The sequence below is a fragment of the Trematomus bernacchii genome, unplaced genomic scaffold (assembly GCF_902827165.1).
Source record: "Trematomus bernacchii unplaced genomic scaffold, fTreBer1.1, whole genome shotgun sequence".
Classification (NCBI taxonomy): Eukaryota; Metazoa; Chordata; class Actinopteri; order Perciformes; family Nototheniidae; genus Trematomus; species Trematomus bernacchii.
The window spans coordinates 358,866-430,954 of NW_022987803.1; the positions used below are offsets into that span (position 1 = coordinate 358,866).

At 42.8% G+C, this 72,089-nt stretch overlaps 1 protein-coding gene across 1 annotated transcript; it reads right to left on the reverse strand.

Moving 5' to 3' along the window:
* Nucleotides 1-8,637: 8,637 nt before the first annotated feature.
* On the reverse strand, nucleotides 8,638-44,029 carry slc16a10 (solute carrier family 16 member 10). Its single transcript, XM_034150525.1, is given in 7 exon segments — nucleotides 8,638-12,071; nucleotides 15,202-15,430; nucleotides 15,689-15,832; nucleotides 20,843-21,272; nucleotides 22,886-22,935; nucleotides 22,937-23,031; nucleotides 43,612-44,029. Coding segments are annotated over 7 exon segments (1,497 nt in total). The 5' UTR covers nucleotides 43,916-44,029; the 3' UTR covers nucleotides 8,638-11,826.
* Between the last annotated feature and the right edge of the window lie 28,060 nt (nucleotides 44,030-72,089).

A 72,089-nucleotide genomic window follows, 5' to 3' on the forward strand; every position in this document is an offset into this window, starting at 1 on the left:
GTGTTCGGTGTTTAGAGCCGGCTCCGCTGCGGCTGAAACAGGAAGAACCAGAGCTAAATCAGGCTGAGTGTGAAACAAGAGCTATTGAGTCAGTGTTGCGGTGCTGTTGCTTTGGTCTGGATCTGTGAGCTAACCACGCCCCGTTCATTTGCATATAAGAAATGGAAATGTGTCATTATGAAATACAAGTCCCCTGAAATAAATAAATGTGTCATTATGAAATACAAGTCCCCTGAAATAAATAAATGTGTCATTATGAAATAAAAGTCTATTGAAATAAATAAATGTGTCATTATGAAATAAAAGTCTCTTGAAATAAATAAATGTGTCATTATGAAATACAAGTCCCCTGAAATAAATAAATATGTCATTATGAAATACAAGTCCCCTGAAATAAATAAATGTGTCATTATGAAATAAAAGTCTCTTGAAATAAATAAATGTGTCATTATGAAATAAAAGTCTCTTGAAATAAATAAATGTCTCATTATGAAATAAAAGTCTCCTGAAATAAATAAATGTGTCATTATGAAATACAAGTCTCTTGAAATAAATAAATGTGTCATTATGAAATAAAAGTCCCATGAAATAAATAAATGTGTATTTAAATGTACATGTATACATATTTATTGCCTCATTTATTTATTTCAGAATGTATTTCATAGGCATATTTATATATATATGTATTTATTTAATTATTTATGTATTTATTTATTTATTTAATTTTGGCTTAAATGGCATTCCATAGAAACTCAGCTAAACGCTGCCGTGATTAAACACCATATTATGTTCCAAACCACATCAAGCATTATTTCCTAAACAGTATGGAGCTCAAACGCTTTCTCTCTCGCGGGTTTACCACAAGGACACTACCTTTTATATCCTGCTTCTTTACACATACTCTCTCCAGTACAGCGTTAGCTCTGGGTGTTAGCAATGCTTGCTAATGTAAACACAGACCATATTACTTCCAAAAAACGTTGCACATTGTTTCTGATACAGCACATAGCTTGACATGTTCTTTATTCTGTGCATACTGCTAGAACAGTGCCATTATATGTAATATATATATAACAACTTTACTCTAAGGGTCTCTCGTAGACATCCTGCTGAATACACAGACACACAGCTGAGGGAGGGGATTCAGCTAGCGTCTGTATATGGGGACGATAGGTTGGGACGTGGGCGGGACGTTGCCAGGAGTTCAACGTAAAGCCAGCCCACATTTTAGTAATGTCGTCATGAATGCAGCAAATCTGGATCAGCTCCGTTGTACCCCCGTTTTTAGAGATGTGGGTAAGGAGGAAAAGAGAGGGTTGTATTTTCGTGTACTTTGTGAGTCTCCTTACACACCGGGGACACATATTTATGTATAAAAGATATCAAAAAGTGCACTTTGCATAATGTGTGACCTTTAAGTGCCAAAGACTTGAGAAGAATCAAACGTGAAGCCACCAGGAAGACATTATCCTCCAGTGCTGTCATATTCGAGAACTGTGACCTACCTGAGGGCCCAGAAGTCTCAGGTGTTCAGAGACATGGCCAAGGTGAGGGAGGCTGAAACCCCCACTGAACAAAGACACATGAGTTCAGACGTCAAGACTGGGCCAAGAAGGTTTTCTGGACTGATGAGATAAGGGTGACTCTTGATCAGTAACGGGCACAGAGCTCCACTTCGACTCAGACGCCAGCAGTGGCGACTGGTCATTAGGGGCAGGTGGGGCACAGCCCCACCTAGTGTCAGCAGAAAGTATTACAAATAATGATTACAAAAATGCAAAAAAATAAATAAAAAAATATATAAAATATATTTTAAGATCATGTTTAATCATCTGATTCGTCTGTACATTGCTGTTTTAGTCTGTGTTCTTCTAATTAGTGTGTCTACAGTCACAGTGTGTGCCTATTGAGCTGTTTAGAGCCATGTGGGACAAAACCTGATTATGCCCCTTCCTCTCGCTGTGAAGTGAACGGTGACTGTAAAAACTTCACTGCGCATGCTCAGAGTATTTTGTAATGAAATGTGTGTGGCAAAAAAATAATGACCAGAGGGGCATGGAGCTACCATCCCCACCATACGTCATCTCAAATCATTCAGAGCTGATTGGCTGTAAGTACGTGTGCCGCGAAAAGTGTGGTGTGTGAAGAGGAGACGAGAGAGCTGCAGTGGCGCGTCCTAAAACCAGGAAGTAAGCTGCAAAAAAGCAATGAGATTTCTCCAGAGGATTTTAGAAAATAGCTCGAAATAAGATCTGTGGGAAACGTACCTGTTAGATAAATGCACGTTTTGATCAGCCGGATAACATCCACATGTCTACCCTACTTTTATAATTTTTTTATCATAAATCTATGGATTAGATTTATGATAGACTTTTGAAACTACAAGAACATAAGGAGGACTTTTACAAAAAAGTAATAGAAATGTTTGTCCAGAAGGATAGGCAAATGGACTTCATCTTCAAGTCAAGGTAAGACCGCCATTTTATTGAAAATGGGATCTTACTAAGAGAGAACAATTCAATATTTAAATGATAAAATGACATTTTTTGGGTATCCTTTTGTTGAACTGTCTGTTTAAAATTAATCGAAGCATCAGACAAAAAAAGCTTTTGAAAATAATATTATATTTTGGTTTAGGTCAAAATATAATATTTGTAAACCTGAAGAGTCAGTGCCAGTGCCTCACCAGCCATGAACCTCACTGCACGTCACTGCAGAAGCTTATATATAGACATCTAAGTTTTTTGTGCCCCACCACTTTTGTACATATAAAAACGCCACTGGACGCCAGCAAGGTGGAGGCTGGGCTCTGGTATGGGCTGGTATTATTAAAGATGAGCTAATTCAATCAGGAGAGACTTCAAGTCTGTTAGGTGCGATAACATATTTAATGCCGTGAATACAAAGGGCCAGATATATTAAACTTTGACCATTAGACCCCATCATGCTGTGATGGATTTAGGGGGAGGAGAAGCCGACTAGGAAGGGGGAAACGGTCTAGACACTGGTGGTGGTGAAGAGCTGAAGGGAATATTGAAGATCCAGTGTGATGACTGGTTCTTCTGGGCTTGGCCTGGGCCCTGAATCTGATGAACTGAATCTGATGAACTGAATCTGATGAACTGAATCTGATGAACTGGATCTGATGAACTGAATCTGATGAACTGGAGGTGAAAAGGGTGGAGGAAGACCATGTTTTTCTGCAGGACAATGCTCAATCGCATGCATCAAAGTACTCCACTGTGTGGCCAGTAAAGGCCTTAAAGAGGAAAGAATAATGACATGGCCCCCTTCCTCATCTGACCTAAACCCTTCCTCTCCTGACCTAAACCCTTCCTCTCCTGACCTAAGCCCTTCCTCTCCTGACCTAAACCCTTCCTCTCCTGACCTAAGCCCTTCCTCTCCTGACCTAAACCCTTCCTCTCCTGACCTAAACCCTTCCTCATCTGACCTTAACCCTTCCTCTCCTGACCTTAACCCTTCCTCTCCTGACCTAAACCCTTCCTCATCTGACCTTAACCCTTCCTCTCCTGACCTTAACCCTTCCTCTCCTGACCTAAACCCTTCCTCACCTGACCTAAACCCTTCCTCTCCTGACCTAAACCCTTCCTCACCTGACCTTAACCCTTCCTCTCCTGACCTAAACCCTTCCTCTCCTGACCTAAACCCTTCCTCTCCTGACCTTAACCCTTCCTCTCCTGACCTAAACCCTTCCTCTCCTGACCTAAGCCCTTCCTCACCTGACCTTAACCCTTCCTCTCCTGACCTAAACCCTTCCTCTCCTGACCTAAACCCTTCCTCATCTGACCTTAACCCTTCCTCTCCTGACCTTAACCCTTCCTCTCCTGACCTAAACCCTTCCTCATCTGACCTTAACCCTTCCTCTCCTGACCTAAACCCTTCCTCACCTGACCTAAACCCTTCCTCTCCTGACCTAAACCCTTCCTCACCTGACCTTAACCCTTCCTCTCCTGACCTAAACCCTTCCTCTCCTGACCTAAACCCTTCCTCTCCTGACCTTAACCCTTCCTCTCCTGACCTAAACCCTTCCTCTCCTGACCTAAGCCCTTCCTCACCTGACCTTAACCCTTCCTCTCCTGACCTAAACCCTTCCTCTCCTGACCTTAACCCTTCCTCTCCTGACCTAAACCCTTCCTCATCTGACCTTAACCCTTCCTCTCCTGACCTAAGCCCTTCCTCACCTGACCTAAACCCTTCCTCACCTGACCTTAACCCTTCCTCTCCTGACCTAAACCCTTCCTCTCCTGACCTTAACCCTTCCTCTCCTGACCTAAACCCTTCCTCTCCTGACCTTAACCCTTCCTCTCCTGACCTAAACCCTTCCTCTCCTGACCTAAGCCCTTCCTCTCCTGACCTAAACCCTTCCTCTCCTGACCTTAACCCTTCCTCTCCTGACCTTAACCCTTCCTCACCTGACCTTAACCCTTCCTCTCCTGACCTAAACCCTTCCTCTCCTGACCTAAACCCTTCCTCTCCTGACCTTAACCCTTCCTCTCCTGACCTTAACCCTTCCTCTCCTGACCTAAACCCTTCCTCTCCTGACCTTAACCCTTCCTCTCCTGACCTAAACCCTTCCTCACCTGACCTAAACCCTTCCTCACCTGACCTTAACCCTTCCTCTCCTGACCTAAACCCTTCCTCTCCTGACCTAAACCCTTCCTCACCTGACCTAAACCCTTCCTCACCTGACCTAAACCCTTCCTCACCTGACCTTAACCCTTCCTCTCCTGACCTAAGCCCTTCCTCTCCTGACCTAAACCCTTCCTCTCCTGACCTAAACCCTTCCTCTCCTGACCTTAACCCTTCCTCTCCTGACCTAAACCCTTCCTCACCTGACCTAAACCCTTCCTCTCCTGACCTTAACCCTTCCTCTCCTGACCTAAACCCTTCCTCTCCTGACCTAAACCCTTCCTCTCCTGACCTAAACCCTTCCTCTCCTGACCTTAACCCTTCCTCTCCTGACCTTAACCCTTCCTCTCCTGACCTAAACCCTTCCTCTCCTGACCTAAACCCTTCCTCTCCTGACCTAAACCCTGACCTAAACCCTTCCTCATCTGACCTAAACCCTTCCTCTTGACCTTAACCCTTCCTCACCTGACTCTTGACCTTAACCCTTCCTCACCTGACACCTGACCTTAACCCTTCCTCACCTGACCTTAACCCTTCCTCACCTGACCTTAACCCTTCCTCAGGGTATTGAGTGTAGGCCCTTCTTAAAGGGAGATTTACGGTGAAGGAAACTCCTCTCTGAACAGAGTCTGGGAGGCTGTGGTTGATGGTCAACAGATCCAGAAACTGACAGACTCCATCAATGGAAGGCTTGTGATTGTTATTGAAGAGAAGGGTGGCTGTATTGGTATGTGGACTTTTTTTTTAAATGTCAGAAATGTTTATTTGTAAATGTTCATTTATTTGTATACTATTCTCCCTTTAAAATAAACCAGTGATATGGGAACGTTTTCGTTTTTCCTTTAGTTGCATAATAATTCTGCACACTACTAGTTGCCCAATAATTCTGCACATAGATTTTCTCCTAAGAAAGCCTAAACCTCACTTTTACTTTCTTATATATTCATGTTAGAGGTTTATTCACATTTTGGATTGCACTGTAGTTGTTCAATAATACAATTAATCCTCAAAAATACAACTTGCTTAATAATTGTGCACACAGTGTATGGTTCAATGAGTGTAATGTGAGATTATATGAACAAAAACAACAGGAAGTTATCTTGAAACAGATCTCGTATTCCAGAAGTTAGTAATCATTTCTAATGTAAAAACACTCTTTTTTTGTTCATCCCATGACAACGGGCAACATCTTCTTGTTGTGGTCCAGCTACAAAGACTTCCACAGATACAAACCTATCAGGCACAGTTACATGTAAGGTCACATATGCAAAATGCACTCATTTCTTTTACACATAAATATGTGTCCCCCTTGTATAAAGAGACAGATACAAACCCTCTCTTTCCCTCCTTTCCCACCTCTAAAAACCGAGTCAAGATTTATAGGAGACATGATGTCTAGTTTATTCTGTGGGTTGGCATCGACCATACATGGGGTTGAGGGAACGTCAGCACTCTCAACTAAAGCTGGAGAATGTTCAGTATGGACCAACCCTCCGTGACAACAACACACCAGACTGGGAAGCTGTACGTTTGACATTACTGCGTTTGTTTTACTGTTTAGCTGGTGATGATGATGATGATGAAGCTAGCAAAAAAAGCTCACTCAATATTAGAAACAATGCCTGATGTGCTTAGGAACATAATGTTGCTCTACTTGACCTCCCTGTAGGTAGCATGTAGATAAAAAACTATATTTAACCGCTCCGAGTGTGCTGCGAGGGGGAGGGGGGCGAGACGCCACTGAGAGCCGTGTCTCAGAGCACAGGAGAAATATACAGTAAAGTGTTTAAATGTCTTCCCTGGTGCTCCTGACTACGGAGAGTGATACAAACATTGGAACAGTGAATACTGACTGTCCTAATAATACATAAGTGTTTCAGTTAGACTGTCTGGCAGTGTGTGTGCAAGTTAGCTACAGCCGTCAGGATTCTAGAGTCAGAAACAGAAACATGTTTATTACCACGTAGGTTGACACGTACCAATAATTTGATTTGGTATTGTGGTGCATACATAAAAGTAAAACAAATATTAAAAAACAGATAGAAAACTATTTTAAGAAAACTGATAAAATGACAAAATATAGAAAAATACAGTAAAATATAGCAGTATTTACATTGAAATGGAATAAAATATGTGCAGTAATAAAAAACAAGATATTGTGTACATTGTGTGCATTAATGTAATGCATATAGAGACTACGTTGTGGCTGAGGTAAAGTGTCAGTGGTGGTCCCGGGCCTTGTTTAAGAGGCCGGTAGCGGAGGGGAAGAAACTGTTCAGGTGGCGAGAGGTTTTGGTCCTGATGGAGCGCAGCCTCCTGCCAGAGGGGGGTGAACAGTTTGTGTCCAGGGTGGGAGGGGTCGGCCCGCCTCAGGGTCCTGGAGGTGTGCAGGTGGTGGAGGGAGGGCAGATTGCAGCCGATCACCCTCTCTGCAGAGCGGATGACACGCTGCAGCGTACCAGTGACACTGTACTGTAATTGTTAGAAAAATCGATATCAGCCCATGACACCATCAGAGATGTCTCTATTATCTTCTCGCTGGCAGCGAATGCAGGTTGATACAGAGCTTGGGAGTAACATAGCCGGTGCTCTTCGTTGGTAGCCCTGTAACTGTAATTTTCGGGTTCCCTATGTTGTGATTTGAACAGGTGCTAAAGCCATACGCTCATTTTTTGTTTTCAGTTAAGTTACAGACTCAACTACGAGTCGGGGAGTTCCTTTACTGGTGAGTAAGTAACCTTTTCTCTCTGAAGAGAGTAATAATTGAGAGAACTATTACACCTAAGAGCCCCACCATGGTAAAGCCCCAGTAGGTTTTCCACTACGGGGTAAGGAGAATTACGCTCATTTTTGAGTTTTCAGTGAAAATGTTCCCTGAAGAGTCATAATGGGGAAACTATCACACTATAGAGCCCAGCGATGCTAAGCTCACATGGTTGCCTGACCTGCATGGCTCCACTGCTAGCTGCAGATGGACATGATGAGTGCCCCGCATGCCTCGGTGTTGTCCACCTGAGGGAGGGGCTGACTGACAATCAATGTATGAATTGCAGTTTCATGCCACACGGGCTGAAGGTGGCCCGACTGGCCGAGGTGGAAGGCCCACAGGTTGAGGGTGAGCTACCCCTGTCTGGAGCAGCTAGGTCTGAAGTAAGGAGACGCTCCCCAGCTACGGGTGCCCCCCCTAGAAAAAAGGCCAAGAAGGCTGATAGCCTGGCTATTAAAGTGGGCATGTTAGCATCGGAGTTCTCTGAGATTAAGGGCTTGCTCCTTAACCTTCAGAGGGGTGATATCCCACAGGCTAGAGCTCCTACCCCACAATGGGATGAGGATGCCCTGTCTACGAGGGCTTCCTGTAGCCAGTTGCAAACCCAGCTTGATTGCACCTGGTTTACTATCATTTCTTAAAAGGGAAGTTACATCTGAGTTATCCTGTGTGTTGTAAACTCTTTCAGACAACTTATTTATATATTTATTTTGGTGACGATCCAACCTTCCGAGGCAGCAGCGTTCACAGAGTGCTCCACATGCTACAACTCTTTGTAATGTTCAAACTGCATCCACCAAACAATCTGATTCACCTGTCTCCACCTCCCCAACAAGAACCAAAATCTGACAGCATGTCATGTTTAGCTGTTCTGCCGGCATTTCCTGGGAAAATGTGCGGTCCTCCACGGACACTTTGACCGCTACGTACGCACAAAAACGAGCGAGATGAGAAACTGCCACACCATTGGCCGAAGGAAGAATGGAGAGAAACATGTGAAAAATAATACCATGAATCTAAATATTCCCTCTCATGAATCATATATGAAGAATGAATTTGCAAAAATTGATAAAAGTCTTACAATGATACAATACATACAACTTGTGTTTTGTTGTGTAACTGTAAAAATGACGAGGTTTACGAACCTTGAGCTGAAATGGCCCTAACCTAACAACAATACCAGACAAAGACATGGAGATCAATTATGAGAAAGTCTCAGAAATTGTAAACGTTCTTTTTTACTGTCTTGAAAATTCTGAAATGCGATTGTTTACATAATATTACATTTGATATACTGTAGTTCACCACACGTTCTGCAGGAAAGATAAGAAAGTCATACTTTTGTAGAAAACATTTGGAGATATGCATGAAACAAACATGTAGCAATAAATGAACAAATATTAGGCAAAAATTATGCAGAAATAGGATGAAAAAAAGATACATTTCATACACATATGCAGAAGAGATATTCAGAATAAAGTCTGTGGTTTAATTACATTTGAGTTTAAATAATAACAGCAAGTTCAGAATGAAATGCTATAAACATTGTGGAGAAAAAAGAAACAGTCATGCTATAAACAGTCATGCCATTTTAATGTCATTAAAAAAGATACATTCGAATGAAGGCAACAGATGTGATTTAATTGTAATAAAAATATATATTTAGGGGGGAGAAAATATGTAAACGCTGTCGAAGTTCCTCATATCAAAAAAGGCAATTTTGGTTCTGAACAGCAACCAGCTCATTAAAGAGCCAAGCTTTGGAGAGAGGTATCTAACTTGTAACTCATTTGGGTTAGTCGAGTCACGCTGCTGTGGTGGAGGAACAGAGCTCTACACATTTACAACATCTGAGGTAGAGGAAACACCATGGACTCACAAAGCTCTCCACAATCATCTGCCAGTCAACACAGACACTACGCCAACAGCATTAACACTCTTTCATTCCACTACATTTTGGTCTTCACTAGAATAAATCAAGGCTTTAGGCAAATGCCCGTCAATTACAGCATGACATTCTCCACAAAAAACAAGAAATAAATACAATGTGAAAACATAAAACAAATCCCTTTCTATTAACGGCTAGAACCGGGCACAGAGATAATGATTAACTGCCTTCACTGACTGATGGTCACAGTCCATGATTAGTCACATGTCCTCACTTCCACTTATGCTTCAAATGATACCATACTGTAAATGTGTGATGGCCTTTTATAAGGTGGTGTGTTTTTGGTCCTTAAAGAGGACGCGAGCAGGTGATGACTTGTTATGACCTTGACAGCGTCAGCTACAGAGCAAACTTCATGTTCTTTATCCAGTCCCCTCCAAAACGAGTGGAGCAGCGAGGCCAATTGCTTTATTTTCGCTGTATAATGAAAACAATTAGGTTTGACATGAAAAGATGAAGATGAGACAAAAGGTCAGTACTTCAGCTTTTAACTCCAGGTATTTACATCTAGATCTGTGAACTGAGAAGATAGCACCTTTTGTTTAAACACACCCATTTACCAAGTGAGCAAAAGTATAGGAACACTTCAAAAAGTGTGAAAAGTGAATAATACTTAGTACTTAGTTGTAAATCCTTTGCTTGCATCAATCCTGCGACCCACTGACATCACCAAACGTCTGCATTCTTCTTTGTGATGCTCTTCCAGGCTTTCACCGAGCCTCTTTCAGTTGTTTGAGGGGGTTTCTCCCCAATAAAGCTATTGGCCTCGCTGTTCCTATAGTCTTGGAGGGGACTGTATACCATGAAACATATGAGACTTTACAACAAAGGCACGACATTGTGAATCCATGTCACACGATGAGAGTGTAAAACAGAAAAAGCATTCAAAACAAACCTCAACACTGGTGTTTAACAAAGAAATACTGCTTAATGTCAATGAATAGACAAGGGGTGTTTCTCAATGTCGAGTACGCTTGCTTGGTAGCACATGTCTGCCGAGCATCGTGCTTCAGAAGCGAGTCAAGAATACTTCCTGGCATTCGGAAAACAAAGAGTGGAACAGGCTAGCAAGTGTGCAGGTGTGCGTCATATGAGAGGCCCCGCCTAACATCTTCCCCACAGATTTTGGAAATTGGTCCGTGCGCAAAGCATTGTGGGGATTTTAAGACCGCGGAGTCTACTCATGTGCAGCCTCGATATTTCTCCAAACGGAGTACGCCGGGCTCGGTAGATTTCCAAGTATGCTGGAGATTGGAACAGTACTTCGGCGGCACTCGATGACGTAGTATGCTTGAAATAGTGGCTCTGAAGCAGCTTTACTCGCCATTGAGAAACACCCTCAGTCTACACAAACTAAATGCCAATATGTTTCTAATGAATCAATATTCACGTTCATATCTGAACGCTTGGGTGCGTGCGCTGGACAAGAGTCTTTATTGTTAAAGCAATGGGTTAAGGTATGGGGAAATGAGCTTAGCTTTGCTCCTCGCCCAGTAATAGTCCGGCACATGAACCTCAGGAACACCAGCACTAACATCTTTACATTCATTTTGAGATCAAACACACTGAGCCTTAGAGATGTTCCTCCAGCTGTTCCCAGGCTGGTTGCTAAGCTAAGCTAACCTTCTGGCTTTATATAGTAACAGATAACACAGTGGTACTGTTAGTACTGTTGTGGAAGTGTTTCTGTTGAGCTTCCTCTGGCACAGGAGGTTATGCTTATTCCATATATCACAATTTGATATAGGAATAAACACCATATAAGCTCGATATAAACTGAAATGATGAAGTCACACACACTGGGGGACATCATATATTAAGACTCTTTAAGGCCCCTATCATTTCAGTTTATGGCGTACATACACAATTACCAAACTAATGTGGAATGAATTACAACAAGCTAACTGTGACATGGTGAACGCTGAACCTTGAGGGTCTGGGGCCCCTGAGGGTCTGAGTGGGGCCACACAGAGCTCCTGGATCCAGTCAGCCCCCACCCCACACACTCTGCCTGTCCCTTTGAATTCCATGACCACATCACCCCCAGTGTTAAATGTTGGCTCTAAGACGTTGTTAACAGGAGACGATAAAGATGGCGGCTTCAGGACAAATCAAGTGTTTTTTCTTCTAAGTGTAAGTGGTAGTGTTGAAAACTGATTGTAAAGACTGGCCTGAGTCTGCCTTTCCCTTAAGACTGCCACATCTGTTTTTGGTAGATACAGTGGCTTTAAACTTTGACATTACATTTGTAATAAGCACGTTATGAAAATATGAAATGAGCAGTTTTCTCAAATGTTCTGTTGTTAGACTAGCTCAGTCAAACGATCTAATGCATAGTTCTTCAGGATCACATTCATGTGGAACTGGACTTCACCTTGGATTCTTTCTGATATGGTTCAACACTTTGGCATGCTTTGGTGCTGATCCAGCTGTGTCTCTGTCAGTCTGTCACTTTAGTCACTTAGAGGACAGACTCGCCAGTTTTTCTTCGTGCCTCTTGCTCCGCCTTCTCAGGCTCCGCCTTCTCAGGCTCCATCATCCTCTGAGTGACATCCTGCTCTTTGTTCAGGGCGTCCTCCTTCTCCCTCCTCTTGCGCCTGGCCTCCACCCAGGGTATCAGACACAGCATGGCCCCTCCAACGATGGGGGGGATACCTGCCAGGTAGAAGGCCACGTCGTAGCTTCCCAGTCTGTCCCTCAGGAACCCTAGAGCAGAGACAGAGATGTTCTTATGACTACTGAAACACCATAGAAAGAGCTTCACTGAGTGGAGCCTGTACACAGGGTATCTGCAGGGATACGTGTGTCTCCATTACATTTATATTCAGCATCCTGGAGTTAAATCATGCTGATTACGAGAACCATTGAACACATGCGAGTGGACCTGAGGGAGCTGACAGCAGGCTCTCTGATGACCTCCTATGCAGAAATGTGTATGCACTAATGTCGCGTTTCCACTACACGGCCTCGCTCGGCCCCGCTCGGTATGGCTGGGCCTCGTTAGGACTGGCTCACTTTATGGCGCATTTCCATTACAGTTTAGGAACTGGGGCAGTATCTATAGTAACGCAGTGTAGGCGGAGCCGTGACGTGATCTTCAGAGGACCCCAGAAAAACAACACAGCCGTTAGCTGTTAGCACTCAGAGCTCACAGCTCCTCATATCTGTTCAGAAACTCGACAAAAGTTAAACAAGTACAAACCACAGACTGCCTGTGTCATGGCGAATACAGTCGCTGCTTTATTTATGTCTGTATAGGCCGTTGTTGTGAGTGTGGACGGTCGGGGCATATACTGCGTTAGCTTAGCCAATCTCCATTTAGAAAACAAGCATTTTAAAAGGTTTTTCGCCTGCCGTCTGTCTGCAGACTTGACAAAGCATTAATTCATGGTTTTTAGTAACCGGTATCAGTATGTTGTTACTTCGGCATCATTTTGAAACGTGTATTACAATTAAATCACGGTCAAATATGTCCATCTTGTTGTAGTTGTTGCCCCCTTGCCAGCGACGCTCTCTCTAGTTTAGCATACTCAGCCCGACTCAGCCTCGTTGCCTCTGGCCCTGGCCCCACGATTTTATGAGGCCAGAAAAACTGTGAATTAGGACCAGCCGGGCCGGTACTAGGCCAAGTGGAAACGCAACCAAAGACGGGCCGCTGACGTCACAGCCCTCTTAAACCGGGCTGCGGGCTGTAGTGGAAACGCGCCATAAGGCAACCTGTAGGAAGTACAGGAAGCTGACCATCATTTCAAACATCGTCTTAATGAGAAGCCCAGTCTGTCAGTGTTATCATCATACATGTGAGTCACATGTATGATGTGACAGAGACTAATGAGAAGACTTCAGACTGAATGAAACACAGTGACACGGTGAGCTTCATTACTACAGAGCATGTTAATGATGTCATCATGCCTGTGGTTCCTCTTCATGTTTAAAGGGTGTCTACAATAATGTGAACTGACCTGGACACATGCTGTATCTCTGTGTTGCTTTGTAAGGAACATGTATTTGTATTTGAGAAGGATCAGCTCTGCATATGAATCTGCTGAAGTGCTTCTTACTTTATCTGATTTATATATATTTATATATATAAATATATATATATACTTAAGCAATAGCTCACGACAGGCCGTGGTATATGCTCATTATATCACAGCTAAGGGGGTTGTCGACCCTCCGCTTCGCGTCGGGCCGAACCTCGCCCCTTAGCTGTGATATAATGAGCATATATCACGGCCTGAAGTGAGCTATTGCTTTTATAAAACGGTTACCAAGTGTGGCAATATGAAAGAAAAATACACACTCTAATTTAAATAGTTTTTATTAGTAAATAATGATGTTCAAAATAAAATAGTCCCTCTGTTGCCTTCTGCACGAAACATAGTGCGAGGTGGTTGCTATGCAACAACACTAACAACAGCTAGCGAACATATTAGACAGAGAGCGTTGATCCATTATTTGGCTATTTATTTACATTCATGTGTATTTTGTTTATTGTGCACCCACTGAAAAACTGTCCAGCATCAGTAGCATGGCTTACGTGGTTACTTGTATAGGCTGAGGTTGTTCTAGGCTGTTGTTTGGCGTGGCGAGAATATTGCTCCACTTTCTCCGGTCCCCGAGATTGGGCTTCCAGTAGCTCTGGAGAGAGCTTTCGCACCTGTGGCCACTAACGGTCATAATTTCTCTGCTTTGTTTCAAGACCCGCATCAGAAAGCTTTTGAATGGTGGTACCTTTCCAGTTGGTCTACCTGCTCTTCACGTAGCTCTACATGTCGTTGTTTAGGTGCTTTTTGTTCTGGAGATAGGCACTGCTCAATCCACTCCTCCATAGGACCCCCCCCCCCCCCCGGAGGTCGAAGTTAACCTTAAATGTTTTTGCGGACCTTTTTGATTACAGATTTGAAAACATCGTTGCTTGCTTTAAAAGTAGCACAATTCATTATGTCAAACCTTGGAAAGTATCTAGATATCCCTGCCCTAATGCCAAAGGAACTGCACACTGAATATGTTTTGCCGTTAGATGTCTGTCTGGACCGCTGCGTAAAAAGGAGGGTTTCTGCCCCGTTACTTCTCCGCTGTTTTCTTGTCCCAGTTTGAAAAGCAAACTGCAGGCAGTTTGCTTTTCAGCCCAACTGTATACTGTTTATCTCAGATGCGGAGGGATACTGACTTGTTGTGAAAAGTAACTTACAATTCTACCCGTGGTATACGCTCAGTATACCACGGCTAAGAACCAATCAGATTGCTTGATTTTACTTGTCCGTTTTATAAATATGTATTATATCATTCCTCAGGAATGGAAACATCTTTGGCTGTACTCCCTACACATTCAGCAACTGCAAGATGCCAAAAGAATCACTAGGTGGTGCAAAAGAGCCATGAACAGAAGTTTGAGAGGACAGACACACAGGAAGGAAAAGCTTCTTTACTCTGAGGTCAGGGGTCCACAGACAGGTCAGAGGTCAACTACATTTCATTCAACTTCATTAAGCTGATACTTGTATCTGAAGTAACTACCATACACTTCAATAGAGTAGATATTCTTTCATGAGCAATTAGTGGGTTCAGTATCTACACTTCCACATGTTGACGTCAGGAGCTGGGGATTGAACCACTGACCCTCTGATGGGTAGACGCCCATACACCTACACAGACTGAGTCTTCTACTAGAACTAGTGACTTGCTCCAGATCTCATGAGAAGTCTCTAAATGTACTAAACCCCCACACTTGAATGACACATAGTGGATAGTCAGTGTGCTGTGAGTATTTACTGTATATCATATGCAGGGGCTTATAGAGCATGAACACAGTTTTAGACTATTCCTGTGTTACCTGCGATGGGGGGCCCCACAGTCATGGGCACGGACATCAGGCCCAGCAGGAAGCCGATGGCCTGGGAGACATCTTTGTCTCCGACCAGCTCAAAGGCGATGGGGGCCATGATGCAGATGAAGCAGCCGTCAAACAGTCCCATCAGCAGGCACACGGCGATCAGCCCCCCAAAGATGTTGCACAGAGGAATCATCATGGACATGAGGCCGATGACAAAGAACGAGGCCACCTGGAAGGACACATTCTTACTCCATTATTCAATGGTTTATTTCTCTTTATGTAGGACATTGACATTTATTAAGTGTCCTTGAAAGGTTGCAGTTTCATTTCAAGTTCAAGTTAGTTTGGATTTGAGTGAGTTTTAGTATCACATGACCTTCACAAGTTTAGTTTGAGTTGATAGTGCAATGTAATATGTAATCTTCTAATAGCCTTATCAGTTGGTGAGTACAGAGGTGACCAGCTCAGCTCGGTGTGTTTGCCTCACCTGTAGGTACACTTTGTTGACTCCGTTAACGTAGTCTGCCGCCCTGCCGAAGATGAGACGGCCCACACCGGATGTGATGCCGATGCACATGAGCAGAACTTCTTTACTGGCCTCCTTTCCAAAACGCTCCTCCACATGCTTCATCTGGGGACAGTTAGGACAAGGATGAGCACAGCTGTGTGACACTTAAAACAATGTTAGAAGTGCACAAAGAAACACCACAGGGCTGAAGACAAACATTCAGCTTCATATGTTTGTATGTGTCTTAAGATGTTAAATATCTCTGGATAGCTGGATAGGAAAGCATTAGAGGTGAAAACACAGGTAAGATGAGCCTTTTGGAGTGGCAGCAGCATGAGCATGTCCACATATGAAGAAGAACGTTCACCAAAACAACTCGACAGCGCGACAGCTCGAACCTCCTCCGCAGGCTGAGGAGGTTCAACATGGACTCCAGGATACTCTGCAACTTCTACAGGTGCACCATAGAGAGGATCCTGACCTTCTACAGGTGCACCATAGAGAGCATCCTGACCTTCTACAGGTGCACCATAGAGAGCATCCTGACCCTCTACAGGTGCACCATAGAGAGGATCCTGACCTTCTACAGGTGCACCATAGAGAGGATCCTGACCTTCTACAGGTGCACCATAGAGAGCATCCTGACCCTCTACAGGTGCACCATAGAGAGGATCCTGACCTTCTACAGGTGCACCATAGAGAGCATCCTGACCTTCTACAGGTGCACCATAGAGAGCATCCTGACCTTCTACAGGTGCACCATAGAGAGGATCCTGACCTTCTACAGGTGCACCATAGAGAGGATCCTGACCTTCTACAGGTGCACCATAGAGAGGATCCTGACCTTCTACAGGTGCACCATAGAGAGCATCCTGACCTTCTACAGGTGCACCATAGAGAGGATCCTGACCTTCTACAGGTGCACCATAGAGAGGATCCTGACCTTCTACAGGTGCACCATAGAGAGCATCCTGACCTTCTACAGGTGCACCATAGAGAGCATCCTGACCTTCTACAGGTGCACTATAGAGAGGATCCTGACCTTCTACAGGTGCACCATAGAGAGGATCCTGACCTTCTACAGGTGCACCATAGAGAGCATCCTGACCTTCTACAGGTGCACCATAGAGAGGATCCTGACTTTACAGAGGGTGGTGAAAACTGCACAGAACATCACCAGGACGGAGCTGTAATCCATGGAGGACCTTTACTCCCAGCGGCTCAGGAAGAAAGCCCTCAGGATTATAAAAGACCCCCATCACCCCAGCCACAAACTTTTCTGTCTGCTGCCGTCTGGCAGGCGTTACCGCAGCATCAGGACTAAAACCACCAGACTCAGGGACAGCTTCATCCCACAGGCCAGAAGAAACACCTAAGCTTGCACCTTTTTTATTGTCGTTTTTGAAAATGTATATATATTCTTTTAACTTGTAAATGCACTGTTGAGGAACCTGCGATCTGAGTTCTTCATTCATTACATAACTACACCGTAGTTGTCTATATGTAATGACAAGAAACCTTAAAATCTTGAACCTCGTTTTTCTGCACTGATTCCCCGGTATAATATTTTAATTTGTATGTGTGGTTTGAGGGCGTTCAACATGATTTAGTTTTTTAGGAGAATCTGCAATCCAACTGAATCTCTCACTAATTAGTTAAAATAATGCTGTTTTGTGAAGGAAGCGGTGTTTCTCAGATTGTACACAGGCCCACATGTGACATTACAGTGCATGCTGAAGACCAGTCTCTTGCATGGGATGCTCACTGGTTTGCATGCATTTATCAGAAGACAGGCTGTTTATGTCTGTGAGGTCTTGAGTGTTTAGAAGAGTGAGGGCTAACTCGGCTGCGCTGTGGTGTGTCCGGCAGCAGTGTGTTGTTGTTATAGCCTCACGCTCATCAGAACTGTTATCCAACACATGCCACCTTATCTCCTCTGTGTGCAGCTGCTGTTAGATTCCACTGCAGACTGTTAGGAAGGCAGCTCTGTGTCTCCAGACTCCCAGTCTGAGAGGCCCAGAGTTTGAGAGCCAGTGAGAAAAGAAGGGCCCGCTTTGTGGAGCTACTTCTAGCTCCAGGCAGCAGCATCAGGACACACCCCCCCCCCATGCCACAACAGCATGCTCTGTTCAGAAAGGTCCTGCTCCAAGAAGCAGTGCTGGAGGCATTTTTGATCACTTTTCTTAACCAGAAGAACATGAATTACTTTAAATGATATTCCAGTATCATGATCTCACTCCGGTTATGGAAATTGTAACGCTATGTTTTAAAAGAAAATCTATTTACCGGTTAAATTCGACTTTAAATGAAACATTCATACTGGGAGAAATGGCTTACTATTGCTCACACACGTTCCTACTGATCAGCTTTATGCAGACGAGCAATAGAAAGGCAATATAACTGCATCTGCCAGCTACAGTTAAGATAACAGATGTCTGAGTAATGGCCAAGCAACACAAACAAACACACACTCACACACCGGTGATCAGTTCCTCACAGTGTCGGAGCAGGTTATCTCTCAGTCGTAGTGGCTGTGTAAACACTTCTGGATGTTTGAGGCAGAGACAGGAAGACGTTCCCTATTGAGCTCATTCACACACTGCATCAATAATGTCTGTTATGTATTCGAGGCTTCCAGCCATTTGACATGATGGTGCCGTGGGACGTGTTCACAGATAAAAAGCAGAGGGCTCCTCTGTCCTCCATCACATGCTCTGATAGATTGATCAGTGCTCATCTCACTTCCATCCTGTATTGTGCTCCTGTTGATCATGGAGCTTTAGATCAACCCATGCAGCAATCAGTGTGTCTACATACACTACTCTCACCTCCCATTGTTGTGCACTGAAACATGACAACACCTGTGGCACTTACTGTGTCATAGGATTTATTAACTGTTAGTTTTTTGAGGATGTGTCTTTTATCAAGCTTTTAGGAATACACTCACATATGATGCAACTCAGCTAGTCGCGTGGCAAAGAAGAGCTTAAACATACAAAATAAAAGAATACATGAACTCTCTCACACAGGAAGACACAGGCATGCTGTCCACAAACTGGTTTTCTCAGAACTAAGCTGGGCATTTCTGCAACACTCAACCACTGCATACATTTCCCATGACCCCAAAGTACACTGAACTACAGTGACAGCACTTGTTGGTAGGACATATTCAATGTTGGTTTGGGTCTTTTTTAAATGATAGAATTTGACAAGAGTTCTCTCTCCACGCAGTCCAACACAGGTGTAAACAGTGATATTATATACACACTCCTACTGTGAACTGTCAGCAGTAAAGAGAAGCTGTAGTTGCTGTGAAACACACATAGAAAACAAACTAAGTCAGCAAATGGCACATGGCAAATATACTTTTTTAGGCTGCTTTAATAGTGTGTGTTTTGGGGTTGATTCATTTCTCTTTCAGAGCCCCACTGTGCTGTTCTCTCTGCTTAGCTGTTTAATGGTCACTGAACCCCCCACCGACTCCAGCCCGCACGCTGCAGTCCTGCCGGGGCTCCTCACTAAACACTGAAACAAAACCTCTCGAAAGAAGAGGCAGCTTTCTAAAACAATACCGTTCTGATTACTGATACAAAGTGACTGAAAGAAGGGCGGAACGACGAGCTCATGTGCCGTTCTTCAACATGTGGGGCAAGGCCCTTCAGTCTGAACAAGGCCGTACCTGAAGGCAACATCTTAGATCAGCAATACTTGGAAAATAATGGGCAGGTGTGTGTATGTGTGTGCAAACAACCTAGATTGGACTTCACACTTTTGCATTCTTCCCATACGCGCTGCTTGGTTTGTAAAGACCTGTGTGGGGGGGGAAGTCTCTAAAAGGCTGCACTCAGCATTTCTAATGCAGAGAAGGCGTGAGCAGTGCACCCACACAAAGGACAGACTTCCTGAAAAGCTGAACAATATGCTGTTTGACACCACATGTTATTTCCTTCTTCTCCTTCCAGTGTCACAAGACAGAGCCTGCAGGGGTGGGGCTGTGTGTCGGGTGCTAGAGCTATAAAACCATGGGTGGTGCAGAGGCTGCAGCTGAGGCCCTGTGGTGTCCCAGTCTGAGTAGCAGACACATGAGAAGTGTCAGGAAAACACGTCTTTGGGACCATAACAGAGTCATCATGTCCAGTTAAACAGTCACCCCCTGAGCCCCCCAGCTCGGCTGCCCAGCCCTCCCAACATGTCTCTCCAATATCATATGTTCCCATCCAACGGGCCAAATGAAGGGAGGTTTAGGGAAAGTGACACCTGTTTACAGAACTGGGTCCTGGCTGCAGGTTGAGCCTTCCTGTCATATTTGGTTATTTGATCAGAAGAACACAGATCAGTACCTGCTGCTGCTGTGACGTAGAAACACTGAGACTCATGAGTCTGCACACTGTGAGGACATTAGGTCACTTCAAAATGAAAACTGTTAAGGGTTATTCAACCCAAATAAAAAAAATCCTCGCCTCTTGTGGTAACAAGCAATGAGAATAGCTAGCTTTTACACGACCGACATACAGTATTTCTGTATTTAGTCAATGAAACTCTGGATTTTGATACCAGACTTGGAGATGGCATTATCAAGGATCACATACATAATTGTGAGGTATTCTTTAGGTTAAAATGTTATGTAAATGAAGTTTCTTATCTGACTATCAGCTCATGAAATAAGAACAGGGGTATCATGCTTTGTTGTTTCTTGCATAAAAGATTTCAAAGTGTCTTTTTCTTACAAAGTTGTTCCTAATGGACAGAGACTATTCCTGAATTCTGAGTTACACTTCCCATGGTAACACTTCGTACCATGGTTGAATGCCTGCAGGCTGGGGCTTAGACTTCTCCTCCTCTCATCTTTCACTTTCATAAATCTCAGGTTGCTCGTGTGTTTTTTTGACATCTGTGTTGTTGGAGCTCCCTGGTTTGGTAACCCTAAGTCCTTCCTTGTGCTAATAAACACATCCAAAAGACGGGATAAGGATACTGAGAAATCACACCATGGTATTCCTCTGTTGGCATTGATGTGCTGTTTTTCATCATCAGTGACCTTTAGCCCAGAGAGTGTGGCAATGATACCCAGCAACAACACAGAAACACACAGTGTGTGTGCAGCACAGAGAGAGGAGAGCAGAACAAACTCACCAGGTGAACATAAGGCACAAAGTAGCCGTAGAGGGCTGCTGGGATACCGAAGGCCCAAATGCGATATCCCAAAGACTTCCAGATATGGATGTTGAACATCTTGCTCAAGGGGGGGAAGCGGCTGCCGGTGCGGGTGTTGCCGGGTTTGACGGGCAGCAGGGGCCTGTAGGTGAAGCCGGCCAGCATCAGCACAAACATCAGGATGCAGAGGACCCTCATGGTGTTCTGCAGGCCCACCCGCTCCAGCAGACCCGACAGCACGAAGGGCAGCGTGATGGTGAAGAGGCTGCTGCCCGCCGTCACGATGCCGTTCACTAGACCCAGCCGCTTCTTGAAGTAGTGGCCCAGGATGACCAGGCTGGGCTGGTAGGCGAAAGAGCAGCCACAGGCGAACACAATGCCATAGGTGAAATACAGGGGGCCCAGGGACCTGTGGGGGGGGAGGACGACACACACACACAAGTTACATCACTGTCTTAGCCATTTTGATTTGAATAAGTGTTCCTCAACAAGTTGTCATAGCTGTAACAAACAATGTTAAATGTTGTAAAGGTCAAAGACTCCAGTGTGTGTGCTCCAGGGAAGCTCCAGCATCAGCATTATGAAGTCATTGTTTTATTATGGTTAGTCCTTGCTATTTCATTATGTGCACATTCAAAGGCTGTATAAATTGTAGGCCGACAAAACTGAGGCTACTGCTTCTTTCTGAAGCTATTTAGTGCCAGTCCCCAGGTGGTTGATATAGGTGTCCCATTCATATTAACATTAGGCCCCCTGCTCTGTACTCTATACAGAAAGAAAATAAAAAATGTTCCAAATGAGCACAGCAATGTTTATTTAATGCTGACAATAACATCTTGTATGCCATCAACCATTCTGCAGATTAGAGCTTTGAAAATGTGTTTTTAGCGTTCTATAACTGACTTGTCTTTTGATGTTGTAAAAGGGGATTTTGATCTGAGGAAGACTTCCTGAAGACATGCATCTGTAACCAGCAGGAAGCCCAGTGATTTCACGAGTGTGACTTTTGTCCACTTAGCTTTTCAACAATGGCAAAGGACATCGAACAGCATAATATAAGTGGTTTGGGTCTGGTGGAAAAGGTCCAAATAAATACAGGGTGGTGGGTTCAAGTGGTTACAAAGTCCTGTTGGGGGTAAATACATCTTAGCAGTGAAATCACATGACTAAGAAATGTTGCACCTTACCCGCTGCAGAACTGTGAGGGGGTGGTGAACGCTTTTGACAACAAATTGATAAGCAGTAATTCAACCGCTTTATTACTTGCACCTACGAGTGATAAAGTAAGGGTTGAACACTAGCAGCCTTGTTGGGATCACACATTTCTGTATGTGAGTGTGAGTGTGTCCTCACGTGTAGACATAAGGGATTCCAGGAAATTATTAACAACTAAGTGTGAGGTGCAGAGCCTCTTACCCACTGAGACTTGATGCTCAGCAGCGCACACGCACACACACACACACACACACACACACACACACACACACACACACACACACACACACACACACACACACACACACACACACACACACACACACACACACACACACACACACACACACACACACACACACACACACACACACCACACACACACACACACACACCACACACACACACACACCACACACACACACACACACACACACACACACACACACACACACACACACACACACACACACACACACACACACACACACACACACACACACACACACACACCCACACACACACACACACACACACACACACACACACACACACACACACACACACACACACACACACACACACACACACACACACACACACACACACACACACAGGCTGGAGAAGCAATAATAAAAGGTGATTATATTTTAAGAATCAGTCAATATACAGTATATAGAAACTAAGAAGGATGACATCAATCTGATAACCGAAGTTACTCACTTCCCCATAAACTTGAAGGAGTGAGGGTCATGTATATTTTATGAAGTGAGGACACACATTTGAAAATCTTAATTTCTTCCTTACGTGACAAATGAGCTGGCCAGCAGGCCAACCAGCCCAACAGCTGCCCCCCCCCACTGCCGTTACTCTGCAGCCGAGGATGTCGGTGAAGACACTGACGATGGGAGAGCAGAAGAAGATCATCCCCATGGAGAGGGAGCCCACCCACGCTGCAGGAGACACACACAGTGAGGGGTTATCATTTCATCAGGCACTGCAAAACTAAATCATTGTTTGGATTGCATCCACATGTCTTAGAAACCTTAAGGAACCACATTGGGTAAAAGCTACTGTGCATGTGATCAAGCCTTGAATCTTTGAGTCTTGACTCTTTGAGTCTTGACTCTTTGAGTCTTGACTCTTTGAGTCTTGACTCTTTGAGTCTTGACTCTTTGAGTCTTGACTCTTCGAGTCTTGACTCTTCGAGTCTTGACTCTTCGAGCGAACAAAAGAGATTGTTTTGATTGCCTCTGAAAAAGAGAGCAGAGCTGCTCTGAGTGCTTCATGCTTACTCAGCAGTCTTCTGTGAGCCGAAGGTTAAATACTGCAGCACACCTCTAATGTATGTTCAGATACTCAGGACACATTTACAGCAATCCAGATAGGGATTCTGAGATAGTAATAGACTGCATGGCTTGATCATTGTGAAATCTATCAAAGCAAAGTAGAGGGAAACCGAGTGTGTAGATAACTGAAGGTCAGTTGTGCCTTCAGTTATCTGTTTCCCTTCTTATCACAAGTTCTTTTCAGTCCCTTACACAAACAGGCCGGCACGTGTGTGCTGACATGCTGGGAACACCACATGTCTCTGAACAAATGAATCATAAATAAAAAGCTTTCAGATACATTGTTTCCGGCTTTATTCTTATCAAGAAAAAACAAGCAAACATGAAGATGTGGAGTGGAAAACACGTAACTATGCTGACAAAACGCACAAGTACACCAGTACTGCACGCCCTTGTGCCTGTTGACCACAGTCAGACTGTGGGATCACTCATAGGTCTCCAATCAAATCACACATCCTATCCTAGATAGTGTCACAACTCAGGTAGGGTTGAAACTCAGTGCATGTGACACAGAAGATGTGTATTCTCAATGCTGCAGCAAGGTCAGAGGAAACCTGTGGGAAATACACAGCAGCTGCAGTTAGAGTGTATTGTAATCAGTTTTTATGTGAGTAACAGGAGGCCACTGGATCAAGTTACAGTGTTCTGTCTTTATTCTCCCTGAATCCTCCTAACCCCCATGCTGGAAGAGTATTATAGCTTTCAGTGCAGAAGCTCCGAGAGAAAACCCCCTGCTCCCGTTACAGGATCAATGCGACTGCAAGCAGCTCTCCCCGTTTACAGCTGGATACCTTTGTTTTAGTGTCGGCACACATTTCATATGTTCACCTTGACAATATTAACATGCTGATGAACATTTTCAGCATTTCAATGTGTTAACTTTTGCTAGCATTAGGAAGTACAAATGGGGCTGATGGGAATTATTCATGGGATCATCAAAGTTGTAAGAGATGATCATAAAGGGATCATGAATGTCCAAACCAGGAGCTGTTGATACATACGACATACACATGTCAGCCTGCTGGTGGAAAGGTGAGTGGATCACCAGCTTGTACATCATCTGGGTACTTGAATGTCTGTACATCACTTCACAGTAATCAATTTCATATTTGGCATTTTATACAGAATGTGTTTGTAGGTTTGTAGATGTAAACTAATGTATTATATCAAAACCAATGCCAGTAAAAGTCTGAAGTATTTACAACTGTTAATTTCAGGTTTATTTGGAGCTTTCCCAAACCTCACTTCTCAGGTTTATTGATCTGAGTTTTATACAATGCACAGATGATAACGTTTCAGTGGTCTCATGTCTTTATGGTGGATATACACCGATGAGCCATAACGTTATGACCACTGACAGGTGAAGAGAAGAACAGGGATTTCCTTGTTAGAATGGCACCTGTCAGTGGGTGGGATATGTTAGGCAGCGAGTGAACACTTTGTCCTCAAAGCTGATGTTTTGGAAGCAGGAAAAATGGGCAAGCGTGAGGATGAGGGGACTTTGACAAGGGCCACATTTTGATGGCTAGACAACTGGGTCAGATCATCTCCAAAACTGCAGCTCTTGTGGGGGGTTCCCGGTCTGCAGTGGTCAGCACCTACCAAAAGTGGTCCAAGGAAGGAAAACTGGTGAACCAGCGACAGGGTCATGGGTGACCAAGGCTCATTGATGGGCGTGGGGAGTGAAGGCTGGCCCGTGTGGTCCGATCCAACAGAAGAGCTACTGTAGCTCAAATGACTGAAACAGTTAATGCTGGTTCTGTTACAAAGGTGTCAGAAAACACAGTTTTCCTGCTGTCGCTCAGTGCCTGCTCTGCTTTAAGCCCACACTCAGTCAAAGCCTCTCAGGATCTATTCCAGACAATGCAGTCAGAAAAATGCCCCACATTCACTGGGGTCCACTGTGCCTGGACTCATCTTTGTGGGGATAACAGCAAATATGTAGCTTTAAGCGTAAAGCTACATATTGTAATAAATGTCAGTGAACAAGAAGGGCAAAGATTCCCTCAAGGATAACAGGAAATTGCTGTTGTGGTTTCATCTGCTGGCTCTCTCGATTTAAAGGCATTTACGCTTCAGACAAAAAGGAATTCCAGATTGAAAAATGTAATATCAGGATTCTCTCTGTCCCAATGACATCCAGCGCTGGCCCCGGGCCTGGACTCTGACAGACGAGAAGCCCTAAGTCGTCTGTCTGCTTTGTTAAAGACTCCTTGTTGGAATCCCCTCCGCTCTGAACCTGCTCACCCCACAATGACTGAACCTACAGCCATGAAAATAAAAGCAAAAAAGTCTGACAAAATGCATTAAAGATGACAGCTCTGAGAGTTGGAGTTACATTTCATTTAGGTGTCCAGGAGTGAGCAAAAGTCCTGTCAGCTGAAATCCTGCTGTTTGACTCTTATCCCAAAAAGCACTATCAACTGTTTCATTTGTCAAATCAAGCTAAATATTCATTTATTTTAACCAACTATGGTCTAGATTAGAACCACTGGCTAAAAACATCAAATGAGTATGTGAAGAACAGAACAGCCCTTATTCAGTGAGTCAATAAAAGAGGGCCGCATTGAAGCAGCTGGTGGAAAAGTTAGCTATTAACCAAAGTGAATGGAAAGAACTCATGGACAGGACAGGCATACTTGGATCGTATTGCAGTGGTGTGACCATTTTCCTGGCCTGGTCAAACAAACAGCTTGTCCCTGCAGCATATTCCACCGACCTGTTGAGCAAAGATGCTCAGGCCAACGTCTAGCTCCAACAGGGAGAATAAAGTCAGGCTCCATTTCATATCAGAGACCACTTTAAACTCTGGCTGTTACCCGAGAGCAAACACAAACCAGGGACGGAAGCGTGTCAATAAATCAACTGCTCTCTGTCAGGACCTCGACACAAACTGATGAACCCAAATGCACGACCCAGAGACAAAGTCTTGAATTTAAACAAATGTAATTTTAATTTCACAGATCAGGTAATCCCTCTTAACAGAGTAGGTACTGGAAATAACAAAAGGCGCTCACAAGGAGGAAAAAACTAGGCATAACAAAAAGAGAACTTAATAAAAACTTAAGCCTACAAAATTAACAAAAGAAACAAAACCTGACATGAGTGAAAGTGATCCTTTCTGAGCTGAGGCTTGGCACGACCATTCTGAGAAACAAACAAGACGAACTGACACAGGACAGGGGAGAGACAGGACTATTTAAACATGAGGTGAGTGGGAACAGGTGGAAACAATCAGGGGCGAGGCAGAGACTGATGATGGCGGGAAAAACACACGGGGGGAGGAAGAAAACAGGGCCTGAAATGAAAGACAAGAGGTAAGTACAAAATAAAACAGGAAATGGAAAATGAGACATGACATGAAACACAGAGACTGACTAGAGATGAAGAACCTAAATAAACAGACATGACCAGACGTGAAAAAACATGAAAATGACAGAGATAATACATAAACATAACCAACACATTTGACGAGACACAACACTCTCACTGCCAACAGCCCGGAAAAAGGAGCAGAAGTCCCTGAGCCACCACTTTTACACCAAACATTCTGCCATCACCTTCCTATAACAATAATGATACTGACTTTTTAAATGATGTCTTGCATTGTACATACTGGTAAAAATATTTGTTTAGCTTATTATCCATTAATGCCAAAGCTTTGCCTTGCAACCTATGTCTCACAGATTGCAGTTTTGAGCAAAGAAACAGACAACAGAGCTTCCTTCAGTAGATTACCATGAGGAAAACCTTGCCCTAACCAGGAAGTGAAACTTCTAACAAATGCATTTTTAGGTTACACCATAGGCACTTTTTTAAATAGTTATTTTTTTATTGTATTATTTATTTAATTATTTATAATCTGACATTCTAAACATGTTGCCATGGCAGAATCCTTTTTTTATATTTTACCTGACAACTTAATTTAGCCAAACATTTATATTTGATCTATTGTATTGTCACATTTGAACTGCCTCACCATCTGTCAGATAGACATAATGATTTGAGTGCTGTCAGCCAATTAGAGTAACATAGGAGACAAAGAGAGCAGCTAGAGGAGCACAGCTTCTGTTAGCCTCTCGAGATGTATCTTCTTCCTTTTCTTAATCAGCTACAGATGACACATTTCATATATAATCCCAAAGCTACGGTTTTGCTCTGACTTCACGGGGCACAATCTGAACTAGGGCTGCACGATATTGGAAAAAACTGACATTGCGATATTTTGTTCCCCCTGCAATATATATTGCGATATGAAAAAATACAGGAATTGAAGAAAAGACCATTTTTTTTTGTCCGCAAACCATCCTTTCTTGAACTTTAATGCTATACAATTGGTATTCTTTTAACGATATTTAACTGGATGAAGGATTTTAGTCACAGACTTCTGGATCTTAAAGTGGACCTATCATGCTATATTTGAAACATATATTGTAGGGCCATACCTATACAAAACATGTCTGTGAAGTTTTTTTTTCAAAATACCAAACAGATCACCCATTGTAGCCATATTGCTCAAACCCCTCTTTTGCAGCCCTGTTAGAGAAACGCGGATCTTGGGTCATTAGCTTGAAAAAAAAAGAAGAAGGAGGCGGAGCTAATGCCTGATCAGAATTCTACCGGAGATAAAGTTCAATTCTGCTGTGATAAAACGCCATCCTGTTTAAACCACATCAAGGATTATTTCTGAAACAGTATGGAGCTCAAATGCTTTTTCTCTTGCAGGTTTATCACAAGGTGAGTTCCTTTTTTTATATCCTGCTTTTTAAACACATGTGCTCTACTGTACATGTTAGCTCTGAGTGTTAGCGAGGCTTGCTAATGTAAAGAAAGACGAGATTACGTCCAAAACACGTCAGGCATTGTTTCTGATAGCAACTTTCTGTGGGTCCGCTGCCGATTCGACGTGAGTTCGGATGGAATTTGTATCCGCTCGTTGTACACCTGTTTTTAAAAGATTTGGGTACGGAGGAAAAGAGAGAGGGTTTTATTTTCTGACGCTGCGTGAGTTCCCCGACGCACCGGGGACACACATTTATGTATAAAAGACATCACAAAGTGCATTTTGCATGATAGGTCCCCTATAAGTTATCAGAGCGACAAGCTGAGCTAGCTCGGTTATCCTGCTGTGATCTGATCAAGAATGATTGTGATTGGTGGTTTGCTGTGCATGCAGAGCCTGCATGTCACTCACTCAAGTACCTTTTCCTTTTGTAGCAAGCAGCAACATAATTGTAACATGACATGTTTGAGTGAATTTGCCTACTTAATATCGCACGTCCTAAAACATTTTGTTAAATTGACGCACGTCCTGCGATGTGAATATCGCGCATGCGCATAACGCGATTATCGTCACGACACGATATATCGTGCAGCACATAATCTGAACACATGTAAATGATGAAAAGGAACTAACTGTCGTCTAACACAAGGGAATAAGGAGCAGAGGAATTGGAGAACCTTGGGTTCCCCGACTGGCCGACAACCTTGTTTCCAACTGCTCGTCTCATAAAACGAAACATTGAAAACCCCCTTCTTACAAAAAACAAAGCAGAGCGGGCGGCAGGGTTATTGGGTTTACAAGCTGTGGCCCACGTTAGGCTGAACATGTTGGGCACAAAGCTGGGACTCATTACCTTTTTTTTGGTAAGTTTTCATTACAAATAAAAATCATACAGAATGTCATTGAGTAGTCAAATACATACTGTAGATGCAACAGTGCACATTTAAACCAGACTGCCAAAAAGCAGATCAAATGTACCCCCCACCCCTACCCCAGCATGACAGGAAAAATAATAAAATAATAAAAAAACAGTAAATGAGATAAGTGTACATGTTCTCACAATTGACACAAAAATTAAATAAATAAAAACATACAAAGCAAACGACAAACAAAAAGACAAAATATTTACAAAACTTACAATATAGCAATATTGTAAGTTTTGTATATATTTAGAAATGGTAGTAGCCCAGATTCAGCAACACTCAAATCTATACACAATCTTCTTTAAAGAGTTAAGTCCAGCTTGCACTTCTCTACGTGTGATCTATGGCTGCCAGGCCTTACTGGGACTCATTACTAATGTCCCTCCTGGGGGGGTTGCAGGTCCAGAAGACAACTCCACAATCACTTTGGTCTGCCCTGAAGTTTGCATGACTTACCAAAACAGAATGTTGGCTGGAAATGTATAGTCTGAACTTGAATGTGACTGAAGAGAAACCTTTTAAAGAAGCTTTGAAGAATTGACATTGGTTTAGTGATTCTTTGAACAATAATTCAAGTAAGTGACCGTTTTAGAGTGGGGGGGATAACAGTTACTGACACAGGTCTATGGTTTCAGTAACATCCACGTCTTTCAAGTCTGATAAGATTTGGGATGAGTGACTGCCATTATTTCAGCCCGAGTAGATGCCTGTAGCTGAAGCCTGACTCCTGAGCATGGAAGCACCTGAGGATATTCTTGCTACTATTCTAAGCTCAAACTCCAGCTCCTTGACATTCTGTACACTTAATGTGGCCTTACATTACAACAGGCTATCCTGTTAAAATATGAGCTTACAGCTGTTGCTGTCCAATCACAAGAGGCCCGTCATAACCCTAAGAGGGCCTCATGGCACTGCAGATACACATCTGGCTGGACCATATAGAAGCATGACGATACAGCAGCTGGAAGACGTTTATACTGGTCTGCTCCATTGGAGGCCGGGGGGGGGGGGGGGGGGGGGGGGGGGGTGGGGGGGGGGGGGGGGGGGGGGGGGGGGGGTTAAAAACAGTTAAAAATGCCAATTTGTGTGCGCTTGCCTCCCAAGTTCTACTTTTTATTTATTGACTTACAACGAGAACCAATACAATTACTATGTTCAAAATACAAACTCAGGTTTTTAAAGAATGTATAGAATAAATAAAACAAGGCAAAATTAAACATGCTTTATTATATGACCTAAATCCAAAAGCACTTTTTTCTGCTCAGGAATCCAAACTCATGTCCTTCTTGTGTTTTGTGGCCACACAGCACAGGAAGTGAAACCTTATGCCTGGCATATGTTCTCAAAAAACAAAAGTTGGGGAGCAGCCAGAGTAATTGATGGGTGCCTAACACAGAGAAACACATGCATGTGTGGAATGGTTTCTCTTTGCAGCCGATACAACAGATCCGTATGAAAAATGTTAAATGAGAATTGTGGTGAGCGTGTGAGGAGAGGGAATGGGGTGTTGTGTCAGGCTGCTTGGTGATTGGGGGAGCTCTTCGTCCACCCCCTTTCTAAGTGCACAGTATAGGTGGGCTCCCGGCCCACATACGCCTCACATTTTGATTTTACTCAATTTCTGCATAAGTGTAGCCTGACTGGTATCTGCCTTAAGAATTGAGAATAACGCAACATCAAAGATTTACACACATTTACCAACTGTAGACAAAACATGACTTTAGATGAAGACATTTCAAATCATCAAATCATTTCTTAAACATGTTCTCTTCACATATCCTTATTGAGTATGTGTTGCTAAAGAAGAAGTGAGTGTGCTAAACCAAAACCCTGAGCTGCAGTCAACTGATGATTCTGAGCGGTCATCACTTTGTTACTATAAAGATATTGACAGAGAGCAAACTGTGTATGTGTTTATGTTTGTAAAAAATCTGACAACTACCATAACAACTGAAGCTTATTAATAACATGCTGACAGTAATGTGAAACGGCACACCCACACTCAACAAGTCAAATAAGTGTTAATAAATGATACAGATGGTGTCCAGTGTAGCAGTGTGATCACGCTGCATCTTGTTATCCTGTCAGTGTGTTTTCATATGCTGAGCTCTAACAGTGGAGAGGAACAAGGCCAGTGCCAGCAGGAGATTCACATAATACATAGATTTCATTCCCACTGACTGTGGGCTGTGGGCTGATGATGTATGTCATGTTAGTGCTGCTCTGCCTCCATCATGCTCTTGGCTTTATCTCCTGACAGCCTTCACCTAAACTCAGGTCGAGGCTCACAGGCCTGTGATCAAATACCCTGTCAAATATTGACCTGTGTATGCTAATTACTTTTCAAGGTTTTAGGAGCGTTTGAGCCATGTCTTTTTTTTGTCTGATTCTTTTACTATTTGCCTACGCAAGGTGGCTGTTAGAGCTCCTAACTCAAATCTTTAAAGCCAGTGTTATGATGTAATGGTAAATGGACTGTACTTATATAGTGCTTTATCCAGTCTTCAGAACGCCTCAAAGTGCTTTACATACTTTACATGTGCCACCTGCTAAGGGAAGCTAGCATTCATATGTTCAAAATGTTTGTTTTTGTGTTTAAATCTCCTCATGGTTTATATTAAAGAAGCCTTCCATCGCCCCAACCAGCTAAGAGTTAGGTCATTAAATAACAGTAAGCTTAGTGGGGCATTATAAAGTCACCAACTGCCTTATCAGAACAGGAAAATAAGACAAACTACATGCACTTCATATGATGAATTATAAACTAGAAACTTCCCCACCCAAAGAGACTTTGTGACTGTAGGAGTATTGAAAGCTGTAGCTGTCTTGTTGAGGTACAAAGGCCTAATACAGTTATTTAAAAAGAATATGCAGTAACTTTAGAATGACTTAACTGATCCTGTTTACTGCTGCTTACATTCTTTTACACCTAAAACTCTGGAATCTACAAGTTGATCCAACCCTTAAGAAGTAGGTGAAATAGACCTACAATCTTATCTATCCATTTAATGATACAATTATGTTTGGTGGTTAAGGATTTCATGCATTGCATTTCATAACTTAAATGTACAAAATGTCAGTTTATATCATAAGTGAAAAAATGTTTTCATGTGGAGGAAGTCTATGCAGATAGTGATCCACAGCAGCACGTGAGTTTGGATATGAGAATCAGAGGCGTGTTGCAACATGTGTGTAGGTATGTCCTCTGGAGCTCTCACACAAAGCGGTTTTCAGCGTGTAGCTGTTAAAGTTGCACCGACAGACATGAAGTCTGCGCTCCCTGCTTACAGCAGTGGTTCTCACACTTTTTCTGTCAGGCCTTTGGAGAAAAAAAAAAGTCGGGCCCCCCAACACAAATAGTCACGTAATGGGCCAAGTTAACATTTATTAAAATACATCAATATGAACGTGAGCATTCCTTTCAAAAAAATTTAAAAAATCACTTTGCTAGAACAGTGATAATAAAACAATGCTCCATAAGTCTGTGTGCTCAAAAAACAGAAACAGAAAAGTATCTGAGGAACACAGAGGGTTTCATTCTGCGTGGTTAGAGTTATCTGCTTTCACAGCAACCGATGCTGGCTTACCGGTATGTTTGATATGTGGAGAGAAGTTATCAAAGGTGCTGCAGCCTTTAGGTATTGGAGGAGAAACACGGAAGAGGAAGACAGCTGACGATCTTCATCATAATTCAATCAGTTAACTCTTTTCAGGGTGCAGCTATATGTTTTATTTATTTCAAAGTGGGCCCATTAGAATTATATTCATTTCTTCAAATGTGCAGAGGACTCCCCAAGTGCTGTTTTGATTTATTTTAAGGGGGACCTATCATGCTAAATGCACTTTTGTACGTCTTTTATACATGAGTATGTGTCCCCGGTGTTCCAGGGAACTCACCAAGTGTCAGAAAACACAACCCTCTCTATTTTCCTCCATACCCAAATCTCTAAAAAAGGGGCTGCAACGGATCTGATAAAAACTGATCCAGATTTGAACACTGTCCTGACGTCAGGACGGTGGCGCTACGGCTATTGGGCCAACTCCACCAATCAGGAGGAGACAGTATAGTACATATGCCAGGCCTGTAAGTGGCGCTGTAGTCTGCCACAAAAGCAGCGAAGAAGACTTGGTTACCATGGTTACCCTTCTGTTAATTCTCCGCTGTGGCTTTCTTTCTCCCTCCCCGAGGCAAGCGTTTGCTCCCGCTGCTTTAATTCAATGCAATCCCTCCCCGTCGAGGCAAGCACTGTAATTCTCTCCGGTTAGTCCACCAGCAGATGACAAACACCCACCTCTCCGCCTCTTCCAAGGAACGAGGGGACCGTGCGGCAGAGTTTCAGTTTCAGTTTCTTTCGCCGGTCAAGATGTCCGTTAAAGTTTCAATCTTCCGGACAAAATTAGAAAAGTGCCGGTCAAAGGTCTTCTTTGTTATTTATTGAGCTTTAAAACAAATGAATAACGACTCTATATAATAACACGGAGGACGGAGATCTCTTTTTCTCCCCCTCTTCTGACAGCCCAGCAGCTGATCAGAGCACGTCTCCCCTCTCCTGCAGGGGGGCGTGGTCAGCAGAATCAGACCCGTAGACAGCAAACAGCACATAGAGCGAAATGAGGCATGGCTAAAATGCATGATCTGTTTGGTATTTTGAAAACAGAAACGTATAAATATACCTTATATAGGTATGGCCCTACAATATATCATTTAAATATAGCATGATAGGTTTCCTTAAAAGTAGGCCTGTGTATTTTTTTAATTCTCCTTTATTATCTCCTATTATTAGAGGTAAACAGTTTTCTATAATGTAATAAATAATAAATGCAAAAAAACTGTAGTTTTTGTCTATGATGTAACAATATATACAACTTTACAAGCTATCAAATATGTATTTGCGGCTCCAGACAAAAGAAATTGGTGGAAAAAGGGGAAAAATTGCTCTTTTGGTCAAAAAGGTTGCAGACCCCTGAGTCAGGGCCAAAGCGGTTTCATATCTTAAGAGCAGACCGGCCATCCAACATGTCTGAGATAAAGACCAAGGGTGAGGGTTAGTGTGCCAAAAGCAGCCTCCTAACGTGCCCTTGGTAAAGAGAACCATGCTGACACTCCTGCTTGAGGAAGAGCAGTATCTGCTCTTCAGGGGCTCTTCATTAACAGCAGTTCCTACTACATTACCCAATGGAGTATGATCAGAGGACGGGCCCAGGGTCTCAAGGGTCTTTCTGTCTAAAGATTTCTGAGAGTCAGGATGCTGGATAGCTCAGTGGTTGGAGCTGGAGCCCATATGCAGTGAACGCTGTCGAACATTATTAATGTCCTCCCCTCTATAAAAAGGCACTCTGGCCCAGAAAATATCTTTTAAAAAAAGAGGTTGGGCTCCAAAAACACACGATTCTACATTTCCCATGATGCAACAGAACCTTTCATTAGACCTTTCCTAGTAATTGCTCTTATCTTTCAGCTCCACAGCACCAGTCTGTATCGTCATGAATATTTAGGGTGTGATCTGAAACCCAATATGAAGCGCTACACTAGAATGAGGGACAAAGCTGTTGTTCCAAGAGTTATTATGATTTAACAAGCTGGTGGTTCAAATGAATGAAATAATAATATTCCCATCAATATTTAATATGAAGATGATCATGTTTTTTCCCCCCCAAAACATTCACAGTGGTTAGGCACATACCCAATAAAGGTTATGATTGTCTCATTCAGTTCAATTAGTTAAATATTTCTCGTAAAATGAAAGGGATCCATTTTCAATTCATGATGTTTATCATTATCTTTTCCTGCCTGTTATAGCGAGCGGACCCTCCCATCTCCTGCCTCCTTTGCTTTTCCTATACACCGGAGCCCAACTTTAACAACCTGATTAATGCCCCCCCTCACGACAGGAAGAACACGCTGGTCATCTTCGTTAGCACATCATGTTCTCTGGGAACACACAAACAGGTTCGGGCACACACGCAAAATGATGTGCGCTTATGTCAAGAAAAAACAGCGCAGAGCAGGAAATGCATGTTATTGTCATCAGAAGAGCAGGACACAGGCTACATGTAAACCTGTGCCTTTAAATCCTATACACCCTTCTTAGATTTGAATCCATCCAACACATTTTATTTACATAGCCCAATATCACACATTTGTCTCAGGGGGCATTAAAGTGTGTTCCTCTGTCCTAAGACATGTCCTAAGACACCCCTGCACTGTACAAGGAAAAACTCCTGAAGAAAGCCCACAATTAACGGGGAAAAATGTTAGAGACCTCGGGGAGAGCAGGAGGGGGTCCCCCTCCCAGGACGGACAGAAATGCAATAGATGTCGAGTGTAACGTTTTAAAATACATTTGCATAGACAATCCAACTGATAAAAATGATGATGTGAATAGACATTCAAAAGTTGGATCCAGAAGGATGTTATAAATCTTCCAGGTGCCAACAAAATGAATAAGGTAGCCTTCAGGCAGGACCACAGCAACAGGCACAGCCACGACTCCTGATCCAGAAGTTACCTTTAACTGGCTCCCTGCTAGAGGAGAGACACAACACTGCGGGGACCATGCTCAGGATGGAAGGCAGTAGCGTGATAGAGAGGACATGAGAGGAAATAGGAGGAAGTCCCCAGACAGTCTAAGTCATAGGGGCTGGTTCAATGAAAGCCTGGGCCAGCTCTTACTATAGTCCAGAGGCTCCCAAACTTTTCAGTCAGGCCCCCCTTGGGTAATTGGAAGTATTTTCAAGCCCCCCCTAACCCGGGCCCCACCTAGATTGGTAGGATTAATTGTATATAGATCCAACTATGTTTTTACACAACATTATTATGGATTGAACATGAACTAAAGTGCTTGTATTTGCAGATGATCCTGTGCACTGTGAAATATTTAGGCCTGATTGAAAGTAGTAGGCCTACTTTGTAGTACATTTTTCAATTGAAATGTTTGATGAAATATATGAGTCTACATTAACTACTATTTGTACTGCAGGTTACAAATAATCACATCACTATTTCATTCCTATTCCACACATAGCCTACCTAACAATGACTTGTGTGTAGGGGTGGGTATCGTGAAGATTTTACTCGATATACTGCTTATCGATCCAGTACTTTAACCATATATTTTTATCTGTACTTTTTGTTATTTTTTTAAGGGAACAACTAAACAAATTCAGGTTCAGGTTCTTTATTTGTACCCGTAGGTAGATTTTGTTTGCAGAGAAAAAGACAAGGGATCCATCCTGACACTAAGAACAAACACAAACAACAGACACATCTCTAATAAAAGGACTAATAAAAACTACACCCTGCTCCGTCAAATCTCAAAGTATTTCAAAAACATTTAAGAAGAAAAACACTAGTATACACACACTAGTACAAACATGGACATTCAAAATTCATAATTAAATCAATAAATCAATAGGCATCTGTGGGACACTCCTATGATGTGTTAATTTGTGCAATAGCTGCTGGGATAAAACTGTTTTTATACCGCTTCGTTCTACTCTTTGGGACAATTAACCTCCGGCCCGAAGGAAGAAGCTTAAATTATGAGTGCAGAGGGTTGGTACAGGGTCTCCAGGTTTAGCTGTTGCTCACCAATCAGTCTGCTGGACCACTTTATGATCTGACTCAGAGAGTTTCTGCTCTTTAAAGTCAGGTTAACAAACCATGATATTTAAAGGTCCCATGTCATGGCCATTTCTACTGATCATAATTCCATTGTTGAGGTCTACTAAAATAGATTTATATTGTTCAATGTTCCAAACTCACATTGGTTTCTCATACAGCATCTCTGTATAGTATGTGTACTTTTGCGGGGGTGAGCAGCAGAGGTGGGGAGAGGCGGGGCTATTGCGTCGTCATTATCAGAAACGGATGACCGTATAGGCTACCACACGGCCCCGTTGGACCCCCCAGAGCGCTCCGTTCCCAGATCTATCCACCTTTGGACCAGTTGTCGTTTGCAGGGTCCGTTTCTATCGTTCCGTTACGGCGTCGTGTGGCAAAAAGGGCTATACGCAAGAGAAGTATGCGGATACAACCCGTTTTCATTCCCGTGGGGCCTGGGCCTAACTTATGGCAACACAAAAGAAAACATGGGAGCGGTGGAGATGAGGAGGTGTCGGCGTTTTGGCGATTTACTCGGAAGGCTTCAGTAGAAGCTGCTGGGAGTCCCCAACTCCGGGGACTTCCGGTCGGGGACTTCGGGTGGCAGTATGAGGTTGAATTGTGTTAAAAGCAGAGGAAAAATCAACAAATAAATGTCTAGCATGAGATCCATTTCCCTCCAAGTGTTTAAAAAGTAAGTTAAGTAAGGTGACCGTGGCATCCTCTACTCCTCTGTGTGGCCTGTAAGCAAACTGCATGGGATCGAATGCATGCTCAGTCTTCCTTAACATTTCTGCTCTGACAAGTTTTTCCAATGTCTTCATTAGAATTGATGTAAGTGCAACTGGTCTAAAATCATTAAGAGTTTTGGGGCCTCTGGATTTGGGAACAGGGACTACCACAGCATCCTTCCAAACTTTTGGCACATGCTGTGCCTGTAAAAACATATTAAAAATGTAGTGGAACACAGGGCTAAGTTCTTTTGCGCAAAGTTTAAGTAGAAGACCTCAGATGTTGTCAGGTCCATGACTCTTATTTATTTTTACTAAACGGAAGACCTTTTTCACTTCCCTCTGGTCTATATTAAAATGCTTATTGTCTTCAAGTTTAAGACAATAAGCATTTTAAATTGGAAACAACATTAACATTGCTTTATTTAATCTATAGTGTGGATTATGGGCTGCTAGCACAGATAACATACCTGCAGTAAGTAACTAAGTAGATTTACTCAAGTACTGTACTTAAGTAACTCAACTCTTAAATCAGACTTTAGTTCCACTTTAGACTTCAGGACCCAGAACCAGAAGCTGCAAACACAGATGAGACAGCAAAGTGTCGAGACAGATGAAAGACTCTGGTAATAAGCAGGAACAATAACGTTCTTCTATTGAACCAACCTGTTCTGGACTCCATCCTGACTGGGCCTGATATTTGAGCAGTGATTAAACATGTTCTGACATATTCCAGCTGACTCAAAACCCTAAAGAGAGCTGCAGTCAAGAGCGTGTTTGTCCAGATCAAATCAATTCCAAACGAACCAGGTTCAAAGGTTTGGAGGCCCCTAAATGATTACATAACCAGCTGATCTGAACCAACTGCAAAAAAGGCACACTGCGTTTTTTTTATGGCAAAACCACCACTCTGCATACTACCTGAAGTTATGACATATTAAGCTTTTTTACTTCAATTTCGTTTTCCCCCCTCATTTTGCTCGTGATCACTGTGATTCTAGGTTCACAGGATTAAAATAATCATGTTTAAAAGGGTCATATTGTGCTTTTTTTTGCAAAGTGGAGCTCTTCCAATGGGGGGAGGGATTATTCTAATAAGCCTACATTTGAATTTGCCAAATCTAAACGGCATGTCGAATCCCAGGTTTTCACCAAAGACTGTGGGTGGTATTTTGTCACAATTTGAGGGTTAGTAGGTATGAAACCACTCAAGACAGAGTTAGTTTGACATGATCTGTCCCCTAAAAGGCAAGGAGAGATTAAGACCTTCAATATTAAATTCAGTCTGTTTAAAGAGTACAGTTATCACTTGAGAACCTGATAACCCTCAGTGGAAGCTGCATAGGCGGCCTCAAGTCCATCTGCCATGCCTCCTCCTCCTCACATTCCCATGGCCCAGTTGTCTCACATAGGGGAAGACATCATTCATCAAGACAGACTGCCAATGAACTCTGGACTTCGGCAGAGGTGGGGTTAGAGTCTACATAGTATATCCATGCAGCCAGAGTTATAAGAGCAGCCATAATAAAATAGTTGCATGTGTTAAACAGTAGGTAGATGTTGTAGACTGTGAACAAAGTTCAACACGAGGGGCAAAGAGTGCCTCATAGCCAGAGTTGGGTTACTGTAATAATATTACTTTTGTCGGTAACGGAGTAGTGTAACGCGTTACTTTTATAATTCAGTAATCACACTAGTTACTAACATTGCCCGACACGCGTTACTTCGTTACTTTTATAAAATCAGTAATCACACTACAGTTAGCCTACTAACATAAAGAATTACTAGATTCTCCCTTTGACAGACAAGAGGGATTTCCGCCGCAGGTTTATATTTACGTAACATTTGTGTGACTTGTGCGTCCGCACATGCAGTGCATAAACATGGCTGAGTCAACAGCGATAACTTTCGAGGGGTGGAGGTATGCCCATTATTTTGAGTTCGTCCGAAGAAAGGACAGGAATGTGACGGTGAGGTGCAAACTGTGTCCAGGGGCCTCATTTTTCATTCATTTTCAAACATTGATTAAAGCCAATCTTTAAATGATTAAACAAACGCCTGTTTGGGACTCCTCAGTGCACACAAAAACATAACTTGGAGAAATAAATAAATACGGATATGTTATTTAAAACCACCTCGAATATGTTGTGTTAATGTTATGAAATGTTTTCTCATAAATGATGCGGTAAGCAGGAGGACAGAATTATGTCTAAACTGACGCCGTTTTGCATTTCTACAGGTTGTAGATACGAGCATGGTTTTATATACTATCACGTTTAATCGTGTTTTATGCCGTTTGCCAAGACTTGATAAGTCGCTCGTAAAACACAGGAGGTATGGAAACTAAGAACACCATATGTGGTCAATTGTTCAGCTAATATAACACAATCCATTAGTTGTATTTCCTTTAACTGGTGGATTATGGATATATAGTTGCTGATCGACAGCTGGAACACAAACCACCAAATACAACAAAATAATTCAGATCCAGTCGTCATGACTCCACTCCGGAGGGATTCCCCGATCATTTCTTAGTTTCTCATCAAGGGGGGTGTCTCCTGTCCCCGGTACAAACACACTGCCTGAGGAAGGTTATGTGTATTTTTTTTGTCATTAACTTTTTTCGGACCACTTATTTATTTATTTTGGTGACGATCCGACCTCCATGCTGCTACTCTGGTTCAAACTGCATCCACCAAACAATATGATTTATCTCGACCTCCCCAAAATAACCTAAATCTGACACGGTGTGAGATGTCTTTTTTAGCTGTTCTGTCCTCATTTCCTGCGATCTTCTTCATGCAGTCAGTCAGAATGAATGAATGGGCGTTTCTTTGACTATTTATAGGCAAATATGGGCGTTACGAGTCGATTGTGATTTATAAAGGGAAACAGGCGTAGGAAGTGCCGTACGCACTTCCCTCACCGGTACGCAATGTTTTGTGAATCGGAAAATGTCGGAAAGTTTCTGTACCTATTTTTTTGCTTTGTACTACGTAAGCAACCTTCCCACGTCAATCCTACGCAAGGCGTTATAAATGAGGCCCCAGGCCAGAAGTTTTTATCCACTGCTGCAAACACAACGTCAAACCTCAACAAGCACCTGCAAAGACAACATGCTAACGTGAAGCTAATAGCTAAGGAGGACCTCCGAATCCAGAGTGAGGATGTCGAGTAAAGTAACGAGTAACACTTTAGGTGCGCCGCATTTGCGCTTCAGGGGCCTCATTTATAACGCCTTGCGTAGGATTCACGTACAAAGCAAAAAAATAGGTACAGACATTTTCTGACATTTTCCGATTCACAAAACATTGTGTACCGGCGAGGGAAGTGCGTACGGCACTTCCTACGCCTGTTTCCCTTTATAAATCACAATCGACTCGAAATGCGGCGCAGCTTTTGCGGGCTTCACGTAACGCCCATATTTGCCTATAAATAGTCAAAGAAACGCCCATTCATTCATTCTGACTGACTGCATGAAGAAGATCGCAGGAAATGAGGACAGAACAGCTAAAAAAGACATCTCACACCGTGTCAGATTTAGGTTATTTTGGGGAGGTCGAGATAAATCATATTGTTTGGTGGATGCAGTTTGAACCAGAGTAGCAGCATGGAGGTCGGATCGTCACCAAAATAAATAAATAAGTGGTCCGAAAAAAGTTAATGACAAAAAAAAAAAAAAACTAATGGATTGTGTTATATTAGCTGTACAATTTACCACATATGGTGTTCTTAGTTTCCATACCTCCTGTGTTTTACGAGCGACTTATCAAGTAGGCTATTGGCAAACGGCATAAAACACGATTAAACGTGATAGTATATAAAACCATGCTCGTATCTACAACCTATAGAAATGCAAAACGGCGTCAGTTTAGACGTAATTCTGTCCTCCTGCTTACCGCATCATTTATGAGAAAACATTTCATAACATTAACACAACATATTCGAGGTGGTTTTAAATAACATATCCGTATTTATTTATTTCTCCAAGTTATGTTTTTGTGTGCACTGAGGAGTCTCAAACAGGCATTTGTTTAATCATTTTAAGATTGGCTTTAATCAATGTTTGAAAATGAATTCTTCATATTTGATAAATGAGAGGTAACATTTTATTTATGGTATTATTTCCACATATTTCTCTCCATTCTTCTTTCTGCCAACGGTGTCGCAGTTTCTCGTCTCTCCCGTTGTTGTGCTTGGTGCGTACGCATGGGTTAGAGTTTGCGTGGAGGACCGCACATTTTCCCGTCAAGTTAGTATTTTATAAATCGCAAACATTGCGTAGAAACTGGCGTACGCCATTTTTTTAGCGTATATCCCTTTATAAATGAGGCCCCAGGTGAGGCTCCCTCCGCAAATGAAGCACCCTCCGCAGTCTGCGTGATCTGCCTGTAGGGATGGGCGGCCCTGCGAGTAAAGTAACACGTTACTTTATGTAGAGAGTAACGAAGTAAAGTAATATATTACTTTTTTTTAAAAGTAATAAGTAATATGTAATATATTACTTTTTTTGAGTAACGACCCCATCTCTGCTCATAGCAGAACATATTCATAACTCAGGTATAATATTATGTATGTATGTTAAGCAACAAGCTTTAATTAGTCTTGAAATGTAACTTCTAACCCACAGGAATGTTAAGGTATCTTACAAAACAAGTGAAAGGAGATGGCACAATGGTATATACATGTTTCTGTAAAAAATGTGACTATATTACTTTCCACCACAAGTCAAGAGGATGAATGAGCAACTTATGTCAGTGTTGCTGCAACTTGTGTGTTGGCCAAACCAGGTTCTCATGATGTTGGCTTGTAGGGACATTATCTTAAGAGAGAGGCTGTAAGTCCATGGCAAGTCCAATAACCATTTAACTTTGCTCTACTCCCTGGTCATTTGGGACATTGGGTTCATGTCATGAATGATAGCATTTAAAGGTTGACAAGCAGGAACAACATAAAGGAAATGCAGACGTCTGTACTGCATGGTCTAAATTGACAAAGTAATATCTGTTCCCTAACTTAACACCACCGACTGAATCATGAAAAAGCATATTCGTAGTCTACACATGGTACCTTGAACTGTTCAGAATGTATACGATTTAAAAAGGGTTTCCATACAGTTCCACACACACACACACACACACACACACACACACACACACACACACACACACACACACACACACACACACACACACACACACACACACACACACACACACACACACACACACACACACACACACACACACACACACACACACACACACACACACACACACACACACACACACACACACACACACACACACACACACACACACACACACACACACACACACACACACACACACACACACACACACACACACACACACACACACACACACACACACACACACACACACAGAGAAGAAGAGATAGGGATTTTCCAAGTGACCTTGTCCTTCACTCTGAACTCATGTGTGGTCAACAAATGTGACTTAAAACAGAATGAGGTATCGATGATGTTAACCTGTCACATCCTGTAGCGCAGCACGAGGCAGGAGGACGTCCAACAGTCTGGTCAACAGGAGAGGACCCTTCCTGAGGAGCAGGGGGAGATAAGAGCGGCAGCATTGTGCCCCACTCAGGTCATTCACAATCTCTGTGCTCTCTGAACACATGATGCAAACTGCTGGTCCGGCCACAGGACAGCAATACCACCCAGAGCATAATACAGCCCGGTCATACCGGTACATTCATGGTGTAGCAGAAGCAGGGGGGAGTCCCCGCACACACTCTCTTTAGTTGATCATTGTTTCCTCTCTCACCAGGAAACAGTATATTGTATGACTTGTAGCTGGCGTTAGCTAACTCGCACATTTAAGCACACTTACTTATGTGGCACACACGCTATTGTAAAAAGTGCACAACAATGCAAGATAATTTATTAGTACACAATCGTCTGGAAAGTGTTCTAGCGTGAGGAGATTCACGCCCCCGCTCCCCAAAAAAGGGTTTGACGTTGGTCTTCGCTTTAAGCCCCCTACCAGAGGACTTGTTGAATGGCTATATGTGTGAATACACTGAGGCATGCTGAAGTTAAAGCATTGCTCGTGGAGGTTACACCGCCTGTGTTGGTGGCCCTGGGAGGGGGTCACTCACCTGTCTTGAAGCCGAGGTCAGCGTCGTCCTCAGAGCCGAACTCCCGGAGCAGCGAGAGGAAGAGGATTCCGAAGGCGTTCTGGATCCCGAACACCGAGCCGTTACACCACATTGCGGCCAGCATCACCACCCAGCCCCAGCCACCCTCTGGGTGCACGAACTCCACCTCCTGAGCCCCCGCGCTCGGCTCCGGGACGGTCATCTTGCTGTCCCCGTTCTCCTTCCTCTCCTCTGCTGGAGCCCCGGCGGGCTCCTCGCCCCGCTCCGCTCGGTCTTCTCCTGGCCTGTTGTCCCCTTCTGTCATTGTCTTTACGTCGGGGAACTTCTATTGATGATTAGTTAAAGCGGAGGTTTGGGCTGAGCTCAGGTAGAGTCACACTGGTCCGGGCTGTGCTGCAGGAGCCGATGCAGAGTCTGCTGTCAGAGCTCAGAGCTGCTGTTGCATTATTATAAATAGACGGCGGGGCGGGGCTCCGGGGAATCCTGCAGCTGATTGGACGCCGTCATTCCACCGTGGCAGCCGAGTATTGAAGATACAGAGGAAATGTGGCTGTAGACATACTGTATGACGTGAACGACCAGTAATAAAAACGAATATAATGTACAGCATAATGTCGTCCCCTTCGGCACTGCAGAGATGAAACTCCATCCCCTCCCCTCTCCCTGCTATAAATAGACCCGCCAACACTGCAGGCAGATGGACATGAGAGGGATATGTGCAGGGAGATTATAAAACAAACGTAACTGGAAACAAACCCAAGTTATTTGACAAATTGACACTTTTTTTTTTTAAAGTTGATAAAATTACATTATATGTATTAATGACATCAAACAAACTAATGATTTCAGTTATTCGACATACAAAAATGAACTGTTATTAGGAGGAACAGCAAACGGTGGTGCTCTTATCTGATTGACATGGCCAGAGATTTTCTTTTGGGGGTTGTGAGGCTGACAAGTGAGCGGCCCGACCAAAGTAAGGAGGCAGAGGCAGAACGTCCAAATACAACCCGGTGTGTGAATTTATTAATCATCGGTACACGATTCACAGTCGTATTCAGTGGCGTTTCCTCCTGGAGGCCAAGGGAAGCCAGGCTTCCCCTGTTTTTTCGGACTGTAGTTATCATTTTAATAAATTTAAAAAACACTTAGTTTTGTTTCGGTAATTATTCTGTGACGTGTATTGCTGCCATCTCGCCCCCATTCTCAGGCGCTTTCACACCTTTCTACACATGGTACCTTGAACTGTTCAGATTGTATACAATTTAAAAAGGGTTTCCATACAGTTCACACACACACACACACACACACACACACACACACACACACACACACACACACACACACACACGCACACACACACACACACACACACACACCGAAGAAGAGATAGGGATTTTCCATGTGACCTTGTCCTTCACAGTATTGTGCCCCACTCAGGTCATTCACAATCTATGGCTATATGCCATACATTTTTGCATACATTCACAGTAAATATTTATTCAGTATGATAGCTGTCTAACAGAAGTTAAGATTAATATTGTCGGGTTTTTTGAGTGTTCTTTTTCTGCTTTGCCAAACGCCACTGTGTCAAGTGTCCTATTAGAGTTGCCGTATGTAGTTGTCAAATATGGCGGACATAGGCGGCGCGTGAGGCTCAGGTTTGGGAAGGCTAAATAACTTTTTTTACCTGACGCTGCCCACCTCCGGCAGAAAAGAGATCAACTCAGTGAAAGCACCTCCTGCTGACCAATCAGAGCTCAGTGTGTGGAGTTTAAATCTATCAAGTCATATTACAGGATAAAGGAAATACAGTTTAAACTTCCGTATGCAGTGCAGAGAAGACGCCAACGTGTCGCACTTATCATTCATATCACATCATCAATCAGATCATCGATCATATAATATCATAATATATCATATATTTCCTTATCTGAGTCAGCTTCTTGAGCCGTATCTGGCCGTGCAACACTTATGGCGCATTTCCACTACACGGCCTCGCTCGGCCTCGCTCGGTATGGCTAGGCTTCGTTAGGACTGGCTCACTTTATGGCGCATTTCCATTACAGTTTAGGAACTGGGGTAGTATCTATAGTAACGCAGTGTAGGCGGAGCCGTGACGTCATCTTCAATGAGAACCCCAGAAAAACAACACAGCCGTTAGCTGTTAGCACTCAGAGCTCACAGCTCCTCATATCTGTTCAGAAACTAGACAAAAGTTAAACAAGTACAAACCACAGACTGCCTGTGTCATGGCGAATACAGTCGCTGGTTTATTTATGTCTGTATAGGCCGTTGTTGTGAGTGTGGACGGTCGGAGCATATATTGCGTTAGCTTAGCCAATCTCCATTTAGAAAACACGCATTTTAAAAGGTTTTTCGCCTGCCGTCTGTCTGCAGACTTGTCAAAGCATTAATTCATGGTTTTTAGTAACCGGTATCAGTATGTTTTTACTTCGGCATCATTTTGAAACGTGTATTACAATTAAATCACGGTCAAATATGTTCATCTTGTTGTAGTTGTAGCCCCCTTGCCAGCGATTCTCTCTCTAGTTTAGCATACTCAGCCCGACTCAGCCTGGTTGTTCCTGGCCCTAGACCCACGATTTTATGGGGCCAGAAAAACTGTGAATTAGGACCCGCTAGCCGGTACTAGGCCAAGAGGAAACGCAACCAAAGACGGGCCGCTGACGTCACAGCTCTCTTAAACGGCGCTCCGCGCTGCAGTGGAAACGCGCCATTACAGTGTCACATAATGTATGCAGAAGTATTATTTTAAGCAACACATTAGGTTGACGAAACACTCAACTCAAATGTAATTAAAGTCAGATCCACTCGTGTCTTAGATGGGGCAGTGATATCATAAAACTGTTGTACGCTTACATTTCAAACACTCGGTAGTTTATTTATTTTTTAACCAGTTGTTCTATATTCACCTTGCAGGTCCAACTATGTGGCTTGTATCCTGGATTATGTGTTTAAGTCATGGATGTTTAAAGTTCATATTTGTCTAATATTAGTTTACTTTTCATTAATGAAGTATGACGCTGCGCTGTCAGTACACTTGTCCCGGTTTGTGATTGGTCAAATGTTGCTAACCCCACCCCTTTCACGTGAACGCGCTCTCAGCTGGAGAGAGAAACCCTGGCTTGATTTACCGAGTTGATAACCAGCTTCGTAGGACCGCTTAGCGAGATCTCGTTTGTTAGGGTTAGTTAAGATAACTCAAACATATCCAGGGTATGTTGAACTGGCTTCGTATTACAGGGCACAGGTGGCTGCATAGCAGAGGTGGGACCAAGTCATTTTTTTGCAAGTCCGAGTCAAGTCTCAAGTCTTTGCGCTCAAGTCCGAGTCAAGTCTCAAGTCAGGATGGGCAAGTTCAAGTCAAGTCCAAGTCCTAAACTTTGACAAAACGAGTCTTAAACAAGTCCTTATGTGCTTTTAAACAAATGTAATGACATCGATCAACAGAAAAATACTTAATAATCAAACTGCTCTTTATTAGTCACATTAATAATTTAATAATCCATTTTCTCTCTGCTGGTAAAGTAACGTGTTTTCTTCTATTGTAAGAGGGATCAGTAAGGTAAGGTTACCGTGACGGTTTGATTCAGAAGGAGTTTAATTGATAAGATCCCTGATGTTGAGGTGACCAGAATGTTTATTTCCACTGTGTACAACATGTTATAAGGGACCCACAATCTATTTTTATGCAAGGGATAATGTGCAGCGAGGCGGTCTCTATGGGGAAAAGAACACCTGAATCTAGATCCCTCTGCAGGTGGTACTTTCACTATATTTTGATGCTAATACTTTTGTACTTTTACTTGTAACATTTTGAATGCAGGACTTTTTATTGTAACCGAGTATTCCTACACTCTGGTACTGTTACTCAAGTACAAGATCTGAACTTCTCCTACCTCTGACAATAAATCCTGAGTGGTTACCAAAAGGTTACCAAAAGAAAACCTAATGCTCTGAAGGTTATTTTCATTTTACAAATCCTGCACTCAGCTTTGCCTTCTCCAATATCATTGAAATGCAGCCAGATGCTGCTTATTTTTTCGGTTTTCGCACATTGCTTGACTTTTTCCGACGCGCTTGCATTTAAATCCGGCTCCCCGTCTCCCCGTGGCTCTGTGTAGCTGGCCTGTACCACTACACCTGCTGTCTTTGGAGCGTCTGCCCCCCACCCTTCTTTCACATAATGGTATGATCCTAGTGTGTCCTCGCATATGATTGGCCGCATGGTGGCTAAGCAAAATAAAGTCCCGCCCCTGCCTGCATGGATTGGATTCACACCAAGAGTTGCAGCGGCTGAAGATTCTGCTCTCCCCGACGGGAGTCTGCTCTTCTAGCGGCATCTCGCGATCGGCGTGTTGGAGACCCCTGAATTAAATTATCAAGTCACCTCAAGTCAGAAGGCTCAAGTCCAAGTCAAGTCCTGAGTCATTGGTGTTCAAGTCCAAGTCGAGTCGCAAGTGTTTTGTGATTTTGTCAAGTCGAGTCCAAAGTCATCAAATTGGTGACTCGAGTCTGACTCGAGTCCAAGTCATGTGACTCGAGTCCACACCTCTGCTGCATAGCAGCGCTAATGTCAAAGACACAAACATTATACATTATATTTTACCAGGATGCAGTGACAAAAATATTTGGGAAGGCTTAGCATTCCCTAGCCTACAGTACCCGCCGCCCCTGATGGCGGACCATCTCGCACATGCGCAGTGCAGATTGGGCAGGGGTGCAGATCGGGTAGTGACATGAACCAAGCGGCAAACTCTGGGGCAGAGCCGGGACGCCAATAAGGAAGTGCCACAAACTGCAGTTCATCTATTGGCCGATAGGCGATGACTGCAGAAAGGATGAATTTCCATAGAGCCCCATGTTAAATTGCCCAACTTTACAGCAGAAATAAACATGTTTCTACCCCTGGATGCAATAAAAATTATTCGGGATATAGTTAGATTCCACCTTCATGATTATGAATTGTTGAGTGAATTGTTTTATAACGCGACCCTTTTATTTATATTAGGTCTTAAAGTTTTTGCATAAATTAGGACGTGGTCACTTTGATGGACAGGTACGTGCCTCACTGTCAGCTAACAACAACTTGTCCACTCTGCTAGGCTACAACGTTAGCTAGTTGTAGTTACTGTACTTGACCCTTTAGCCGTGTTCGTGGTGATTGTGCCTTTTAGGGAATGTTCTTACAAAAACCAGACAATTAAAATGTCGTGCTGTGCGGTTGAATGTACTAACAGAACTTCCAAGAAGTCTAAAATGATAATATTATACATGTTAACCCCGTTAGCAGGTGTTTGTGTGCTTGTTAGCTTAGCTTGTTATATAGCTTATTAGCCAGCTAAGGACGTAACCCTTGATACATATATACATATACAGTTTAGTTTATGATTCAGCCTTGGGTAAGACTTTTATAGTCTATGGCTATGACACCCATAATGCTAAACGGGAGCAAATGTTAAAAGGGAACCCAATTATCCCAGTGGTGGCCGCCGGAGCTAACGGAGCCGCAGGGGGCTAGCTCCAGCCGGCGTCCCGGAGCTAGCCCCCTGCGGCTCCGGCGTTATAACTGGAGATCAAGGAATGCAGCGAAACGCGGACTTGGTTCGCCTGCAGCTCGCTGTAGTATTAGCTAAATGATGTTGAACAAGGCTTATTAAGCTGAACATCGCCACAATTGTTCTGCTATGTATCGGTACTTCTTTTATTTTATTAACGTGTGAATGACAAGCATTAATAATAACAAAAAATAGCTAATTCTCTTGCAGATTGTCTCGTTTGATTATGAATGTAACGTTTATATAGTGGAACTACACTGTTTTATCAAAACCAAAGTGCCACGCAGTAACTTGGTATGCATGTATTTCATGTTACGTCTGATTGGCTGTGCGGAATGCAAACCACGCCCGTTTGACTCTGAATTTTTTGTTGTAAGCGGCCATTGTATTTGCTCGCTTCGGGCAGCGCACCCGAAGAAATTCCTTTTGTGAAAGCAGTTATTATAGCAACACTAAATAAATCAATTGGAGCGGTGGAGTGATGAGGATGTGTCTGCGCTTCTGGCGATTTACTCGGAGGACGCATTCAGAAGCTTCTACTGAATGCAGTTTCCGTGGCTCAGCAAAGTTAGCAGACCTGGCAAAGTCATGTCGGGACGACTACGAAGGTAAAATAAAATACATGCACTGCACTGTTTTAATCTGCACAATACTGGTCTTAGATGTACTTTTATTTGCTCAGTAGATCGAGCTAGCCATGCTAGAACTTGCTATAATAGGTCCAAGCTGGCTAACAACATCTAGCTAGCTAGCTATTCTCAGCCGTCCCCGCTATGAACACGTTTTGACTTGTGAATAAGTGTGCAATGTTCTGTAATTTGCTTCATTAACTCATGGCACTAATCGTGTGTTTCAGGCGAGGTGTTTCTCTCAGGATTAGAAACTAGTTACTAGATAATATAACGTTAGCAATTAGCATGCTAGCTGGACATAATGCTACCTAGTTGCTATAATTTCAAGTCATTTGCAACATTCATTCTACATGTTAATGGTACAAGCTTAAACAGTTGATTACCTGCATGCCACAAAGACTGATGTTCTAATATTTTTGCACATTTAAGTAGAAATGTAATTGAAATTCTATTTATTTTTCCTTTTTTTTATTGATTGTTATAATTGTACTCAGCCATGTTATGTTAGATGTCAATCCACTTACACTGTAACTACTCTGGCCTTGAAAGAAGGTTACACATCTAACTGATGTCCACTAATCCTTATAAAACAAAGTTCAAGCATACATTAAGCACAAAACAATAAATAAGGGCACTTTGATATTTATTTTTTATTTGATATTATTTGATCCTATCTTATACTCTGCACCATGTCCAATGTTGGACAATGTTGTCTCGTTGTTGCGATTAAACTGATCTTGTATCTTGCATATTTCACCTTAGGAAAGTGGGCACGCGATGACAGCTTCCTTGACACCATCATGGCGATGGACCGCCGTGCCATGGTCAGCAAGGAGAATGATGACCTGCGTGCCAAGGAGATGCACGACGAACGGCTACTGCATTCACACAAGGCCCAGGAATCGAGGTGGAGCAACAAAATACCTTTCAGGCTGGGCTTCTGGCAGTGCTAAGCGAGCTGATTAAATCCAACAGGCCTTCAATACAAAAATTAAGAAAAACTTGTCGTCGTTGATAAACTGTACAATGACTTGTTGGGAGGCGTGTGGTGCAGTGGTCTGGTGCGTTGGTGTTCGGATCAGGGGAGCACAGGTTCAAACCCCACTGCAGTCAGGATGTCGTTGTGTCCCTGGGCAAGACACTTCACCCCAAATTGCCTACACCTGGGAGAGTTAATTTTGTATTATTGTGATTATATATATATGCCACTGTTATTAAAGGGCCCATGTCATGGCCATTTCCACTGATCATAATTACATTGTTGAGGTATACTAAAATAGATTTATACTGTGCAATTTTCCAAACTCACATTGGTTTCGCATACAGCATCTCTGTCAAGCATGTGTATTCAGCAGTATTCACTTTCTCCACTAAACGACTCGTTGGAGCTCTTGCCCCCCCCTCCCTGTGAGCCTAGTGTGCTCCGATTGGTCAGCTCGGCCACTCGTTCTGATTAGTCAACCACCAGAGAGGCTGCGCCCATGTCAGTGCTTTTCCCGGCTGCTCTCAGCGTAACATCAGTCTTATCATGGCGTCGGTACAGCGGTATATTTTATATACATATATATTTTTAACTGTTGTTATAGAAGAGTGTGACGGCCCCAGGGCCTTTGTCTTACGATGGGGTGGAGCTGAAGAGGCTAATCAGCACGATCACGGACACCTCCGGACACAGTCTCTCTCCAAAGCGGCTGCAGGAAGACTAACTCTGCGATCCTCTCAACCACCTGTCTCTGCATTTACCACAATAAATGTGCCGTGGTTTTGTAAACTCGTGTATGTCTCCTTGTCTTTCCGTTGTGGCCTACGAGCTACTCTCATAACAAAGAGTAAGTTATTTTTACCCGTTATAAACTACTACTGTTTGATGAGAAATCAAATCATGGTTTGCTATATATGAATTCAGGGAAGAAAGGATAGGCCTACTAAGTATTTCCATTAAACTTTATTTTTAGAAATGTACAAAATGAACATAAATATACATATATACACGGTATATCATCCATTCCTCCTCCTCGCATCTTGCCTGCGCGCAGTCGGTGCGGTGCCTTTTAGCACCCTCAGTAGTAGTAGAATCCCTTCCCCGTCATGGATTGTCCGCCAGGATCTGGCTGGACGAAATCAAATGCAAATCACAAAATATTAGAGAAACTTAGTTGTTTTAGACTCGTTAGTAGTAGTTGTGTAATGAACAGCTTGCCTGCTAATATGCTAACCTAGCTTTGTTTACCTTGGTAGCTAACACGATATGAACGTTAGCTTGGAGGAAAGGCAACTATAATGCAGTGTAATAAAACTACTATGAACAAAAGCTAGTGGTTCATATTAGGCTAGCAATAACGTGTTTATAATTGCAATCGTATACGGGTATTCTGCTACGTTCGGTCATACAATGTAACTTGCATGAATACATTGTTTTGCGCTAGCATACAGCTAGCCTCGTTAGCTACATGCAGTATATGTACGGTCACAATGTACGGTAAATCACAGTACAGTATACTGTATGAGTATTCCGTGTGTGTGACTGCAGACATTCTCCTGCCATGACAAACATGTAAGGCCATCTGCTGACATTGTAGTTGATATATTTAAACGCTAGCAACGTAGCATCACAAAAATGTTTTTCTGACCAAAACTAGCTCTAGCTCCGTGTTAGATCGCTACGCCAGCTATAATGTAATTACGTTTCGCGACTGACCGGCAAATCACCCGGAGTATACTGTCAATAGGTATTTTGTGTGTGAATGCAGACATTCTCCTGCTATGAGATAGATGTATGCAAGGCCATCTGCTGATATTAGAGTTGATATATGGAAACTCTAGCAACTTAGTTAGCACAGTTAGCACTGTGTCAATGGCTTAGCAGTCCAACACAGTTTACACATTTAAACAGTCTTGTTTGATAAATACACAAATAACAATGCAAACTTACAGGTTGTATACCCAGATCTTCCCCTGCTCCAAACGGTCCAAACAAGCTGTGCATATCCGGCCTCAAACTGGGCAATGTTTTGGAAGCTTTCGTCTGTGAAATGCCGGTTCTTCGAACCTCTGGAGGAGGAACACGCCGCTGCTGGTGTGGCCATAGCTCTTCGGGATTGGTCCATTTCGTTCCGGGTACCGCATGACATCAGGCGGTACCCGGAACTAAATGGAAGACTCAAATGGGCAGTGACGTATCTCCAACGAGGCGTTTTGGGGAGGTATTTTCTGTGTTAGAGTTTTACTCGCTACAGGGTGTACTTTGAGGGTTTTGACTCTGCACACCGTTTACATGCATAAAAACCTTCATAACACACAAGGGGACGGGTAATAACCGGAAAAGCATGACATGGGAGCTTTAATACTGACACCTAACTTTGCACTAAGGTGTGTCTGCTGCTGAGCCTACCTATTGTTATTATATATATATATATATATATATATTGCCACTGTTATTATATTGTTTTGATACTACTGACACTTATTGATCTGCTGCTGATAAATAAAAGAGAACCTACATGCACGGCACTAGCATCATGACTGTCTTTGTTTAAACCAGCAGCAGTGCAGCGGTACACAGACTAACCTGTGTGTGTGTAACGTAGTTCTTCAGGTGTGTATGCTTAACATACGTATTTATCACAGTAAAGATGGTATACAAAAGCTTTTTAAAGAGCTTTTAACCTCATCCCATTGTCTTTAACACACATTTAACATAATAATATACTCATATTAATATACAAATATACAGTATGAGTACTGTTTTGATACTGACATTTAATCTTTGCACTAAGGTGCGTCTGCACTATTGTAATTGTGTCTGTGGTAAATAAAAGAGAGAACCAAATGCACTGTACAAAAGATCAGCTTTATTGTCAATTTACAATTTCCATGCTGTTCAGATGCCTCAAGGGCTGTGCACGTGTCTTGCCCCGCGGCGATTTTTTTAGGTTGCGTCTCCCCAACGTTGCTTCCAGGCGAATACAGAGGAGTTGAAAAGAGCCCTTGGACATTCGGAAATCTTTGATCCACTGCACATTGGTGTACGTTTGCACCACCTTCTCCCACCAGGCCGCATATCTGGAAACACATACAAAGACACAAATTAGCCCTACATAACTCCATAAATCCTACATTAGATAGTATTAATGTGATTTAATGAACGTACCATTGCTGTTCTTTGGGCGTGATAACGGTCATCATGCTCAGCTGTCCTACGGCGAAACATGTCCATAGCGTGTGCTTTTCGTGGTCCAATCCTTTTATTAAGGCTTCTTAACCGCCTTCGCCTCCGACTCAGCATTTCTATTGCATTTGAATGGTCGATTTGTATTTGTATTTGTGGCTGAGTTATTGGCTTAAATAACTCAGTTACGAAGCTGTATAACACGACCACCAAAACGTCAACTCCATACCGTGTCTGAGGTCGGAAGGTAAACAGAAGCATCCAGCGGAAGCGGAAGTTTTTTTTCTTCTTCTTCTCTCGGTTTTTTGGCGAATTGCAACTTTAAGGTGCATACCGCCACCTACTGTACTCGCCGTGAAGTTGTTTGCGGCCTGCCAGTAAACCCAAAGCAGAAGAAGAAGAAGTGACGTCAGCGGCTCATTTGCCTAATCCACCCCCAGGAACTCATTTTGGTGTGAACGCGATCTGCTTTAGTTCATCAGAACTAAAGAGCTCTCATGAACTAAAGTTCTCATGAACTACTGTGGGAAAAGTACTTGGTGTGAACGCCCCTAGTGGGAAAGAGACGTCTGTAAATCAGCGGATAATTTTTTGGAAACTAAATAAACTACCCAGTATGAACTATTTTATAGCCCTTATTAGAATCATTAGGTCCTTAAAGTTGTAAAATGCACTAAAAGCAGATTTATTTTCATTCTACTGAGCCGAGAGTGGGAGCTCGGGGGCGCCATGGTGAGCGCACATCATGGATGTATAATAAGAACTGGATACAGCGTGGGAGGCGGGGCCTCATTCATTCCTATGAGAGCTGCTCATTGGTGCATGAAGACACAATGGCCCAACTTTTGAGAGAGCGAAACTTCACAGATTACCCGTCATGCCTGAGAAGTACCCGTATGTGCGCTCATAGAGCATGCGCAACTTTAACCACGCCCCCCAAAAGGCTCGTTCACATCAAGCACGTCAATTTGCGTAAACGTAACAGCACCGCGCGTTCATGACAGCATGGTACTGGATTGTTATATGATGGATTTGATATTAACGAGGCGGCCGCGGCAGTTAGCAGCTAGCGGCTAGCTAGTAATTATGCTAAGTTACACATCAATCGTTATGTACTTTTATATTACGCTGATGTAACAGGATCTAGTGATATCCAAGCAACAGAGCTTAATTTAGCATGATACTTGTGTGGGTTGTACATGAAACCACTTGGTAATATATAAAAATATATGTATTTTGAAGCCTGTTATGATCAATTGTGAGTTAAATCTTTATCTAAAAAGTAAAGCTGATACAATAGCCTATTTCTCTTTTAAATGTGATGGAGTAAAAGGATAGTAACTGATTATTCAGTAGTACCCCACAAGTAACTAAATTATATAGTACTTGAAGGAAAGGTGTAAAATGTTTCCATAAATACCAATATCACACACTACAACAGACTATATAACACCCCTTGTTGTTAAATACCAACCATGTGTATATATATATGCCGCTAAAACTGTGTAATATACCAGGCTGCTAAATCCTCCAAACTGTTACAGGATGTGTATTTTGTAAAATGTGTAACTTTTTTTTATTATAATTTCTTTTTTTTAATCTTTAATACTTTTTTTATGCATACCTTAAGTAACATTAGGCTGTCTTTGGCTCTTTTCTGCTGTAACAATGTAAATGTATTCTGATTCTGATCTAATTGATATGTTTTTGTCACAGTTTGTTTCCCTATATTGCGACACTAACGGGCCGTCTCCACAGCAGCGTTAAAAAATCTTGAAACGCTTCTGCCCATTCACTTTGAATGGGGTGACGTCACTTTCCCTCACTTTTCGCCGAAATGCATTGTGGGCAGGCGAGCGGAGATTTTCAGGATTTTGAGGATTCAAAGTTGAACAATGTTCAACTTTTGAAGCTGAGGTGGAAGCGGCAGCCAATCAAATCCCGTGTACGCAAATCTGACCGTTCAAGCTCTAGCCAATCAAACGGCGTGTATGCTGGGAGAGACATACCGCAGGTCATTTCCTCATATTCCAAAAAATGGAGGAGAAATTAGCGGTAGCGAATCAATCACCCGGTGCTTTATGACCAGACCTACCGGGATATAAACCGGAGGAGCCAGGCATGGAGGGAGGTGGCAGAGACAGTGGTATGTTTTCGCCTGTTTTGGGGAGTTTATATCCAGTTTACTTCGGGCTTTTTTGCCTCGTATGTCGCGGGCGGGAGATTCATGTGATTGGTTGTTCGCAAAAAATCCCCAAGCTTCAGATACGCCCACCTCCAAGATTTTTTTAACACTGCTGTGGAGACGGCCCGTAACCCTAACCCTTTAAGATTATTTCTCCTTTTTTTACAGACATCCCCAACCATAGTGGAATGCTGTTGTAAAGGATTGCATTGATCCGTGCATCAATACCTTCACCCAGTTTTGAGGCCTCCAATGAATGAAATCATCTTGTGGTTGGGAATTTTTTTTTGTGACTTTCTGGTGTAATCATTATAATATCAAAGACAAGCACTTTTAGTAACAATATATAAAATCATTCAGCAGCAGAGGTTGGGGTGGAAACAGCATTTCTAACTAAGATGATTACAATATTACAAGTTAAACATCAAGATGAACATACTATTATTCATTAAAAAAGTACATAGGAACAAATGTGCCAAAACATAACATAACCAACTCAAACTACTGGAAAGAATACACATGGAAGATTTTCGTCTGTTACTTCAAGATACCCCAAATTCAAAGTCTTAGTATTTGACCATGTCTTGGATTGAGAAGGGCCTGATCCCTTCACTGCACAGTTCAAGGTTTTTATTTGTCATACAAACATAGCTACAGTGTAGTTATGACGATGAAAATCTTAGGTCACAGGCTCCTCCAACAGTGCAACACAATAAAACAGATAAACAGAAAAATATAGTGCAGGTAAATAGTAAATACAAAAAGAAAAATATTAAAAAAATTGTGAAATAGTGCAATAAGAGTCTAAATGCAAGTTATTGGAGTATGATATATTAGATAAATAATTTCTAAGTAGCAGCCAGATGAATGTTATGGATGTTTCAACAGGTATTTAACAGTCTGTGTGGGATGAAACTGTCCCTGAGTCTGGTGGTTTTAGTCCTGATGCTGCGGTAACGCCTGCCAGACGGCAACAGACAGAACAGTTTGTGGCTGGGGTGATGGGGGTCTTTTGTAATCCTGAGGGCCTTCTTCCTGAGCCGCTGGGAGTAAAGGTCCTCCATGGATGGCAGCTCCGTCCTGGTGATGTTCTGTGCAGTTTTCACCACCCTCTGTAAAGCCTTACGATTGAGGGCGGTGCAGCTGCCGTACCAGGCCGTGATGCAGCCAGTCAGGATGCTCTCTATGGTGCACCTGTAGAAGGTCAGGATCCTCTCTATGGTGCACCTGTAGAAGGTCAGGATCCTCTCTATGGTGCACCTGTAGAAGGTCAGGATCCTCTCTATGGTACACCTGTAGAAGGTCAGGATGCTCTCTATGGTGCACCTGTAGAAGGTCAGGATGCTCTCTATGGTGCACCTGTAGAAGGTCAGGATGCTCTCTATGGTGCACCTGTAGAAGGTCAGGATGCTCTCTATGGTGCACCTGTAGAAGGTCAGGATCCTCTCTATGGTGCACCTGTAGAAGGTCAGGATCCTCTCTATGGTGCACCTGTAGAAGGTCAGGATGCTCTCTATGGTGCACCTGCAGAAGGTCAGGATCCTCTCTATGGTGCACCTGTAGAAGGTCAGGATCCTCTCTATGGTGCACCTGTAGAAAGTCAGGATCCTCTCTATGGTGCACCTGTAGAAGGTCAGGATCCTCTCTATGGTGCACCTGTAGAAGGTCAGGATCCTCTCTATGGTGCACCTGTAGAAGGTCAGGATGCTCTCTATGGTGCACCTGTAGACGTTGCAGAGTATCCTGGAGTCCATGTTGAACCTCCTCAGCCTGCGGAGGAGGAAGAGCCGCTGTCAAGCTTTTTTGGTGATGGTGTGATGAGTCCATGTCAGGTCCTCAGTGATGTGGACATGTGGCTGCATTTCCCCCTTTAGATATACGATTTCAGGATCGGGGTCTAATCGCCAAAGACTTAAAGGAGAGGTGTCATGTCCATTTCCACTGATCATAATTCCATTGTTGAGGTATACTAAAATAGATTTATACTGTGCATTTTTCCAAACTCACATTGGTTTCTCATACAGCATCTCTGTAAACTACATATATATATATATCTTTATTTATATATGTATAAGTATGACGACTTCCCCGGGCAATATCATATGTTATAGCGAATTAATCAAACTGGGTCTAAACGTGTTGTGCCCACATGCAAAGGTTGTACGCTCTGGCTTATCCCTGCGTGGTATTATATAGTAAAAGCAAACAGCTACGTTCAACTCCTTTAATGGTATATTGCAAGTGCAATAAGAAGCTACAGGGACGTTAATCTACGTCGGTAATATTAACTTTATTTAATACAACGTTTACGGTACAAGATTTACATCATACAGCCCATGTAGTATAATATTTTACAAATGATGAATTACAGCAAACATGTGCAATATATCCATTATTACAGCTCCATGGGCTGGCAGTAAGGCGATATGGGTCCGTTCTTATTGTGCATCCATGGGTAAAGGTAAATCTCATGTAGATGAACATAACATGAACGTGCCGGGCGGCGCGGTCCCGTGGGTTAGATCCGCGTTCATAATGCCGAGGAAAATAACTCTCAGAATAACGTTATTAGCACATTTTACAACTTGAGGACCGAATGTTTTTAATAAGGGCTATACAAATGTTCATACTGGGTAGTTTATTTAGTTTAAAAAAAATTATCCAACGATTTACAGACCACTCTTTCCCCATGTAAGTCAATGGGAAAAAGTATTTCCGGGCCCAGCAACTTATACGGAAGTGTAGTACCGCCGTTTGGCCACAACGAATATTTTCCTCAGAGTCCGGCGCACTTCCTGGGGGCTTGGCGCACATACGGGTTATTCCGCTCTGACAGCTAGGCATGACGGGTAATCTGTGACGTTTCGCTCTCTCAAAAGTTCGGCCATTTTGTCCTCATGCCATTTTGTCCAATGAGCAGCTCTCATAGGAAAGAACGAGACCCCGCCTCCGACGCTGTATCCAGTTCTTATTATACATCCATGGAGGAGGCCAGCCGAAATTGGCATCCCTTGGTGAAAAAAAAATGGATGGATTGACTGAACATTTCGTTGCCTTGCTCCGCTCCAGGGGGGGGGGATGCTGTCGGCTGTCCGTGGTGATGCAAAGCTGGTTCGAGAGGCCCCCAGTGAATGTTTGCCTAGGGCCCCCACAGACTCTAGAATCGGCACTGGATGAGGCTACCGCCATGCCCCTGCCAACCTGTGATTAGTCGGGGCCATGCCAAGGGAAGCCAGAGGGCGGGTGGCTTCCCTTGGCACGGCCCTGACTAATCACTCCAATCAAATCGCATCAACTTCGTACTGTCATCACCGCTGTTAGCAAGTAGCAACATTAGCAAGTGCAGTTATGGAGGGTGGAGATCTAGAGTATTTAGTAAAACATAATTTTACGAAACTTTCGCTACTTTTTTACTTTTGGACTAAAGACTGTGCTAATTACAGAGACGAGGATTGCTGCTGCACTTGCCGTGTGTGAGAGGGAAGGGAAGAGAAGGTGGACTATCGCATGCAATGTTTCTGCACTTAAAGAGCAACTTGCAGGTTTTTTTTTTACTAGATTTATGCTTAACCTTGCCTGAAAATTACAATTAAAAAAGTTAATGCAGGATTTGATATATTTTACGAGACATAAGGGCAGGAATTCAGAGGGGAAAGGAGCCGTTTTGAGCTCTGCTACTAAAAACTGCTTTTTTTAACGTCATACGTCAAACGCGTCATATTACGTCACATGGGGGAGCAACTTTCTCGGACTCATTCTCTGCCCAATCCGCGGTAGTGGTTTGTAGTTGGTTTGAGCGGTTGTGATTTAGTGAGCTAATTTTACATTGCATTTCACCATTTTTAATCATGGTGAGTTGGAGTCAGGGGCGGACTGGCCATTGGGAATACCGGGAGTTTTCCCGGTGGGCCGGTATCGAAGTGGGCCGGTCGGACAATTCACTAGCAATCAATACTACTTTAGCCTAATATATGATAGCTAACTTTACAATGTTGTGATGTGACCGACGTTAGCTAACATTAACTGTAGCTAACGCCGGTCACTCACCAAGACAGCTGCCCTGTTCTCCACTGGTTCTCCTCACACCACAGCTCCATTTCTCTCCGATGGCCGTTATTTCTTCTAATCCTTGGCTGCTCCTGGTCTCTTGTACGCCTAGCAGGCTGATAACTATAAGGTTGTGGTCCGTCATATGCATTCGAATATACATTTTCAACCTCTTCTGTGTCAAAACTAGCATTGTGTCCATGTTTATTAATACGTTAGACCGGCTGCTCTCCCCCATGTGACGTCACATGCGGGTGGTCTTTTTTTTATGCGGAAGTAAAAATGTCTTACAAAAACAACGCCAGATGTCACTGTAGTGTATATTTATGTATATTATTTTGAAAATCTAGTGTATACATCATTTTCCTACACATTTATTCACTGGTATCTCTAACCTGCAAGTTGCTCTTTAACTGTTTTTGAAGTCATGTGTTTCATACACGTAGCCTAATGATACTTTGATGTGAACGTAAAACTTTAAAAGTCTCCTGATTTAGTTTGTGAATGAATGCTTATTTTGTATTCATTACCGAATCTGCACTGCGCATTAAGTGGCTGGTTATGCATTTGGGTGGGGGGTTGGCTGCATCAATTAATAAGAAAATGCATAAATTAATAAGACGAGAGTTTCGTCCGGAGAGTGCGTGTGGACCTGTTCTTGGGAAACATTCTTGACAAAAGATCACCTGCGAGAAGCTAAAGGCTGAGAACACCAACACAGACCTCCAGTATGTCAGGTTCCAAAAGTGTTTCTGTGTCCCTGTAAGCACCACTTATACCAAAGCAAATTCCTTGTATGTGTAAACCTACTTGGTAATAAAACCGATTCTGATTCTGTTATTATTTTTCATTTACAGTGAGAATATTAAAATACATTTTAACAGTTCCACCAAGCTAGGCAACAATGTGATCTTTCCTCTGGTGCCATCATCAGGGCAATCATTTCTAGTGCACACTGAGTCAGGATCAGTGGCGAGCCGTGACTTTTATACCAAGGCCCTCTGACCACCAAAAAAAGGGTTATTACGTCACAGCGTATACTTCAGCGGAATATCAAAACAACGGCCCGGGGTGCAAAACGCATCAATGAAAGCGACCCTCTACCACACAAAACAACACCTGTAAATAACCCAATTTGTGTTCTTTGAAATTGAAAAGGATATTGCATTGTGTTTGTTACTTTTGTTGCAGTTGAATGTTTTAAAGTGGACCTAGAATGCTATATTATAATAATATAGTGTAGGACCATACCTATATAAGGCATATTTATCCTTTTTTTTTTTCAAAATACCAAACAGATCATGCATTTTAGCCATGCCTCATTTCGCTCAATTTGCACTTTTTTTACCCCTGTTTTTGCAAGGGCTGATTCTGTCAGAACAGCATCACCTGGCATATGTACTACAGCGTCTCCAGCGCTTTCGAACGGCAATGGCCGTGGCTGTCTCCTCCTGATTGGTGGAGTTGGCCCAATAGCCGTAGCGCCACTGTCCTGACGTCAGGACAGTGTTCAAATCTGGATCAGTTTTTATCAGATCCGTTGCAGCCCCTTTTTTAGAGATTTGGGTATGGAAGAAAATAGAGAGGGTTGTGTTTTCTGACACTTGGTGAGTTCCCTGGAACACCGGGGACACATATTCATGTATAAAAGACGTACAAAAGTGCATTTTGCATGATAGGTCCCCTTTAAGTGTAATTTGGCATTCTTTTATTTTGAAGGCGAGTTTACGCTGTTGACAGGAAGTTGTTGTTGCTATGGAAACAAGAAAAGCTTCACAGCGGGCGGAACTTGTCATAAAGTCCGCGATAATAAAACCCACCCATTTAGAGGGAAGATATGATTGGTCAATTGTACTGTCATTTGACATTACTCTCTCGTTTAGTTACTATAGCGGGCCCTCAGTGAATTTACAGCAGGACCACCAATCAGCTCCTATCTTCACAGGAACTCGCAGAGACGGCTAAAGGAGCTTCTTTCATTTAACCCTTCACAACAGAAACTGAATAGGCAGATTTGAAGGATTTATTTCTTTGGAAATGTTATTTTAAATACAATTAAATCAAGTTATTTTGGTAAAACTAATGAAAAATATTTCATTATTTTAAAAATATTTTAAAAATATATTATTTTGTAGAATATCTTAGGCCCTCAGAGAGGGCCTAGAGGGCCCTGACGGCTCGCCACTGGTCAGGATTCCTCCATTCCACTCGCCACTCCACTTTTACTTCAGGAAATGTGTAAATACAATGAAATGCAATTACATATTTTTTTATTATTTCCCCCAGATAAAAAGTGTATATAGCTTGAAAAACTATGTTGTTAACCTTGAAATGTCCAAAGTGCGTGTGAAAACTAAAACCAAAGTGAGCCGAGTGGCGCACAGCTGTACCATGCCGTGTAAGAGTGACCAGTACATGAGCAGTACAGCCAAGTGGGGCATTGATTTGCCAATGATTAAGCAAACACAAATGAACATAGTCAGAGAAAGCCCCTGCTTTCATTTCCATCTCCTGTCAAAGCTTGTAAAAAAAATGCTGCTTGCCTTAAAGGTGGGGTAGGTAAGTTTGAGAAACCGGCTCGAGATCGCTAGAATTTGAAAATACACAACCGGAGAAAATCTGCCACTTCCTTACAGGGCTCCTCCTCCAACACACACGAACGCGCACATGACCAATGAGGGCATGAGATAAGTTTGTGCACAGATGGAAGGCTGACAGGCAGGTAGGCCATCCAGTTATTTTAGCCGGGCCGGCTAAAATGATTGCTCGTGCTTTTTACAGTACTACGGCTTCCACAGATTAAAAATTGTTATGGATTTTTTGTCAAAGCACTTAAGATATTCATTGCTATCGGGATGTTAAGAGCATTCCATGGAATATAACAAAAAGTGTATCTCGAGCCGTTTTCTCAAACTTACCTACCCCACCTTTAACCCTGTAAAGCCCAAAAATAGAAAAACATTAGAATTACATTTTTTGACCTTTCAGATGTTGTTGTAGGGTGCCTCTGGAGCAGAAATGAAAGAGTTTTCACATTTTTTACGTTTTGGTAAGTTTTTAGCGAAATGTTGAAATATTGCAACGTTGGGCTTAGGTGGGAGCGGAATTCCTGTATTTCTACTCACATTGTCTGAATAAATATATTGAACAACTAAGGGTTGATTTGCAGGATTGATTGCTTATTTAGCCCTATATCAGTATATAGCATGAATAATAATCACACATCAGTCATATTTGTTATGAATAGTCATTTATTAAATATGAATATGGTAGTCCAACAGTTTCTGTCGTCAGAAAAGCACAGACGGACGTCACACTTGGTGCATTGGGTGTTTGTGTACCCTTTACTGCAGTGTCTACAGCGTCCTCTCTTGGTCTTCCCTGGAAAATGTGCCATTAGGTCCTTCCGTACATCCAGTGGAGGTTGTGATCTCTTGGATGGGGCGCCGTTTGGTGGACTCCCATCACCTGAGGATGGTCTCTTCTGAGCAATCAACGGGCTCCTTGATGTCACTGTCGCTGCTGGGCTCCCGTTGCCTGAAGATGGTCGTCCTCTCTTCGGTGTTTTCATGGGAGTTGTGTTCACCTGATTAGAACAAAAATACATTAGGATACAAGTCAAAAATATTACAGTGAAATATAAAAAAATATTACAAACGGCAAATATCAGAAATGCATTCTTACCAGGATGAGAGAGGATGCTAGATCTGCCTGAAGCTGTCTCCTGGTCAGGATATCCTGCTTTGCCATCTTTAGAGCGCTGCAGTCCCGCTTGTAGAGGAGCCAGGCGCTGATCACAGCAAGGATGACGGTGTGCCAGAAGATGTACACGTACCAGCGTCGGGACTTCATGGGGAACTTATATTTGGCCGTAAACGAGTCCAACAAATCCACACCTCCCATGTACTTGTTGTACATAGCCACAATGGAAGGCCTCTCAACTTCTACGTAGGTTTTGTTGGCTTTGTCCCAGCGTTGAATGTTCTGCACAGGGTGTGGTCCAGCAAAGGATGAGACAAGTGTGACCGATTCCATCTCAAACTCACTTTCTCCGTTTTGGATGGCAGCAATCACATCCTGCACACTGAAACGAGGACCTCTCTTTGCTGGTGGCATTCTGAAATGGCAAAAGTAATAATAAATATGTATCAATAATACATATGCTTATTATATTGTAATAGATTACCTGAAGGAATAGATGGGTGGGACAAGTGTTCATTCTGTCTGGCTTAGCCTATTATCATACTAAAAGGAATGCATGCACCACCCCCTTCCAGGTGTCCCGATGCAACAAGTATCTGAAACCTATTTACATTATACACTTGAGTCACACAATACTACCTGGCTTAGCCTATTATCATAATAAAAGGAATACCTCCACCCATACATGCAGTAAACCAGTTCAACAAGTCACACAATGCTGTCTGGCTCATGATAACAGGCTAATTCTCATACTAAAAGGGATACATCCAAGTGTCCCAATACATTTCAGAAAGAACTGTTTCTTCCAGAACCAGAGAAGAGTTACATTTATTTTTGTAACTAATTAACTGATAAGATACAAGTAGAGTTTAAAACATTGCTAGAGATATAATTTCACATACTTTTATCAGAAATAATGTATTAATTTATTCAATTCTGGTCTTAACAGAGGACACATTTAGAACTTAGTTATAGTGAATTAACAAAGACATTATATTTCTATTTGTGTTTTATTTCCATATGTGAACATATAAGAAGGGCAATCTCCATTACAGGGACACATGACTGTCATCCTTTTCTCTTCAGCGAGCGAGACAACACCTGACCAGGAAAAGCATTAAAAAAAAACAAGTAAAAAGTATCCCACACACACACACACACACACACACACACACACACACACACACACACACACACACACACACACACTTTGTATTGTATTATTGTATGAGAGAGGTTCCAGAGAGACAGAGAGGTTGTTGTGTTTAATATTCATGCGAATATTTGTCATTGTTCAAATGATAATAAACAAACATATAAAGCATATTTGTCCACTCATATGTTGATAAGAGTATTACAAACTTGAAAAATATCCCTCTAAGGTACATTTAGAACAGATAAAAAATGTGCGATTAATCGCGATTAACTATGGACAATCATGCGATTAATCGCGATTAAATGTTTTAATCGACTGACAGCCCTAATATTTATATTAATTAATGTTATTACCTGGAGGCCAGAAAAACCACCCGCAGAGAGAAACTCTTCACCGACCTGCCACCTTTTTAAATAAACAGAGCAAATTAAACACCTGAGGCCTGTCCTACGAAGCTGGTTCAACCTAACCTGGATATGTTTGAGTTAGCCGGTTGGCCCAATCCAAAACATACGCGCTCTCGCTAACCGGTCCTACGACGCTGGTTATCAAGTGGATCGCTCAAGCCAGCCGTGTCCTATCTAGTTAGGTGCGCGTTCACATGAAAGGGGTGGTATTTGGAGCATTCGACCAATCACAAACATGGACAAGCGTACTGACAGCGCAGCGTCATACTTCCTGAATGAAAAGTCAAATATAATATTAGACATAAGTTAAACTTTAAACATCCATGACTTAAACACTTTATCCAGGATAAAAGCCACATAGCTGCACCTGCAAGGTGAATACAGCTGGTAAAAGAAAAAGCGTTTGAATGCGTACATTAACAGGTTTATGATATCACTGCCCCGTCTAAGACACGAGTGGATCTGACTTTAATTACATTTGACTCGAGTGTTTCGTCAACTTAATGTGTTGCTTAAAATAATACTTCTGCATACAGTATGTGACACTGTGAGTGTTGCACGGCCAGATACGGCTCAAGAAGCTGACTCAGATAAGGAAATATATGATACATTATGATGTGATATGATATGAATGATAATGGGACACATCGACGTCTGCACTCACAGTGCCGCAGACTGTACTTAATGTTACTCTGATCCAGTTACTTATGTTGAGGCAGATATTTAAGTAAGCTTTCTTAACGCTAATGTTATAATAGTCAGATTGCTCTGAAGATGGGAGGGGATATTCTATTAATGTTCACGTTCACACAGTCTGTGATTTTTGCCGGCCGTCTTTCCTGCAACGGCAGTTAACTCTATTTCCTTTCTCCTGTAATATGACTTGATAGCTTTAAACTCTGCACACTGAGCTCTGATTGGTCAGCAGACGGTGCTTTCACTGAGTTGATCTCTTTAACCATTTTAGATCCCCTTCTCATTTAAGGTCTTTTACTGATTCCATTATGACGAGCTCCATACACGCACACACACACCTGCACACGCACACACACCTGCACACATCCACACACACACACACACACACACACACACACACACACACACACACACACACACACACACACGCCCCATCACATTTACTGTATTGAAGTCGATATGTCTGCGTAAAACAAAAAACAAATATCTTAGGGTCTGTAAACAAATGAAAGTTTTTTCAATCATTAGTGATGTAATTTATAACCCTTTGATGTGTCTTTTTTTCTTTCTCTGTCTATTCAAATGTGCCTTTTGAACCGTTAGGACAAACCAAGTGACCCCAAAGAAGATACATTTGGTACATTTAAATCTATACCACACACCTGCAGCAGAGATAGGTCCACTCCAAACCAACAGCACCACCATGTGTGATGAGTGACTCATTACATTTAAGCATTTATTGATCTTTTCTATTGACTCAATAACTTGTAAACCATCATTGTTATTTGCTTGTAATTGTTAGAGTGACTTCCTTCCAATTTCTTCGCATATTAAAAACTTTGACCTGAGTGAAAGTGATTCAGCAAAACTCCAGCATTTGTTGGATATTTACAGATATGACAGCAAATTATGGACATAAGCAATCAAATTAAATGTTCAACAATTGTTTTTATGAAATTAAGTGTTAATGGGGGATGGAACCGGAGAACCCGGAGAAAACCCGACATGAAGGTTAGGTTTTGGTCCTCTGCTCTACTGTTGGAAAAGAGAGCAGAGGCGGGACATATAGATGGGAGGTAGGACTTGAACTCTCCGTTAGAGAGTTTGATTTAAACAATCATTGCTTGAGGGATTGCTTTAATAACTGTCTTATATTGCCTGTCTGTACCTACATTATATGAATATTGAATACTGAATATCAGTTTCTGATAAAAGTGTTTAACCATTCTAACTTTATGGTAGCATTCATTGGTCAATAGCATTTAGACCACCTTCTTCCAGTGGTGGGCCTTCTCTGCTGGCCTAAACACTATCAGAATCCCTGACTAACCTTTTAATATAGATTTTTTTATCAACATGTATTCAATTATTTCTAATAGTCATTCTCTTCATGTCTGTCTCTCATCTCTGTCTTGCGCTCGTTTGGGCTGCGTCCAGTAATGGTAGTTTTTATGCTGGAGCTTTTATCCAATCATATTTCAGTCAGAATGTGTTGCTGGGTCAAATAAATCTGCCCTTAGGCCTTGCCTTGTTGCAATGACCAATCAGATTTCGAGTTAGCGTCACCAGGGCCATCCAGCAGGCGTACGATGACGTCGGCATTTTCCTGTCCTCTGATTGGATCAACAGTGGATAAACAGTGTCTAAAATCTAGCGCAGGAGTCGGCAACAGGCGGACCGCGGTCCGGATCCCGGACCTATAATCAATACATTAATAGGGGATTTCAATTTTGACGGGGCGATTCTATTTTAACCGCTGCCGACAGGGGGCGAAAGAGACGAGTGAGCGATACAGGAAGAGAAACACAGAAGAAGAGACGAGAGAGCGGCAGAGAGAAGCGGAGAGGAAAGTGAGTGAAGAGAATAATTAGCGATACAGGGAGAGAAGAGGAGAGGAGAGTGAACAGGCGAGTTAGCGGCAGACAGGGAGAGACAAATAATTACACATGGCGCTCTCCAAGAAGAGGAAAGTGGACAGTGAGAACAGAGCTTTTAACCCTGAGTGGACTCATTCATGTTCATCCTGCCCACTGGGAGCACAGAGCCAGTGTGTCTCATTTGTTCAGAGACCGTGGCGCTCATTAAAAGTGCCAAAACGCCACTATGAGACAAAAAAAGTGATTGACCAAACATTCCCTCTCAAGTCAGGACTGAGGTCACAAAAAATAAGCAGTCTCAGAGCCCAATATGATCAGTCCACCAGGATCCAAATTAAAACTAAATATCGTTCCAGGGCAGGCTAACCGAGGCTAACCAAAGAGCACCTGCATGTGTGTATGAGAATGGCCCTGACACCATTTCAGCCCAGATCTAAACTCCTGGCAGGACAAGCTCCAGCTCAATTCTCGCACTGAATTAAAAAAAGTGAGTGAGGGACTGCAATATAAGAGGGAAAGAAAGAGAAACTTTAAAACTGTTCAATTGTTATGATGTGTAAAGACTGATATTGTTCTATAATCGGCTGAAACTGTTAAGTCATGATGTGAAATGGTTAACAAAGAAAAAGGGAAACTCAAGCTGCTGCTACACTTTATTTTATTTATCTAAAATTAATCACTTTTAAGATGCACATATTTTCAAAAGCTATTTTATTTATTTTCTCCTATTTTATTTTTAAATGCAGCCCCGAGAGGAACATTACACATATCCACAGTATTTTACTGTATATCTGTATAGTTCAATGTTAATTGACAATAAATATTGTTGTTTATGAATTGTACTTTCTTTATTTGATTGGCAGTCAGTTGTTGATTACATGCAGACGTTGATAAAGCTACAGGTTACTTTATATACAATATATATCACACTAATTCATAAAGCAAGTTAGACATTTATGTATGATTCCAACCGCTTTTTATAGTCAAAATCAGCAAATTTGCCGAGATCCGCTACTACTAGGCTACATGGGAGCAATGAGAAGTGAGGCAGGGACGTGCTCTGCCTCTCGTAAGCCCACAGTAACTTGCTGGAGCACCACTAATTTAGCGCGCTCAAGCCAGTACTGTGGGGTAAGGTGAGGCTAGACTACACCGGGTCTGTCTGCGCCGCGTTACGGCTGCGCCGCGGTTTTGGTCCGGCCTCCTCCGGCGTCATACCCTACCAGACGCGTTTCAGAAGCATTTCAGAAGCGGAGCGTCTTGCCTGCCGGCTCGCAGTTTTTGTTGATTTGGGCATATTTCCTGGACAGGCTAATTTGTACAGACAAAGTTAATAATAACTGTAATATTCCAGTTATAAACGACATGAATCAAAGATGTGTTGCTGTATTTTAGTGGTAAAAAAATGCATTCATCATCATAATTATTCTATATATATAATTTACACAGTGCCTGTAAACCGGAGGAGAACGCTGGCATTTCTCCTCCTACTTGAAAGACTACGGAGGGATAGGGTCTGCAAAATTAGTTTGTGTGTGTGTGTAATATGCTATATATGCTCTGAACGTTCCACTTCCTGCCTGCCCGACCTTACGTTACGGCTGCGCCGCGCCAAAAATAGGATTCGATCCTAATTTTAGAGGAGCCCTGCGCCGAGCCGCTTCTGGGACGCTTCTGGGACGCTTCTGAGCCGTAACGCGCCGCGTGTGGAGGAATAGCACCCATTGACTAGAGTGGCTGCGATCGCCGTGATCGCTGTGAGCACCGCGGCGCAGCCGTAACGCGCCCGTAACGCGCCCGTAACGCGCCCGTAACGCGCCCGTAACGCGCCCGTAACGCGCCGCAGACGGACCCGGTGGAATCTAGGGGTAAGCGCATGCCTGTTACCATCTCACTGTATGTCACCAATGTAATATTTGTAGATCCCTTTATTACATTTATCCTCGCCAACCATAGTCTCTAAATAACTTATTTCACGTATATATGATATTTAGGCTCGCTGGTCTCATCATACAACGGCATTAAAGCACCAGGGGAGGCAGCCATAACCTCTGGTCTGAAGGGGGCGCACGTGAGCCCACAGGTTCATGTTGCTACTGTTATTCTACGCAGAGACGGTAGACGCAAACAACAAACTAGACTTTTGAAACTAGAGGGAGATAAGGAGGACTTTTACAAAAAAGTAATAGAGATTGTTGTCCAGAAGGATAGCATGGACTTCATTTTCAAGTCAAGGTAAGACCACAATTGTAATGAAAATGGGATCTTACTAAGAAAGAACAATCCAATATTTAGATTTTGGGTATCCTTTTGTTGAACGGTCTGTTTAAAATGAATCGAAGCATCAGACTAAAAAAGCTTTTGAAAATAACCGAATATTTCGATTAAGGTCAAAATATAATATTTGTAAATCTGACTCAGTGAGTCAGTGCCTCACCAGCCATGAACCTCATCGCACGTCACTGATCTGTAGTGTCATTAGCAACCTGCACAAGGTAGCATATTTGTGTTTAGATTTTAAAGCGTTTTTTTCAACCCACAATGGCTGACAGTGGAGGAGAAATCGATTTAGTGAAACTAGCAAGCCTGTCTTACCCGGGTAAAGGGTTTGTCCGCCACTTTCAATTCACTAACTACAGCGGGACCTCTCAGCCTCCGAGGAGCACTGCACACTGCTGGGAACGCCTGATATTCACAACTGATCCACTTGCTGTTTGGAGCCATAGAGCAGGGGTGTCAACAGTGGCGGCCGCCCCCTCTCATAATATCTCGGGAAGAAAGTCTACTTGCTTGGACCGGACCGACCCGATTTAAACATTCATCAGCAGGCAAGTGATCGAGGACAAGCTTACAACTGGGGCTTTAACCACTCTTGCTACGATAAACGGAGCTGGTTAGCTGGATGTGCTATTAGCAAAGCCTTCTATTGCTTTCCCTGCTTGCTGTTTCAAAGTGTCGGCACCGAAGCGTTGTGGACAACGACGGGGGTACAAGATTTAAAACATCTTACCGAAAAATGCAAATGGCACGAAAGTAGCCTAACATTTTTGGGCAGGCTTAGCATTGCTGAACAGCTAGATCAGGGGTGCCCAACCTTTTTTGAACCTAGAGCTACTTTTAAAGTTGCCAGTCTGCCGAGATCTACCAGTCCAACTAGAGAGGCGTAGCCATTACTGACAGCCTACTACCAGGTAAATACACACTTCTACTTGTTTAAAACTGACCTTTGTACGATTAATACTTCATAAAATACTGCAGATCCTTTATTTTACCTCTTTCTAATCTACACACATACAAGTATTTAACTGAAGTTACACAACAGTGTTGTTGATACAGAGTTGGAGTTTATTCACACGTCACATACATAGACTGTATATATAAATGGACGTAGGGTCCGTGACGTCACCCATAGGATTCTGCAGAGTTGCCGAGAAGCCCTTAGTAGGCGGAGTCGGCCACTAACGGCTCGACAGTGATGTCAGAGTTCCACTCCCGCCTGCTCCAAATAAGGGCAAAGAGGCGGAGCCGAGGCGGGACCTGCTGCCACCGGGCTGGAAGTTCCAGAGCTAGCTGAAGCTACCAAGCTAAGCTAACATGCTCCCCATCTGCACACTGCCGTCGCATTTTACGTTTCTAAGGTAAGCGGACATTAAACTATTCAGCAAAACTATAAAAAATAATCTAAGTTATTGAGTTTGTAGCATAATACTTCAGAATCTTAAAATCCCTTAAAGGAGAGGTGTCATGCTTTTACGGTTATTACCCGTCCCCTTGTGTGTTATGAAGGTTTTTATGCATGTAAACGGTGTGCAGAGTCAAAACCCTCAAAGTACACCCTGTAGCGAGTAAAACTCTAACACAGAAAATACCTCCCCAAAACGCCTCGTTGGAGATACGTCACTGTCCATTTGATTCTTCCGGGTACGGCATGATGTCATGCGGTACCCGGAACAAAATGGACCAATCCGGAAGAGCTATGGCCACACCCAGCGGCGCTGGCCGCACCCTCTGCCAGCCTAACATTTA